Source organism: Vulpes vulpes, chromosome 3, assembly GCF_048418805.1.
Source record: "Vulpes vulpes isolate BD-2025 chromosome 3, VulVul3, whole genome shotgun sequence".
In the NCBI taxonomy this organism is placed as follows: domain Eukaryota; kingdom Metazoa; phylum Chordata; class Mammalia; order Carnivora; family Canidae; genus Vulpes; species Vulpes vulpes.
In genome coordinates this window covers 139,793,474-139,865,562 of record NC_132782.1, presented here as the reverse complement: position 1 = coordinate 139,865,562, position 72,089 = coordinate 139,793,474, and positions in this window count along the sequence as shown.

Genomic DNA, 72,089 nt, shown 5'->3' with positions numbered 1-72,089 from the left:
TCCTCGTTTCATAAGACAATGTTCATTTCTTGCCCCAAAGGCTGGAAAACTTTCTAATTGTTCATCCTACCCCAGTTGTAATTTCTGATACTCATCTGTCATTGCAAAGGTTAATTTTACATGTCCAGATGTCATTATTTCTGGGTGTGTCTGTGAGGGTGTTTCTAGAAGAGATTAGCATTTGAATCAGTAGACTAAGGAAAGAAGATCCACCTTCACCAATGTAGGCAGGAACATTGGTCCTTGGAGGGCACAGGTAAAAACAAAAGGCAGAGGCAGGGCGAATGCTCTCTTCTTGGGCTGGGATGTTCATCTTCTTCTGCCCCTGGACATTGATGCTCCTGGCTCTTGGACCACCAGGTCATGCACCCATGATCTCTCACACTTCAGTTCTCAGGCTTTCAGACTTCATACTGCCGGCTATCCTGGCTCTCCAGCTTGCACACAGCAGATCGTGGGACTTCATAGCCTCCACGGCCACAGCCACAGCCACAGCCACAGGGCCCTTTTCTATGGTGAGTGTCCTCATATATGAAGATATCTTTACATATCTGATTGGTTCTGTTTCTCTGGAGAATCCTGACTAATACAACCCAAGACTGTGATATTCTAAGCACACAAATTCATGTTGGGAAAGAGGGTGAGGGAAAGATTATTATAAAGAATGAGAAGAGACTTTTGGAGCTGACTGATTAGATTATTAGCTTGATTGTGGTGGTGGTTGTATGGGTGCATACTATGTCAAAACTTATCAAATTATACATTTTAAGTATAGCAATTTATTTTAAATCTAATTTACATTGGTAGGGCTGTTTTCAATTAAAAGATGGAAATCCATAGTCACCAATATTTTAATGATAATGTTTGTAAAATTCTTTTATTTGGCTATAGTTGACACACAGTGTTACATTAGTTTCAGGTGTAAAACATAGTGATTCGACAAGATTATATATTACGCTATACTTACCGCAAGTATGGTTGCCATCTGTCCCTTTACATTGCTATACATGGACTATATTCCCCATGCTGTGCCTTTTACTCCTGTGACTTATTCCCTAAGTGGAAGCCTATGTCCCCCTCTCCCCTTTACCCATTTTTCCCATCCTCTTACACCCTCCCCTCTGGCAACCATCAATTTTTTCTCCAGATTTATAGGTCTATTTCTGCTTTTTGTTTGTTTATTATTTCTTTGCAATTCCACATATGAGTGAAATCACATGGTATTTATCTTTCTTAGTCTGATTTATTTCACTTAGCATAATACCCTCAAAGTCTATCCCTGTTGTCACAAATAGCATGATCTCATCCCTTTCTATGGCTGAGTAATATCCCATTTTATACACACACACACGCACACACACACACACACACACACACTGCTAAACCATATACATATGATATATATATCATATATATCATATACATATATCTATCACTTCTTCCTTATCTATTCATCTATTGACGAATGCTTGGATTGTTTCCATATCTTGGCTTTTGTAAATAATACTATAATAAACAAAGGAAGGGATATGCCTTTTCAAATTAATGTTTTCACTTTCTTTGGATAAATACCCAGTAGGGGTATTATTGGATCATGTGTATTTCTATTTTTAACTTTTTGAAGAACCTCCATACTATTTTCTACAGTAGCTGTATCAATTTACATTCCCACCAACAGTGTATGAAGGTTCCTTTCCCTCTGCATCTTCACCAACATGCTATTTCTTGTCTTTTTGATTTTAGTCATTCTGACAAGTGTGAGATGATTATCTCATTGTGGTTTTGATTTACATTTCCCTGATAATTAGTAATGTTGAGTGTTTTTTCATGTATCTGTTAGCCATCTAATGCATTTTTCTTGGAAAAATGTCTATTTAGGTCCTCTGCCCATTTTTTATTTTAAATGATTTTATTTATGTATTCATGAGAGACTCAGAGAGAGGCAGAGACATAGGCAGAGGAAGAAGCAGGCTCCCTGTGGGGAGCCTGATGCCGGACTTGATCCCAGGACCCCAGGGCCATGACCTGAGCCAAAGGCAGACGCTCAACTACTGAGCCACCCAGGTGTCTCTTTCTGCCCATTTTTAAAATTAGATTTTTTTTAATTTATAAATTCTTTATATACTTTTATATTAACTCCTTATGGGATATATCACTTGCAGATATCGTCCCTAATCTAGTACATTGTCTTTTGTTTTGTTGATGGTTTCTTTTGCTATGCAAAAGATTTTTTATTTTAGTGTAGTCCCAATAATTTCATTTTTGCTTTTCCTCCTTTGTCTTTTTTTTTCCTCCTTTGTCTTAAGAAACATATTTAAAATAGCGTTGCTATGACCAGTGTCAGAGAAATTAATGCCTGTGTTCTCTCCTAGGATATTTATGGCTTCAGGTCTGAAAACTATAAAACATTGATGAAAGAAATTGAAGAGGACACAAACAAATGGAAAAATATTCCACACTCTTGGATTGGAAGAATTAATTTTGTTAAAGTATCCGTGCTTCCCAAAGCAATCTATAATTCAATTCATTCCCTATCAAAATAGCAACAACATTGTTCGCAAATCCAGAAAAAATTATATTAAAATTTGTATGGAACCACAAAAAAATTCTGAATAGCCAAAGCGATCTTGAGAAAGAAAAAGCTGGAAGTATCATAATTCTGAATTTCAAAATATATTACTAAGCTGTAGTAATCAAAACATTTTAGTACCAGCACAAAAATAGAATAGAGAGCCCAGAAATAAACCCATGATTTTATAGTCAATTAATCTATAACAAAGGAGGTGAGAATATACAATGGGGAAAAAAAACAATCTCTTCAATAAATGATGCTGGGAAAACTGGACAGCTACATGCAAGAGAATGAAACTGTATCACTTTCTAACATCATACACAAAAATAAATTCAAAATGGATTAAGGATAAAATTTTTCAGTACATGTAGGCTCTACCTACATTTCTAGTCTCATTTTCATCATGTTCCTTCATATGCATATGTTACTTCAAACATACAGATCAACTATTTCGTGTTTCTAAACTTTTACACATGGTGTCACCATCCCTTAAAATATCCTATGTGCACTAAACAATTGATAACTCTTTTAAAAAGTTCAAATCGACCTTATCAAATATGGCTTACTTAAAACCTCCAGTTTAATTAGGATTAAATTAAATAACTCTGTCCTCACCACATATTGTTCAAAGTTCTATCACAGCCCCTTCAATACCATGCTATTATCATATTATCATTAATTTGCTTGTCTGTCTCCCCAGTAGGCTAACATTGCTTTTCATTTTAAAATACAGATTTTTCCATTTGGTCAACTTACTCAAATAATTAATCAGCTTGACCAAAAAAGTGATTAATGATTTATTTCCTAGATAATGTAAATTATAAAACATTATTAAGAACTGAAGTAATCAAGGACTTTTATTTTTTCTCTTTTTCCCTTACTTTCTTGACCTGCAAAAGAATAAGCAAGTCTTAGTCCTTGAATTAATTCTCTTTCCTATCACACTCTATCATTTGGCAACTTCATCCATTTTCATGGCTTTAAATATGAACTGTATACAAATGACTCACCACCCCTCAAAAAACCTCCTTGACTTCTCTCTTTGTCTCGCCTGTCTCATCTAGATCAACAGGAAATCTTAATTGATCCCATCTTCAGAATACATTTAAAAAGTTAATATACTTCACAAAACTTTATTAGTATTATCCTGAGCCAAGTTTCTGTTGTCTTTACCCAGATTGGTTCACTTGTCTCTTAAGTCAGTTTTCTGCTTCAATACTTGGTTTCTTGAAGTCTTTTCTCATTCTAATAGCCAAAGTAATCCTTTAAATATGAAGTGAGTTTATCTTGCTCCTCGTCAATAGCTTCTTGACTCAAAGAAAGCATAAACCTTGTTAAGAGCCTATAAATCACTGTGCAATCTGGTGCTCTTGACTTTGTCTCTGGCTACTCTCCTCTCTTACTCAACTTCAGCCAGAGTAACCTGAAGAGACCTCTTCATTTTTCCTCCAACTATAGTGCCAGGTGTCTGATCAGGACCTTTGCATTCACTGTTCTCTCTGACCAGATATCCTCCTGATATCCATACAGTTGGCTCCCTACTTCCTTCAGATCTTTACTTATGGATAACTTTCTCAGTAACATCAGCCCTAGAGCTCTAGTGGGTAAAATTTGGGTCATCTCATCCTCAACATTTTCCATTCCTTTTCCCCCACTAAAATACAAGCCACTTGAGATAGGAACTTTAGTCTATTTTATTCATTGTGAACTCCCAAGTGCCAAGAGAGTGTCTGGAACATAGAAGACTTTAAATAAAAATACGTAAAATAAAAAGATATTTAAAAAAAAAGATATTCAGTAGAAAGGAGAAGTTTACTGACTACAAGCTGGACAACATAGAATTTCCTCAAATAATAGTGAATAGTTGACTGATATTCTTGCACTTATTTTAAGGAAATGGAACATTTTTTTTTCTTTAGTGTAGACCTAGTCTCAATGATGGAACAGTTCTTAATAATGCGGTTTGAAAAGCAACGTTAGTCTACTGGGGAGACAGAGTTCTTTGCTTTGCAAATGTATTTTTATGAAGAGTAAAGAGAGATGGCCAATGATAATCATTTAACTAGATTATACAATGCATATTACAGAGAAGTTTTCAGTCTTGATAAGAAACTTTAAATTTTATGTTCTAACGAGATCATATTGTTATTTTTAGGTATCTTCAACAGAGTCAGTGATCTTAGACCCTCTTAGCTCCAAACTGCATCTTTTCTGAAAATTTTATTTTGCCTCTTTCTGGTTCTGGATCATAAAAAAATAATTTAGGTATTTTAAAAAAATCACCTAGAAGGTTCTATTTTTGTTCCTATGCATTTTTAAATCAGTATTCATACCATTTGAGTGCTTCTTCTGAATTTGGAGATTTTATTATAATAAGCATGCAGTTGATTCTGGATTTAGATATACAATTATGCTTTCTTTATAACAATACATTATTTTAAAAATATTAGATGTTTTAAAATCACAGAACACGAAAATCTGTCCTCAGAAGGTAAAAACATATCTCTGCTTTACTTTATGCATCTGCCTTAGGAAAACTCTACAGTATTAAGGTGTTAAACATCTTCTCTGCAAATATTTTATTAGTTACTATTTTAGACTTCAGGTGTAAGTTTTTATGGCAATGGTTTCTGCTGGAGTAAAATAACATGCACAGACCACATGTAATAGGTAAATAGATAAGAGAAGCTTACTGTGCATTTTGAAATTTAGAGTAAAGCTTCCCACAGTTTTAGCAATAATAAGCATTGATAGATGTTTTTTAAGTAAATCACCTTTTCTTTTCATGAAAAGGAAAGTAGGGAAAATGTGACATTTGAATAAAGTTTTACATTTTGAACAAGTAATAAAAATAAAATTAAAGGTTACATTTCTAGAGTCATGATTGATAACAATTGCTCAGTTTAACTGCATTTTATAGGTTAGGTAAGCAGTTTAAATTAAAAAGTGACCTACACAAATACACAGTCTCGAAAAGAAATGAAAGTTAATAGCTTTTCTTTGCAACTCTAAGAAATCTGATGGGACTTTGAATTTCTAGAGATTTGAGAAATTAGAAGGATATATTTCGTAGTGCTTTCATATGAAACATGTTTGAAGATTCGTTTTTCTTGGAATAATGTTTCTGTTATGACTACTAAAGCATTCCCTTGGATTTTGCAACATGTTTGAAATATAGTTTATTACAATCAATTATATTGTAAGACACCGTAGATGTTCTCTAAGGATGAGTTTGTAAAATACACCCTCCTGTCTATAGATCCTCCACAATTAACAATTCCTCCAGGGAATTACCTGGTTACCTCAATTAGGAGAGCTAGTGATGGTTCTGTGACTCTGCGACAACTAAATACAGTGCTGTATTCTGCAGCATAAATTTTCAGTTGTCTGCTATGGAGTTGTAGATAATCCAAAATCTAGTGTATTATTTCCATTATGTTTTGCTTAGCCGAGTATTAAACTGAATTTACATTCCTAATCAAAAAGCCTTCAGTTTTAAGAGGAGTTAACCAGAAGTGAGCTAAATGATTGTGTTTATGTCTATATAAATTATGTATTTATGCTATGTGAAAGAGGTATTTTTTAGTTTTTTTAAGAGTATTTCCAAAAATCACGTGGCCTCTGAAAGTTTTACTTTTTCCTCAACACTGTTAGAGGTTCCATCCCCCAACTACCAATACCCATTTTTCAAATCATTGTTTTATTTCCATCATAGCTTTATTTATAAGGTTGATGAACACTTTTGGACATTTTGGTAGCAGTGACTTTAACGGAAGATGTCTCTTTCCAAACGATTTCCCCTCACTACCAAATGAATAAAACAATTGAGAATGCTACAGAGATCTTAAAATAAAATGATATTTGCTTGTAAAATGAAATTTTCCAAATGACTCAACTGAAAAAATTTAGTTCCTTCTTCAATATATGTATGGAAATGGAGTCTACTTAGACTTTCTCTTTTAATCACACATATTAGAAAACACACAGACACACACACACTAAACAAAAAGGAAAGACAAACTATATTAAGTACACAGTATATTATTAAAAACAGTGTACTTCAAATTCCCATGTGTTTAAAATAATAGTGACAGACATATATAAAATAATAGTGACGTACATATATGTTATATTAATGTAGAGTTGACTAATCTGGGGGGAACAAACTTCCCTCTTTAAAAGTCATGGTAATTTATTCATATATTTAACATTAATAAATGTGTAAACCAAGACTTTGCATAAAGCATTTTATTTTAAATATACTGTAGCAATTCAATATTTAAAGTCATCTTATGGTGAACATATTTCCCTGACACTGAGTCCCCTTGTGTCTTGAACAAGTCATATTGCAAATTATTTCTTCTGTACCTTCAGCATTTTTTCTAGTATTTTTCAAATGAAACATTTATGTGCTAAAAAAAATGGTTAAAGTAATTTCATTTAGTAAAATAGTGCTTCTTGATTCTGAAAATATTCAAATTCATCCCAAGAATTTTTCCAAAAGAAATTTAATTTACCGAGTTTCTTGACAGGCTGACATGTAGGGAAAAAGAGATGAAATAAAACTTTAGAAAAATTCTTTTCCTTTTGTATTTAATATGGTGAAGAAGTTGGAAGTTTTAGTTTGGTTCAAACTATGAAATCTTAAAATTTTTAAAGAATGAGGAAGTATGTATGGAAGTCTGCAGGTTTTATTAATGATTTTATGTTAAATTAGTTATGAGATACTACCTCACTTTCCCAAACTAGGAGCAATCCCTAAATGCCACAATCTTCCCTGCCGTGTTTGCCTACTTTTCTTGTGAAATAATCCCGTTGAATGGACTCCATATATAGCATAGGCTGGTACCTGGAAAATCAGAAATTACTCTAAATTGGTCTAATCATCTAATCAATTTATATACTTAAGGGGTTTATTCTTACCTAGTGTGAACAACTAATCTGCGTAATTCTCACCAGTACCTCTAAAATAGCCATTCTTCTTAACATATGCTTTCTACCGTTTATTAAGCTTCATGCTGTATAAGTGTGGGTGACTTCATTATGTCAAGTAAAGAATTTGTACAAGTACCAAATTAATATTCCTGTAGAAAAATACTTTATACAATATCAAATTTATGGTTATGTGATAATGGCAATTTTTATAAGCCCCAGACATATATTTGCAGAATATTCAGATATGAAACGGAAGTGATTGTGAGAAGAGCATAAGCAATATTTATGGCAAATCAACATTCTAATGCAGTGTGAACTTTAGGTAAATTATTTCTGGTATTTAAAAAATATTAAAAATGCCTTAGAGAAATAAATAAACTTTAATGGATTATAACTTCTGCATATGAAAAATAGAGCGAAGGTAAAATTATTAAATAAATGATTCCCTTTAGCATATTACAAACACTTTCCTGGCACATTTTTTTATGTGCTATTCTGTACTGGAGATAATCTCATATCAATACATAAATAATGTCTTCTTTCTCTTTCATGGCTACATAATACTTCATTGCGTGTATTTTATTAATTTCTTACTAATGGACATTTGGGTTGTGTATAGTCTTTGCTAATACAAAAAGCGATACTAAATATCCTTGTACATATGCATTTTGTGGGGATACTTTACACAATTTAAATCGAATCCTCTCAAAACTCAGTAAATAGGTGCATATTATTATCTTTCTCTGTATATAAGGAAATTAGAACTCAATTAAATGAAGTTAATTTTTTCACATATCCATATTTAATGAAAAGAAATATAGTATTCAAAATGGGAAAGCTCTCTTTTTCTTACCTGAAAACAGAACAAAACAGATGGGAAGGTAAATGTTATCTGGTTACTAAAGACCCGTAAAATATTATATTTGTATTTGTATGATGTGTGGATGGTTTTGACTAACTCTCAGATGTTCCAACATTGTTATATCATATGTATGATTGACAGAGGCCTAACTTAGTGTTAGCTTAGTGTTAGCTAAAAATAGCTATCACTTTTCGGGGTATTACTATTCATTTCAGAAATATTCTGGTTGGAGAAAGAATTATCAGAAACTCCATTATTTAGAAATACTCTAATCTCATTTAGTGCTCATGTATTTTCTCCTGGGAAGATGCTTCTCAATTATATTTCTAGGATTTAAATTTTCAAATAATTTTCTTAATGTATTTCTGACTACTGTAGCTATTACTGTTTAAGTGATCTAATCTACATGAATAATTTCATTGTAGTAATTTAGTCCTCTGAAATACGGAAAAATAATGTGATTAATTTACTCTTCATTAAATAGAAGTTCTAGTTTCACTAGAAAAACACCAGTTATATTTGGAAACATATAGGGCTTTTTGCTTTGACAACTGCCAGAGCTACCATATTCAAAGGCTTGATGATCTATTACCGAATTTGAAAGAGAAAAACCACAAAAAATTTACAAGCACACTACAGAAAGATGTCAAAATTTCCCAGAAGAGGTGGATGTGACTGAATAGTTTAAATGCACTGTCATGAAATTCTAGACACATCGAACTTAATGCAAACGAGTAAACTCATGAATTGGAATGAAGTTACACTTCTTTAAGGATGCAAATTAAAAAGGAAACATCAAAATAATGAAATCTGCCATTTTTTTCTCCACTGAGAAAATTCTTTACTAGATCTCGAAAACAGACTGGGCTCTTTGGAAAACAATGATAGAAAAAAGGTATTTGATGTAGAAATGGGTATTGAGAATTCTCCCAAGACACTCCAGTTAGTATTTTAATAACCTTATAGGAAAACTACTGTAATTAGTTGTATTCGTTACACATAGTTAAATATTCATTAAATCAGAGCATATTGTAGAAGGAAAATGAACTTATTTTCAAAAACATTGTAGAAATCAATGTCACTGTTTGATTATCTCTGTAGATTGGAATAACTCCTTTGTCTGAATATATGTGTGTCAGTGAAACTTTCTATCAAGTATGCTGCTCTGATGTTTCAGGATTGTACACGGTGCATTCAAAAACTCAGAAGATCTTGTCAAATAAATTTAAACAAATTTTTAAAGAACTATTTTTAATACACAGATCATATTTGTATTACTGACAATTTGGAAATCACTGGAAGTTACAAAGGAAATAAAAATTCCCATAATGCCATCACTAATGAGCAACCATCCTTAATAAGTTGATGTATGTTCATCCAGTATTTTCACTACATAGGAGATACAGTGTTAACCTGAATTAGAATTCTATATAGGACTTTTATGATATAAAATGAGTATAATATATCATATAACAATCATGATAAAATTTTTATGTAAACATTTCTTCCATGAATCAGTTTTTATTTCCCTAGGGTAGATATCTGGAAGCAATTTTAGAAGAAAAAGGTTCAAAGTACATGCATGGGGGGTAGAGTAAAGGTGTGTAGTGAAGTCTTGTGGCAACTTCGGAGTCCTTATGAGCTTTGTTCTTTATTATCCTGGAGCAATAATACAATGTAGACTGCACCCATATTTTCTAAGGCATAGTCCATTTGACCACATGTATCATCTTCTCCTTGAGGACCTCTTCAAATGCAGATTCGAAGGCTCATTCAACATTCAATATGGGAGGGGGTTAGGTTTATTTATACACATTTTAAACTAACTCCCTGGATGCCATTATGTGATTTAAAATTTGAGAACCACTGCTGTTGTAGCTGTGACTATTCCTGATTAATGGCGGAATCTGAGCTCAAGCCTTTATTTTCTTTCTCTGTCTTTCTCTTTTGGACTCAGAAAACATGAAAGAGCTCATTCAGATTTACTTTGAATCCCAGACCTACCACTAGCTATGTGACTTTGGGCAAGCTTGTCTGAATTCTTATCTGTCCAAATGAAGATGATAACACTGCCAATATCTATTCAAATGATTTTTAAAGAATTAAATATGATAGGTATTTGAAATTGCATGCTACAAAACCTGATATACAGCAGGCACTCAACAATGTTAGTCTGCTTACTTTATTAGAAGTAAGAGAATTTAAAAGACCAGCCTGGCTTACCCTTAATTCTGTACATAGAGGAACCAAAGCTCAGGGAAAACTTGGTTTCTGAAAACATCAGCAGAAGAGTCTGGCATTCACACATTACACTTGAGATATCTTGTGCTAAGTCAAAATAAAGTAAAAAAGTGTGTTTGCAAGGAGAGTTTCACGCACACACAAATGTATTACATTTATAGGTCTATGCACAGTGGTAGGTTTTGTGCACATATGTTAGGCAGTGGCAGTTACAAAGAAAATGTTTGTAAACCATCTGCATGGTAACGTGAATTAATTTATTTTACTGAGTACATGCTCCTCTGTGAACCACCTGTGACATACACGAGACTACAGCCTGCAGACAGGCCCCAGAGGCTGCATGTAGCTATATACTGCTGCGTTGGCTCTGAGGCTATGCTTCCCTCAGGCTGCTCACAGTCAATGAATGCTCCACCAGTGATGGGGATATTAACACAGTCACTGGCTACGAGCAGCCTGAATGAAGCATGGGCCCCCTCTGGGAGACAGGAAGTTCCTTTGTCCTCTGTCTTTAGCTTGAGCAACACCTTACTGGCCTCACTAGCCTTCCTGCTACCACATAGCAATGTGGGATACTTCCCTTCCCCATCAGCCTTCTTTTTCTTGCTCTTTTATTTGGAATGTAAAAACCTACATCCCAGTCTGACAATTCTCCCAGCTTTTTATGGTTCCTTTCCCATTTTCTCTAGTAAACATTTCCCCAATAAAATCCTGGCACAACTAATCTCATTTTGACATTTGCTTTTTGAAGGGTCTGAATTAACATATGTCCCTAAATTCCTATCTCATCTCATCCAAACTAGAACATACTTTTCTTGATGCCAAGAATCTTAACGAATAAAATCTTGTATTTTCTATTTTTAGGATAAACCATATTGGAGATTCATCCATCCATCCATCCACCTATCCTTCCGTTTATTCACTCATTCAGTATTTATTGAATATAATTACAACATGTGGCTGATCACTTTCAGACAGAGAAATAAACTATATAAATTCACTGACATCATGAAATCCATATTCGAGGTTTTTAAAATAACTATTAGAACAAATGAAGCCTATGTGTAAATATAGTATGTAGGTACAAACTAGTGGGAAAAAATAATCCAGTTATCAACAAACTGTGGACCCTATAATATGAACATGGGTGGGTTTAAGTGGGAGAAGAGCAAGGAGTAAGTAACAAGGAGTGTAGACATGGGGAGATGAAGCCAGGTGATGATTGTTTGGAGTTTTTCAGGGAATCAATAAATCCCCATGTGTTCTAGGCATACCTCCTGACTAAATATTCAGTTGCATACATATACAAAGAGCTTTTTACAATAATGATGTTGTAACTAATGATGGCATTAAATAATACTGTAGGTTTTTTGTCAATATTCATTGCCTAAATTAGTAAATTCTTAAAACAACTATGATCATTTGGGGAAAAAAACAACCGTTTTGACATTAAAGGATATCTTCAAAAGATTGGAACACATTAGGAAACACTACAAGTACATTAGAAATATAACGAAAGGAGAAATGGAGAAGTCATGTGTATATGAGATTGACCTTCAGGAAAAAAAATGAGATTTGAATTGGGCCCCTAGAAATGACTAGCATTTGTGTGGGAACAGAAAAGATAAATGGGCATTCCAGATGGAATTAGCATTTTCAAATTTCGAGCCCCTAAGTGCTTTGTGGCATTCTAGATATTTCATATGATAACTTATGTATTCATTAGAGCAACATTATGAGTTTGGTAGTACTATCACTACCCTAAAGAGAAAGAGAATAAAGCTCAGAGAGATGAATTAACATGTTCAAGGTAATACACCTATTAAAGAATGGAACAGGATATTTTTAGGCCAGGACCAGCACGTGTCTCTCCTCTAGCCCAGGCATCCCCAGGTATTTAGGGCTATATAATTTATTACTAGTTTGGTGTGTTGCAGGGCATTTGTTTCCCCAGGATCCAGTTTACTTTATCATCTTCATTTTTGTCATCCCTCAAAACAAAAATTTCATGGCTCTATATACAGAGATAAAGCATATATAACCTGTCATTGTGGGTGGTTTACAATATTCTTTTATTCAAGACACAAGCACCCATTATGGCCTATTTACCATGTAGAAAAGACACCAGTAAGAATGCAGTATACAGGGCAGTAAGTTCAGGAGAGATATAATATATGCGTGTACAAATTACATACTACGAGATCAGAAAGAAAAACTGACTTCTGATGGAGAAGAAGAAGGAAAGATTTGATAGAGAAAGTGGAAGTAGGTTTAAAACCCAAAGATAGTCCAGAAGTAAGACTTACCAACAGTACTTTGACAGAGTAAATGGGGCAGAGTTTCATTCTTGCTAAGTTCACAGAAGCTTTCTTTGGGGGGGGGGGGGGGCAAATTTTTAAGAACAGAATATAATAATAAAGATAATAAAGATATAGTTGGTAATAAACCAAAACAAACAAAAAAGTTCAGTTTGGATTTAAAGAATTTCTCACATTGAAATTATAAAATTTTCTGTGGCAACTCCTTGAATACCTTTTATTTAGAAGATCTCCCTTTTATTACATAGTTTTGGCAGTTTGTAAGCAAGACCTTGTCAGACTGTCCAGATTGGACCAATAGTTCCTCCAAACAAGACAATCCTTTGATCAGTCAGTCAATAATGTTTTCTAAGGGACCCACATATGGAGAGCAAGATCCAAAAGAATATTATAAAAGGAAAAAAGAAGCCCAGCGCTGCTTTCAGGGAGATTATGGCCCCATGAAGACACCAGGTAGACCTATAAAATTATAAACTCGAGCAACAGAAACATCTGCCAGATGGAAGCCCACAGCTGTAAAGAGACATTTAGTAAGTGTTCTGTATTCAGGGAAGTGGACAGGAAGAAATTTAGGTGATTGAAACTAAAAGAAGCCAAGTGGGGTTAGTTTAGAGATGCTTCACGAAGGAATGGGTTTCTTGGCTGGGTTATGAGAAACATGATCTGGCTGCCTAAAACTCTTGTATTTCTTTGTGGTATTCCCCAGGTGAGCTCTATTAAATTGGTGTGAAGACGGTTGCCTTTAGTTCCCTTCTTCCCCCATTTCCTTTAGAGAATAACCTGGTCGGGAGTATTCGACTGAATATTCCGTTCCAATAAGAGATCACAGAGCTGTCCTCCAGTCTAACACCAGAACTCCTAAGCTTTAATATTCTCCCTCTGTTTGTCTTATATCTGAGTCCACGCTCATCCCAAAAACAGGGCACATGGCCGAGTCTCTCATCTTCCCACTTACTTTCAGTTCCTAGCAATAGGAGTTATTCAATTGCCTCTTCTACCCTTAAAGACCTCCAGAAAGATTAAAAATGATAATCATAACAGCTACCAGTACCATAGATTTATATTGTGTGAATTTATCTAAGCTGGAACTCTATTTCTCGGATTTTCCCTCCCTGCATAGCTATGAGCTTGCATGGGCTTTGGAAGGGGACGTGTGAAGCAGCCGCCCTATTCATTTCCTACTGGGAAGACTGGTGCGCCACCACGCCAAGTCAGTTCTTGCAGATCTGCCGGCTTACCTTGCCGACTTGAGGCAGCAGCCATGCCTGCAGGTTCCTCAGCACTCATCTGATCACCTTTCAATTCCTATGAACGTGGGGTCAGGTGTGCTTGGCCCTGTAAGAAAGTGAGCCAACTTTTTCTAGGTTACCAATATTCATCAAAGGTGGAAGCTCAGGGAAGGTGAGAACAAAGGTTCCAGTCTGAAAGCATGGGCCCTAGCTCACTCTTGCGGGTTGCACTTTGTCCTTGCTGCTACTTCCCTCGCATCGATCTTTCCTTCCTTCTACCTGCTTTGCACCCGACAATAGCTTCTCATAGACTCTTCAACCAGCTACATGCCGTAAAAATGAATTTTCTTAATAAATCCATTCAATATGTACATATGAGGATATAGGCGACACATGATACACATTTTTATAAATTATGTACTTAATATATTACATGTACATGCATGTGGCTGTGTTTTCATATGTGTGAGTGTGTATATATGTATATTTGCTTTGACTAGTATAAGTTCCTTCAAGATCCTCATCCTTTTTTACTTGCCAATATATTATTTTTTTAACCTTGGTCTAAAGAAATGAAAAGTTCTGAACTCTCTGTGCCTGGCCGACTCCTTTCTGCTCCTTCAGGCTGCGCTCCTTGGTCCTTTTCCTAGAGAAATCTCCCCCAGCTTCTTTACAATTCTTTCAAATGACACTCTGTTCTACTTCGCAGAGGTTTTCACAGTTTACTTTGTGCATAATTAGAGATTGAATTTATTTGTTCAACGTTAGTTTTCTTCAATAGATGGTATGTTGTGAGAGGACAGAAATCACATCTGCTTGGTTTGTTGCCTTTTCCTAGAGCCTAACTGGGTGCCTGGATTATATTAAGTGTCCAGTGTATGTTTATTAGACAAATGAATACGTATTCCATATCCTCTCCTTTTTTCGTTATCCTCTCTCCATCCATTACTGTTGGTTCCAAAAATGCATTCGTTATTAGTCATAGAGATGTTTGTTAGGTATATTCATCCTATACCAATAATTGCCCCTACTAAGCATAGCACCTGGAACCCATTAACTTCCAGAGCAGCTCTTCCTCCATCCTCATATAAAACCTTCTTCCTTTGATGTCTTATTATCCAGCTATAGCTCCTTTATCTCTCTTCATCCTATTCATCTCCTGACCATCTGTCTGGTTCCCCCAGTATCACTTTCCAGAACTAGACTTTCATCGTGTTTCCATATATCCATTTACACATGTGTTTATTCAATAGATATTTGTTGGGTGCTTATAATGTGCCAGATCCGGTGACTAACGAAGGACTGACTTTACCTTTTCTCTTGGATTTGGGAGGAAATCTCAAACTGTTTCCATTTAATCCATGGAGAGACAAGTGCCGGAGGTGTTCCCTTCCATACCCTCATGCCCTCTCTGAGCACCTAAAGTCCCTCTTACTGATTCTTGCTGCTTACAGGTATCAATAGCTTTGGAATAGGGTGAGAGTGGGAGAACCTGGATCATCTGAGATTGTCTTGAAGTACAGATGCCATGAAAACGTCGAGAGGCGCTATGCCATTAGCTGTTGACAAGGACCTTCTCCAGAGAGCCAAGGAACCTACAGGAGCCCTCAGCACAAACCAGAGCTATTCTTACATTGTGCTTTCCTGTCATTCACACTGGAGCCCAATTCTTTGTCTGCTTTCTGCCTAGCGTGCTAATTACCTTTGATAATATGACAGGCCTTTACTGAATTATGCTTTTTCATTTGCAAAATGGTTTTTGTGGTTGTCTTCTTACTAAAACTCCTTGCTTCTATAAATCATAAGTCTTCATTTTTGCAGCTCTGTTTGTTTTTTTTTTGTTTTTGTTTTTGTTTTGTTTTTTCAGAAATGAGCTTCAAGAGCCTAATTTTAAGGCAAAAAGCTAAATATGATTCTTTTTTTTTTTTTTCTCCTTGCAAAACACTTATCACAGCACTCCTGGGGGACTCTGGCTCATTAGAGAGAAAGTCATAGCAAAGGAACTCTAAAAAGGAGCGTTAATGTATTTCAACATAGTGTCACCACACTATGGTTGGTGATCTATGCCATGAATCCAGCTAAGGTTAAAGAACATGAATTTGTTCTAACAAAAATCTTCACAGCTGTGTGAAGCCTTCTTGTGCCCAGCTTCCTACACGAGATGGCAGAGCTTGGTATGAATTGCTATTCAGTTTTTTGCTGGGTACTCAGGCCATGGTTATTGAAAGTGCTAGTAAGGAAGTGATTTAGATTATAATCCATGCAGTCCAAGATGAATAGAGAAGTAGGGGAGGCCAGGATCAAGCAGAGCAACTGGGAGGGAATGAAGCAATTAGTAGGCTGACCATTTCCACAGACCTAAGAAATTGTCAGTGGGCATGATAGACTTAGAAAGGTGGATGAGTGACAAAGAATTGGAAAATAATGAATAAAAATGTCTGACAAAAACAATTTCAGAATCCAAGCAGGGATGGTGGTGAATCTGAGTGGATAGAGTAGAAGAAATGGTCATTGTAGTTGAAGGGATAAAGAAACTGTGACATTGACATGCATGATTATAAATGCTTATTTCATTTTGTCCCTATTATGCTCTAACTTTTATGAAGACAGGTGTCATGCCTGGCTGACTCATCATTATACCTGTAGTTCCTAGCACAGTGCTTAATGCATGGTTGATAATCAATAAAAATTGTTGGAAACATAATAAATGAAGGTATCATAACAGAGGTATTGAAGACACCCTGTATGCAATATTTGAGCAGTATCTGGGTCTGACCACGTTAAAACAAACTTTCTCTTGCCAACAGAACTCTGCAAGCCCTTTGTCTTTTGACTGGAGAAAAAAGCGTTCAAACCTCAATCTTGCTAAATTATATTCATTATTTGGGTGCCAGCTTAGTCATCAATTGTTGTAGTAAGTCTTTCCTATTCCAATATGTTTTAGTTACGTATCTTTTCTTTGTTAGTTTCATAGCACCCTGAATCCATTCTTGGACTCATCCTACTTGCTTTATTGTAGTATTCATGCCATTTTTAATAGTATTAATTATAAAGGCAAAAATATTTTTTAATGAAATAAGATTGAAAAAATTATTGAGTGGTTACCTTTTAAGGGAAGAGACTAAGAATGTACAAACGTATCTTTGTTTTTTTGGGTTTTTTAATGGTGGATCAGCTGTGCCAAGAGTAATTTTTACTTTATACTACTACTCCCCACTGTTTGTTTGCTTTATTAAATTTTGTGGTAGTTTGTTCATTTTAATTCCCTCATATTTCACAGCAGATTTATCTATATCAGTACATGTTTTCCCCAATTCTTCTTTGGCCTTGAAAGCTTTCCCTCCATGTAGCAAACATATCTGGTCTTCACTGCTATTTTCAAGGATTGACCTTGAAACTTTGTCAAATGGTGCTTGTGTCTCTCAGTTTATCAAGAAAATAGAAGAAATCAGTGTCCAAATGGATTTACCACCTCTTGCAGATATGTATAATAAGAATACTCATATTTTCTCTACTTTTGGAGAAAAAGAGCCCTTCCCATACTCAAGACCAATGCTTTGGATTTGATCTATCTCACAAATTACTTCCTTTTTTCTTTCTCTCCCATTGGATCTTTGCCCTTACACTATAAGCACCCTCTAATCTCTTTCCTTCTTTACACGCACGCGCACACACACACACACACACACACACACAAGATTAACAATAATCCTCTTCTGACCTTGAGTCAATATCTCTTTTCTCAGCCAAATGTAGATGATACATGTCAACTCTATTTTCCTGATTAATAATTACTTCTCAATTCACTAACATGTGGTTTTAGTTATCAAAAACTCCACTGAAAATTTCTCTAAAAGTTACTAAAGCTACATTTCAAAATGGAGTGGAAAAAATTCAATCCTTATCCATTTCTCTTCCTACCACAAGAACACATTCCTACCTGAAAAATATCAGCTTCTTATTATTCTTGGACCTGTGACCATTCTTTCTCAACTTTTTAATAGTTCCTTTTTCTTTGACCAGCTTTTCAAATAAGAAGTGCAACACGGTAGCCATTGTTAAATTTCTTTGGTTCCATACAGTGTTTAGGATTTGAAATCATTACTAGTATTTAAAAATTGTTAAATTTTACATAAAAGTTTGGAATTTACCATTTCTCATGAGAAACCAGAATATATCCACATATCCCATGCCAAAAATTGGCAGAACTGTAAAAACATTGCCTCTTTACATGCAGTCATGCAGTATCCATTTTCCATTACTTTTGACTTGCAGGTGATCTACTCCACACTTTATATCACTTGCCCTAATTCTGTAAACTAGGCAACTAAACATTTTGATTATTCAATGCTATAGTAAAAATGTTTCAGCATCCTCCCATGTGTATATATTTTTACATATAAATTATATTCTAATACTATTTTTTAATTTCTAGAAGTTCTCTTTTATTCTTTGACCTATCTTCATTTTTTATTGTGTCATGTATTTCACTTGTTTTTATTTCCCTCTTTTTATAAGTTTTAGGGCTTTATGATTTTATTTCTTTATGATTTTAATGATTTCTTATAAATGCTCTAATTGTCCTACTAGCTGAAGTTTTTGGGTGGTCTAAACCTTCCACTTATTATATCTGCTTTCTGTCCAGATTGAATACTTTTCATGGGCTGTATAATTTTGATATTTTTTCACATGTCCAATGAGACTTTTCCTGTAGGATTCCATAAAACTTAAGTGGAGGGCATGTCTCTTCAAAGAATGTCTTTTGCTTCTGCCAGAGTTTCAACTGGCCTGAGATAACTTTTTATGTGGATTTCTTGTCTTGTAGCATTCCAGGATGACTAGATAGTAAAAATTCAGTACAAAGTCAGAATACAGACCTATGTATTGAATAGGCCTGTGGTTAGAAACTCTCAAGAGCAACATTTCTTTTTCATTCTATACATAGCTCATAGGCTGAGAGGCACAAGCTTCCTTCTGGTCTTCTTGGGATGCTGGTCATATCTTTCTTAGTTTACCCATCAGAGTTTGACTTTTATAGATGGTGGCATCAACTCCTGCTACTACAAGCATTAAATCACAAGATCCGGGCTTACAAAGAGCTGAGACAGACCCCCTTACCTGCTCTCCACCTTGCTTGTAAGATATCTCCTCATCTTTTTCTTAACCTTGAGTATTATCCTTACTTTCTGGGGCATAGAACTATATATTTAAATGATGTTTATTGTATGACATCTACCTCTTCTAGACATCCTATAGAAAAAGTCTTTTCAGGTGACTTGGTCCACCATATTTTCAGAAAGTGAAATCCATGTTTAAAAATTATATGTAGGTACTACTGGGCTAATAAATTGCATACCTTATAATCCACAGGCAAAATGGGAAATTAGGAAATGATGTAATAACTGGTTTATCATTCATGACAAAATATTTTTTCTTTCCCTAAAATATTTTTTTATTTTTAGTGATATCATTGAATAGGTAATTATTTTTTTAGTTGTTTTGGAGTACCTGGGTGGCTCACTCAGCTAAACTGCAACTCTTGATTTCAGCTCGGGTCATAATCTCAAAGCCATTAGATTGAGTCCCATGTCCAACTCTGACCTGGGCATAGAGCCTGCTTGAGATTCTCTCTCTCTCTCTCCTCTCTCTCTCTCTCTCTCTCTCCCTCTTCCTCTCCCATTCCCCACCCCCTGGCTCTCACATACTCTTCCTCTAAAATAAATAAATAAATAAATAAATAAATAAATAAATAAATAAATATTAAAGAATAAAATAAAATTACTTTTTAAAAAGAAATAAAATTTTATTTTAAATCTCTTTAATACAATGATTTAAAGGCCTAGATAAATCTAGTTTGTTTCAAAACTAGTTTATATGGCTGTCATAGATGAAAAGAACACTTCTGAATATCTATAGATTCGTGGAAAAAAATACACTCTTAGTAAACTCTTTAATTCTCTCTCAAAAATTATTCTAAAATTTATTTTTTAATTTTTTTTACTATCTTTGATATAAACCAGTTCTTCTTGTAAAGGATTTAATAATACCCAATAAAACCTTCATTGGAAGATTTTCTATAAATAGCTTAAAAATTTTGTTTCCAACTTTTTAAAGCATTCAGATATGAGAATTTTAATGAGACAAATGCCATTTTCATTTATGAAGTCATATAACAAGGAAAACATTTCCAAACATTCTCAATGATGTTTTCACAACATGTTTGGTTTAGGGGGTTTTGTTTTTTTAAATAAATGGTTTCTGACTTTTTAAAATATCCTCTTTTCCTTGAAGGAAATAATCAGGTATATTTATTTTTTTCAAAAATAATTGCTTGGATACGTGGTCCTGACAACTACTTACAATAAAAGTCATGAATTTGAAACTCTTGGGTTTTTTTGATAAAAACATTCAATGACTAAAAATTTGGAAAGTGTTAAACTTCCCCAAAAGTAGAGAAAATAGTATAAAGAATTCTACTGTATTAGTCACCCAACTTTAATGATTTTTGTTTTGTCTATAACTGCTCTTATTTTAAGTATTTTAAAGTGGATCCCAGATACCATGTGATTTATCTACAAATACTTGAGAATGTAGATCTAATAGATAAATATTTTTAAGATAACCATACTATCCATAATATCTAAGAAAATTAAGTTTCTCTTTTAAAGATTATCTCCACTGAAATATAATTTACATATAATTAAATTCACAAATTTTAAGTACATAGTTTGAGGAGGTTTTTTATATATATATATTTTAAGACTTTATTTATTTATTCATGAGGGACACACACACACACACAGAGAGAGGCAAAGACACAGGCAGAGGAAGAAGCAGGCTCTATGCAGGGAGCCCAACGTGGGACTTGATCCCAGGTCTCCAGGATCAGGCCCTGGGCCGAAGGCAGCCCTAAACTGCTGAGCCACCTGGGCTGCCCTGAGGAGGTTTTTGTTTTGTTTTGTTTGTTTTGTTTTGTTTTGTTTTTTGTTTTTAAAGTTATTTGAAATTAATTTTAGACTTACAGAAGAATTTTAGGACAGTACTAAGAATTCTCTTATATTCTTCATCTAGTCTTTTCTGATGTTAACATCTCATACACCATGGTACATTTATTGAAATTAAGAATTTAACATTGGTATGTTATTAATAAGCTATATTTTGTATTCAGATTTCAAAAGCTCTTCCACTAATGTCCTTATTCTGTTCCAGGATTTAATCCCAATCTTACAATGCATTTAGTGGTCATGTCTCCTAGTCTCCTTATCTATGGCATTTTCTATTTTTCCTTGTCTTTCATGACATGACATTTTTTGGAGAGAATGAGTCAGTTATTTTTTAGAAAGTACATCAATTTGGATTTTTCTGATATTTTTCTCATCAATAGATTGAGATTGTAGTTTTTAGTGAAGAACAGCACAAAAGTGTTATGCCATTCTCAGCACATCAAATTAGGAGGTACACGATGTTGGTATGTTTTATTACTGGTGATAGCAATCTTGATCAGTTGTCTAAGGTGGTATCTGCCAAGTTTTTCTACTGTAGCTACTATGATAAATTTAATTAAATGTGGTTTTGACATCTTTAGAGATGATAATACCTTTTTTTCTTTGCTCTATTAAATGATTAATTATATTAATGGATTTTCTAATGTTGGACTACCTTTGCACCCCTGGAATAAACTTCACTGGGTCATGAGTCAATAGCTCTTTTTAAGTACTTTGCCATGAGGTAACCAGAAAATCTTTTTTTAGTACAGTAGATGTTCAAGGTCAGTTCCCATCTCATTAGAAAGTATTATCATTCTATTACTTAAGATAATATAATTTGGAAATCCACTCAATAAAACACTGCTTTAGAATATGCAATAAGCAAATGAATAAGGTCCAGTTCTATTGTCAATCCCTTCTCACTATGGAACTCCCACTTCTGCTTCATGTTACTGGTGTGACACACCTGACATCTTCTCCGGAGACCAGGGGAGGCTATAGGGACAATTTTCCATCCACTATTAATGAGGCTTAACAATCACATTACTCCCTGCTGAAAACTCATCTGTGGCTTAGAACCCTTATTTGAACTTGGCTGTTTAGTATGCCCTGTGAGGCTATCTAAAATTGGCCTTTAGTATCCTGTCAGTCTTCCCCATTTTTACCAGGTTTAGCTTCTGATGGTCCCTCAAGAGCATAATTCTAGTCAACAATATGTGTTTCTTAGGTTTTGCCTCTTTCTAGAATGTTCTTCCCTTCTTGCTTCACCTCATTTTTGCAACACTCCATCCAGGCATTGTTGCCTCTGACAAATCCAGAGATTACCAAATTATGAAAACATTTTTGCTATCTTCTGGCTCCCCCACCAGATTGTAAGATCGTAGAAGCCAGGCATTGTTTTATTCATGGTTTCAAATCCAAATCTTAGCAAAGTCCTGGTGCATAAATAGTAGTTATTTAATAAATGTTTGTTGAATGGCATTGAGTCAAACTTGACACTTAGAAAAGGTTTGTGGATTTGATTTTGTTTGATATGACACAACTTTTACGAAACCACCAATTGACTGGGAAGAAAATGTCCCTTAAAGGAGTATTTCTGGCATTCTTTTTCACTAACATTTGCCTTTAATTGACTAATTTAAAGCCTTCCTTTGGTTGGATATTTGCTCCAGAAAAGGCAAGTCCCTTGACAGCCACATTGCTTTTAATTTCATTTTCTGAGTGTGGGGGAAAAAAAAGAAATCCCTTTATTTATGAACCTTACAAAACATTCTTATAACATCTGATGCACAAATATTGATCCAGGAAGGTGTTACCTCCTGTGGTTACCCTGTGGGTTTCCACTTTGAATTGCCAGGGAACTCACACTGAAATAAGAAAGTAATGTCATGTTATACGTCCTTTTTCTAATACTTAGCCCTGAAAGTCATATATTTTTCAAGTTCACAATAACATCTGCAGACATCTAATGTCAGAGAAATAAAACAGTATAGTTTAAGAAAACTCTTGCTTTTTTTGAAAATAACTTTCTTAGTGGGCACCTAAAAAATTAGCTAATTCATCTAAGAATAATTAATGACTGAAATTTAAATTGAAAAAAGGTTGTATTTGTTAATAAAGAATTGTTTTAATGGTTGAATGACCCATCATTTACTCCCTACAAAATAATGCTTTATTCTTACAATCTGTGTGTTTAGCTGAGAAGAAAAGAATAATATTTATGTTCAGAGGCAAGAACAGAAATAGCAAGAGATTTTATTTTTCATCTACTGCCAATATCCATTGGACAACTACTTGGCTTTTGGCCAGTCACAATCAAACCCCCCATCGAGAGTGTCAAACTACTTTGAATTTATTTCTAGGTAAAAATTGTTTCAAAAAATTTTTTTAGTGACATTGAGATAAAATTTAAGAAACATTCCTATCATGGTTACTGTAAATTTAGATACTGTAGCTTCATGCTAGAATAAAAGTATGGCCAGTGAAATAACTTTAGACAATAAAAATGTAGAATTCCTCATGTTTACAAAACTCCAACTGCATAAATAGATGAATGGAGTGAAAGAAAGTGGCCCAAGTTAACAATAGCCAACAATGTAAAAGAACTGTCCCCCCAAAACTTCACTCAATTAAATTTTATAAATTAATGCAGTAAACTCTCCCTTGTCCCTAGTGATACAGCCTGGGTCAATGATTGAAAACTATAAGGAAGAGGTTTTGATTTAGTGTAAGAACATATTGATTACTATGCCTAAAAAAGGATAGGCCTGTTTTAAGAATGGACAAGGTCCATTCATTAGGAGAAGAGCTTGGAGTAAATGGTACTCAGAATTCATCAGATGGGCAAGATATTTTACTAAAACCCTGGTTTCTAAATTTTTCATCTTAGAACCATTAAGTCACTCTTAAATATTACTAATGACCTCAGAGAACTTTTGTCTATATGGGTTATAGTTACTGATATTTACTATATTACAAAATCAAACAGAAAAATTTAAACTATATTATTTATCCACTTAAACATGATAATAATATAAATCATGTTTTTGAAATGATGTCTATATATTTTTTTAAAAAAATAGCAAGAAAGTAGCATTGCTTCACATTTTTGCAAATATTTTAATATCTTGCTTAAAAGAAGACAGCTGAATTCTCATACCTGTTTCTTTTTTATTGAAGATTTACCGATTTATTATGGAGAGAAAGAGCAGACATTATGAACTGGGTGGGGCGGTGGGGAGGGAGAGATAATGAATCTCAAGCAGACTCCCTGCTGAGCAGGGAGCCTGACATGGGGCTAAATCTCATGCCCCTGAGCCCCGTGACCTGAGCTGAAATTGAGTCAGATGCTTAATCAACTGAGCCACCCAGGTGCCTTAGTATCTCTGTCTGCATTCAGTCTATGGCATAGGTATGTAGACTGGAAAATTCCACCACACACTTATAAGGCAATGAGAGGTAGAAAGCCACATAATATCCTGCTATCACTACAAAAATAGTTTTGACTTTGTAGATTTTCTGAAATGGTCAATGCAACTCCAAGGATTCTGAAAAACACAGCACTTTGAGAACTTTGAGATCTTTCCAGGTATCTTATTCTACTGATTCTATTCCTAGCAAGTTATCCTAATTTTGAGTTCCTAAACCAAAATAATACGATTATCTTATTATTTTTAAAAAAGAATTAGGTATAAATGCAGATAACTTTTTTCCTTTTTGGTTTTTATAATCTGTGAACTTAACAATGAAAAGAAAAAAAACATATGCATGCATATTATTCAAAGTAGATTATTGCTCAAAGAAAAAAACTCTTGAGTTACATTTCTGTCTCCAAAATTGATTAGGGGTATGACCCTAAGAAAATCAGTTAATCTCAATGACTACACAGCTCACATAGTTGTTGGTAGGATAAAAAAAAATAATAATGAAAGATAATTTCAATGATTCTTATTATTTCTGTGCCTCTCCTAAATATAATAATCCTTTGTAATTTCTTTGCAATTAGTGTCTTTTTACCTCTGTTGTGTTTTCTAACTGGTCAGTGAATATTGAGGCAGAAAGGGACATGGCCCCTATGTGTTTGGCACAGGAATATATTTATATAATTGACTTTTGAATGATACTGGGGTTAGAGGCCCTGACCCTCACCACCTGTAGTCAAAAATCTGTGTATAACTTTTGACTCCTCAAAAACTTAATAACCTACAGATGCCTTAACAATAACATAGTCAATTAAAATATATTTTGCATGTTATATGTATTATATATTGTATTACAATAAACCTGAGAAAGAAAATGATAAGGAAGAGGAAAATACACTTACAGACCTGTATTTATCAAAAAACTATGCATTAGTGGACATATGTGTTCAAACTTTTGTTGTTTAAGGATATATATCCTTATCTATCTATCTATCTATCATCTATATCTTTACTTCTGATAAGAACTATCCAAAAATACAAAAGACATTTTCTGTCTTAACTGTGAGCCCCTTGAGAACAGGGACTTTGTCTGTTTTGTATACTGTTGTATTCCCAGGAATAAACTAAGGCCTATCACACAATATGTGCTTAACAATATAGTTGTTGGATGAATGAGTAAATAAATCTCTATACTTAATAACTTCTCTAATTTTGCCCTGGAATTTTCTAAATACAAATATTGTGTCAACTTCAAAATAGTACATCCCAATAGAACTTTAGTGTAAAAAGAGAGTCCATGTATTTTCAGCTATCTATATTCCTGAGTGGGTAAAGCATTATGAATGTAACTGCCATGTACAAATTGACAATCCTGAATGAACACAAATATTTTCTGCCTGGTTAATCTGATGTGTCTGTATTGCTTTACGGAAACCACAATAGAAGCATAGTGAGCTATTTGTGTACTGGAGATGAGACAGCTTCCGGCCCTGCCCTGTATCCACCGCTGAATACCTGACATGTTTTCTCTACTTTTCATTTCCACTATCATCCAGTTGGAAACACTGGATACATGTGAATTTGAAAAAAAGTGAAGAAATTGAAATCAACCTAGACAGCATTTTTAAGCTCTACCTCTGTTTGAGATCTGAAAAGTCATGATTTTTGCTCCCAGTTTCTATTTAGTGGAGAAGATAGTCACACACAAAATATAACTATGTATAAGTCAAGGCAGACTTTGAGAAATAATGCAACAGGTAAAAAACAAAATGAATGCAAAAGACAAGGGCTTAATTCCGAATGGAAGGATGACAAAGAAAAAGGTTTATGGATTGTCGGAACTGTTGGAATTAAGTATTAACGTCAAGAGGGTACTAACATTGATTAAAATAGGTATTTTTTGAACATCTAGTCAATAAATCCAGTGAATTCCTATCGATTTTCATTCCACTGAAATTTCTTGCATGATTTGACATGTTGGTTTCCATTCCATTCCTTCCTTGATATATTACTTTCATTTCTACTCCCAGGTCACTTTGTTCTTCTAATCCTCCTCCTCTTCTTTTGTAATAGCAGTGGTCTCCAACTTTCTCAATCCCTTAGGCAAAGGAAGTGTTTTCCCTAAGTGGCCCCAATAACCAGATCACAGTTAATTCACAGTCTACTGTATTTTAGCAATATTAGTAGGTTCTTAGTAGATAGACTACCTTTCTTTTCTTGAATTTTCAGCCAAGGAATTGCAACACACAAATTGAGTGGGATCAGTCACAACTCGGACAGCAGATAAATTGTTACTAATGAGTTTAAATACCAATGTTTCTAAATAATTTATCTTTTGAACAAATTATGAGAAATACTTAACCTTACAATAGTCTCAGAGTAAGATGCTTTCATTAGTGGGACACAGCTGGTATGCTGGAGATTACGTAGGATCCTTCAGCCTGCCTCATCTTGCTCTGCACAATTTGCTTTATTTTCCTGAATATCTTCTTAAGGAAGAGTCATCAACATGTTTGGGGCTGTTGTACACATTTGTTTGGCAATTTTTATGTGTATACAACATGGCAGCATCAAATGTACTACTTCTTGAAATAGGTCTAACTTGGAAGCTCCAATACTTTCCACAGTGGGTTCACAACAGTTTTAGTTAATCATGAGAGACCCAGAGAGAGAGGCAGAGACACAGGCAGAGGGAGAAGCAGGCTCCCTGCCCAGAGCCCGATGCGGGACTTGATCCCAGGACCCAGGGATCATGCCCTGAGCCGAAGGCTGACACTCAACCGCTGAGTCACCCAGGTGTCCCTGTACTAAAGATATTTCCTAATCCTTTGTATTTCAATCAAATGAGTTATCTGTCACACAATTAGTCAACCAGAATAAAAAGTGAAAGTCCCATATTGGGTCTTTGGCCCAATAACAGGACTCACATTTATCCAACTGATTAACAGAGATATGTGTATCATAGACACTTTAAGATAAAAAGTCACACAACAAATGAAAGGAAGCAATCTGGAAAAATATATATTGTTTAAGGGTAGAATTAACTAATTGGGGTCAAGTTCATCACTAGCAAGATGTCAAATTGCTTTCCAGTATCCATGATCTGTCATGTACATGGGACTATGTAGCAACATCAGTTAGACAAACTGGTGACACAACTTCAGCAAGATGACTTTCACATTTTTTCCACATCCCTCCTTTGCTTTAAAGACAAAATGACTGACTCTCTTAAGGCATTGTATGACTTAATATTTATTAATGAAAATACAAAAGTATGTGATCCTTGCAATATTTTTAAAACAATAATTATTTAGGATACATTCTTTTAAAGTCAAATTCCTGTCTCAAATGTTCTTAGATGTGAAATACTCATTTTCTCTCTTTTGAGAATACAGGTGATAAAGATATCACTGTTGTTTTTAACCATTGACAATCTCCCATAGCAAAACATCTTTCTGTAAGATATCCTAGAGCTGTTTTTAGTATGAACTAATCAATGAATTGGGCATAATAAAGAATATAATTTTTAGTATCAAAAAATTCTTGTAATATCCTTTATAGGTTTTCTTAAACCATAAGAAATAGCATAACTCCAGCATAAGATGGAATTTATTGTCAGAGTTGCTGAAGCTAATGTGTTGTTTCTGGAAATTGATTATTACTCTAGAGCCAGATATAGTGGGGATTTGTATATGTTTACCCAGTATACATGAACTGGAAATTTAGCCAATATATGGTCTATTTGCTCAAGCTAGACAGCTAATCTAGAAAATGCAGGTTCTTTAGTGTCCCATTTAGCCTGACTGTCTCCCCACTGATTCCATTATGGGAGACCTGCCAAATCTCTACTTCATTTGGGGCTGTGGAGACAGCCCTAAGAAAAATGTATGGGAGTTATTTTGTTGTGAGTTTTTAATCTTTTAAGTTTTCCACGGAAACTTGTTTCATTAAAATGGGAGAAACCTGTCAGAGAGCTGCCTCTGTAGTTTGTATTATTTCTTTAGATTTGGTGATCTGCTTTATGTATAGAATTTACCCTATGACGGTTTATTGTACTTTCTAAGCCATGGCTTTTCTGGCCATGTTTTGAATTTGCAATGACACTGTTTTGATTTAATTTGACATCTAATGTATGTTTTAGATTAGTTTGATTCTCACTTAAGGTAATATTTAATAATAGCCTGAGAATTTGAAAGATTTTTCTACCAGTCGTATATAGAATAGTTACTGGAGATGCCAATTTGTGCCACACGTACACATACAAATGTTATTTATTCCTTCAGTATCTGCTAATTTGTTCTTTTAAAAATGAATTTTTTGACTGGAGGCAGAATATGTCCTTTTCCTTGTGAAAAGCTATTTTCAAATTTTACCTTTGATCAAATTCACAAATACTTTAAAAAATAGATCATTTTTTGTATGGTAATATTATTCTCAGGAATATAAATGTGATGCTTCATTTTGTGACATTCTCTTTGGGAGTAGAACATTGTGGCATGGCAAATGGAACTTTCTGGGCTTTTTAACTTGTTTATATTCATTTTCTTTCTATTGTTCAAGATTTGAGCTAAATCTGTTTGTCTTATTGGTTCTTTTTTCCCCTATGCACAAATTCTGGGACCCTTAGATGCTCGGTGCACACAAATAATGTACAGGTTGTAGTCATAAGCAGTATTTAGTTACAAAAAGTTTTAAAAATAAAAATAACTTAGATTATCTTCAGCTTTGCACTCCTTAACTCTTCTGGAGAAAGTAGACTAGAATGTAGAGACTAATATCGGATAATTAATTCAAGGTCACATAATGAAGCGAGAATGAGAATTGTGTGTTCTTAATAGTCTACTAATCTTAATGGGCCTTCTCAAGAACTATGATTGATGGATTAGACTTATTAAACACTTAATATATATAGTAAATTATTCCAGAACTTTAAGTTTAGAAGGAAATACAGTAAATGTTAGGTATAGTCTCAATTTTCAACAAAATTCTAAGCCAATGGGTAAAGGAAGATGCACATGAATGTTATTGCATTTAAGAATCATAAAGGTCTTCATTCACTTAAAGCATTCTAGACACTGTGCCAAAGATTGAGGTTGAAATGATGAGTGACTTTGTATCTTCTACTCTTCTGTTATTTTTATTCTGAAAGAGAAAAATGTAATCAAAGAGTCATGTAATAAACAGTTATAGTGGAAGACCAAGATGAGTGAAATGAGAAGGTTTAGATACAAGTATATTGAAAAGTGAAAGATCTGGCTGTGTAAATAGTATTTTGTCTATATTTCAGCAAAATTCTATTTTATCTAGATGGTAAACTTACTGCAGGTGGGCCTACACCTCATACTGTTTTTGCATCCTCCACAGGACCTATATGAGGACCACACTATAAGTAGCCATCCTGCTCATCTGTAAGGCATGGCTACAAACAACTTCAGCAATGCCAAATTTGAAAAATTCTCCAGAAATTTTTTTGCCACCAGAAACAAGTGCCACACATTTTCTTAGCTAGTGATTCACTCTGACATGTTGAATACCCAGATTGAAATAATCCACAACTCAGAAAATTCCATGAGTATACAATAAAGACCTTTTGGCTCATTTACAAATAACCAAAACTTGAATGTTTTATTATCAAATATCCAGATAGTAGAGAGTCAGTGAACATTTGATAATTAAAGTAATGTACTCTACTAAGGCCATGTGTTCAGGGATTATTTTTATAACAAATAATTAGAAAACTATAATTAAAAGTATGAAGCATAGAGTGGCATATTTCCCTGAATTAGCATCTCTGATTTATTTAAAACGTTTTTATTTATTTTTATTTTTTAATTTTTTAAAAAGATTTTATTTATTTATTCATGAGAGACACAGAGAGAGAGAGAGAGAGAGAGAGAGAGAGAGAGAGAAGTAGAGACATAGGCAGAGAGAGATCCCAGGACCCTGAGATCATGGCCTGAGCCAAAGGCAGACGCTCAGCCACTGAGCCTCCCAGGTGCCCCTGATTTAAAACATTTTTATTCTTCTGCAATTTATTTCACCTTCAAATTTCTTGAAATTCTAGGCTCTTATTGTCAAAATGTCCCTTTAACACTTTCTGCCTCCCCTCTCTCAGTACTGGAAAACTTGTAGTTCTTGGGCCTGACGGTAAAAGAATCAACTTTAGTGATTTATTCAAGCTCAGCTTTGCCATTAATTGTATGATCGTAAGTATGTAAAACTTAATCTAACTGAACGTCACCTCCTTATCCATAAATTGTGGACAGTAACACCAACCTATAGTGCCTTTATAGCGTGAAGATTAAATGAAATAACATAAAAAAAGCAAACAACAGAATGACTGCCTATAATGGGTGGCCAATCCTCCTGGCATTCAAGGAGAAATATCAACATACTCAAATTAAGAGGTTAAGGTATGCCATTTGATGTAAGCAATATTTCACAATGTTAAAAAACAATGTTGTTATTCCCCTTCGTCTCACATAAAATGTCTTGAATAAGTAAAGGAAGAAAGGGTGTGGACAACTAAGGAATAATCTTCAGCAAAGTGATCCAGTATGTTCTATAGTTACCAGCAAGTTAATTTCGCTCAAACTACAAAAACAATTAACATTGTATAGAGTGTTATAAAATTTGCAAATAAATTGAATATGTTGGCTTACTCTCTAGAGACGCAAAGACCAGATTCTGGAATTTGGGTGATTTTTGCATCCAATCAAGATGTGGACCGGTGAAGAGTGATGTTCTTTCCCAAAAAAGCTAAGGCCAATTAATATGGCACTAAAGAAGTCAGAGCAATGAGAATGTTGGACTCAAGGCTTTGACTTGTTCTTGAAGCACTCAACCATCCACTTAATCCCCATACTCTTCTAAGCCTAGTAAGGGAAAAGAAATTAAGATTTTTCTTTCTAAATATTTACCAGAGGTCAGCACGGTGTTAGCCATTTTATAAGATTACCGTGTTAGAATACACAGTCCAGGGGTGCTGGCGTGGCTCGGCCGGTTAAGACTCTGACTCTTGGTGTCAGCTCAGGTCGTTGAAATCAGGGTCTTGAGATCAAGCTCCATGTCAGGCTCTGCTCAGCAGAGAGTTTGCTTAAATTTCTTCTCCCCCTTCACTCTGCCCCTCCTTGCCCTTGTGCTCATATGCATGCGCACTGTCTCTCTCAAATAAATAAATCTTAAAAAAAAAAAAAAAGAATGCACAGTCTAAACATCAATCCAACAAACCTTAGGTAGGAGTCACCATCACAAACTGACAGAGGTAAGATCTTCAGAGGTGTCAATCTTTGCTACTGTAAGAGGAAAAACTGAGACTTAAATCCAACCTTGCCTAATTATTACTCCTAAACTTTCTGCCATACTCCACTGTATTTTTTAATCAAGACAAACAAACTGGGGATTTTCTGGCTTCCAGGAAACTGTGCGTTTGAAGACAACTCTCTTTGTGACAATACTCAAGTGTGGCGGTTCATTATAACTGCATAAGGTTCTTGCTATCAACTTCACAACTTGGTGCTCTGAGAGTGATAATGACTGTATTACCCATGATGTGGTGTTTGTTTAGCTAGTTTTGTCAAACTGAAAGGCCAAGGGAGAGAACTTTGTGCCATCTATTTCTGAGACAACTGTGAGATGAAAATGAAACTCTGTTTCTAATACAAACCCAAAATCAATCAAGAGAGTCTAAATTACCTAGAAATATCTTCGCCACTCCATCTTGGATGAGATCATTCCCAGAAAAATTGTTGAAAAAGAAACAGGTGAACACCTAACTTCACATAATCAGCTCATTCTTTTTCCTGTTTTTAGAGGATACTTGGAAAAGGGGCCAAAACATAAATCCTCAGGCAATGAAGTAGGGGTTAATGTTTTCCATCATTAATAGCTTCTGGAAAAATATAAAATCATTATGTGGCACCACTGATGTTGTGCGAATTTCAGCAATAGTCAAAATGCACTAAACTAGTGTATAAAAGCTTCCACGCTTCCAGACTAAGTAGTCATGTGTCTTATCTCAAAACCCAGTTACATGTAGCTTTCCGCTGGACTGATTGGAGAGAACAACAAACCTGAAGGAATTTCCTGACTAAGAAAGAACAAATGGCAACTGTGTTATGATACCAAGAGTGAAAAATAATTAACTTAATAGGAGCTTTGATTCTGTGGAAGATGAAAAAGTATCAGGCTTGCTTTGAGCATGTTGGTGAAACTTTATTTGAATTAGTAATTTCCTGGAATCTGTATTTGCATGTAGAACATTTTAAATGTCAATGCAGTGCTTCACACAATGCCTACACCGTGGAGAGCCCTCAATCAATGAAAGAATAAAAAAAGAAAATCCAATTCATTCAGTGAATCTTTCTTATTTTCTGTTTAAAAATACATTTCAGACTACATTGCGCGTGTCTGACGAGTTCTCATTCCATGGGACGTGTTTTAAATGTTTTTCTCTCTTTCATGGCAGAAGAGGCCCGTTTTGTTTTGTGTTGTGTTGTGTTTTGTTTTTGAAGTTTGCACATGTTGAACATCTGGATGTTGTAACATCAAAGTCAGTTGACACAGCAAGCCAATAGACATGATTTTTGCTCATAACCAAATGAGATGCATGATTGCCTTTTATCAAGCTTCTTCTTAACTCAGTGAGTAGAATCAGTCTCTGATCAATAAATAACAAATCATCTGTTTCATAAATCAGACCTGTCAAAGCAAAGCAGAGCTTCGTGCTGGGTACCCTCTTCTGTGTTTGCTCGGGCCTGGTAGCATCTGGTTAATAAAAAGGGCTTCTTATATGCTTGACAGTTGTTTGGATATTCCATTTCAGCACTGTTCAAGGGGCCCAGCTCTTTAGGCTTACTACGGTGCCTCCTCCTCTCTTCCCCTCTATACTTCTGAGCTGAGATTCTCATCTTCTGTGCAGGTGAAAGAACTGGAGGGATGAGAAAGAGAAGCACATACGTGGGTTGCTGGTTTGATTTTTTAAAGATTTTTTGGTTAATCTTTGCTAAAATCACTATATTTCTTTGAACTACATACAGTTTCCTCCCACCAAAATGATCCATCATGAATCGAGGGGTATTAACTTGTGATTTCAACCATAATTTTCTTTCTTTTGTATTTATTCCTCTGTGAATAATAATATTAACGGTTAGCATTTATTAGTACCCTTCTTGCTCTCGGCTCTCAATAGTAAGCTGACCCCTTAATTCTTACAAAAATCTTTTGAAACAAATGCTGTTATCATCTGTATTAGAAAGATGAGAAGCAGAAGTTAAATTGGGTGTTCAAAGTCAGGTAGGTTGTGTTAGAGCCCAGAAAGTCAAATTTCACAGCCCACACTTGAAACCAGTGTTTCTTCATATTCTCTTTCTATCTTGCCTCCTCCTTTCCAACTCAAATGTGATAACTTCCTGCAATGCCCGGATAAGTTCCTCTAAGAAACAACTCCATTCTACATGTGTCCAGGTCCTGCTGCCTTGATGAAACAGTATACACAAGACTACCTCTAACTCATTCTTCAATTGCCCCCTAGTTTATTCATGCACAAATTCTGATGTATTATGCTTTATGTCCTTTTTGAGTAAGAACCCCATGTAATAACTTTTTTCATAACCTGAAGCATCTAGTTAAGAGTAATCCATTGAGTGTGGAGTAAGGGTTTATGTGACATTTGTATTTCCTACTATATCTATATGAGATCCTGAATATTATGATTGGTTCGGTTTGTTTAGACTGTGTGATTTCTGGAATAATTAGAGTTTTTTACTCCATATGCCAGGCTTTTCAAACATTTCTGGATTAGAGTTATATCAAATAATTATTAAATAAAATTATTTTAACAAAATTAATTCTGTGGTTAAGAATGGAATATGATGGATGATTCCACGTCAGTAAATTTCCATTATTAAGAGTGGTATAATAATAGAATTCATCATAAAAGAAAATGAGCTAAGCTTTTCTTCTTTTTCTTCTTCTTTAAAATCATTGCATTCAGTTTTCAATCTTATATTCAAATACTTTGAGGATGACAGTTGGGTATTGTCCTTCCCTGTCTGGACTGCAAGTGAAACTCTTACAAAAAAAATCCAGAAGGGAGGGAGACTCATTTCTTTTTCTTTAGGATATTCATCTTTTTTACTTCTCTCTAGTACATTTTTGCCTGTTTCCCGTTTCATCTTTCATTTCATTTCTGTGCAAAATCCTTCCTTATAGAATTTCCTTCCCGGTATTTGACTATCAGCAGACAAAGCAGTGAACTTCAAATTTAGTGTGTGTGTGTGTGTGTGTGTGTGTGTGTGTGTGTGTGTCTATTTATATGTAGAAGCAATTGAGATCATGAACTTGCATCAGACTGCCTGTTCGGTTGTGTGACCTTGGGCAAGTTACTTAATCCTGTTTTGCCTCAGTCTCCCCTCTTTACGCAGAGGAGTATAATACCCATGCAAAAGTGTTGTAATATGAATTAAGCAAGCTAAAAATTTTAAAGCATTTACATCGGAACTTGGTACATTGTAAGTGCTGTGAAAGTGTTTGCTAAATGAATAAATAATGTTGAGAATTTATTCAAAGCCTTCTATGCACTTACAAACTAAGCTCCATAATGCCGCTACAAAGTGATTATATTGCTTTATATTTATTTCACAGTAGGTGACAAAGCATAAAAAAAGGGCTTGGAAAAAAATGTCTGGTTTTCTCACTATCATTCTTTCACTCCAGCACTTTAACTGTACAATTAAAAGTTATTTTCTGGAGATGTGGGACAAGTCATCTTTCCTGGAGAGTTTTATTCCGTCTTTTACATCAAAACAAGCAGTAAAGGTTGAAAACCCTTTGTTTCTGTACTTCAGGGTGTCTGTTGCCTGTGAATCTCTATTCTCCCAATGTCCTTTTGAGAACAGGGCTCAGGAGGGCTTTGGGATTAAACATTGTGCATTCTATGAACTCTGACAGGCAGCTAATTGTACCTGGCACATGCCTCTTGTCTTGTTAGCTTTCTGATTTTGGCATCATTGGTATTGCCTGTCCTATTCCTCCTGAATTTAATCCATCTTTGGAGACAATACGGCCCAACTATTTCCTACTGTTCATTGTATTCTTTGAACTTAATTTACTTCTTATTAAATTTGGCTCCTGCTTCATTCACTCCATTCATTGACTCTCCAAGTAATAAGTCACTTGAAGCAACATCATATGCATTATGCTTAGATAATAAGAATTGATAGTTTCCCCTTCTATGTCGTAGAAGGTTTCAGCTATATATATATTTTTTAATTTGGAAAACTTCAGAGTTAAAGCTGATCCCAAATGGCATTCACAGAGCAGTCTCACACAAATGACTCATGGCAGGTGCATAAATATGCGCTCTCTTCATCCTGTTCAATGTGCCAGAGCCCATTTTTCTTATCACTTATGGTGATGCTTTTCTACTGAGCCAATTTGTTCAGTGTATCTTCATTCAGTCAGAGACTGAAATATTCCCCCCAATTGTCTGGGTCAATGTTTTTCAGAGGAGAAATCTTTTTGATTCACCTCAAGTATATTGTGTATTTTTATCTACACTTGGACATTTAAAAACCATCTCATTAATCCCTAAAAGCTACAAAGGAGCATGTTATTACTGCCTCCCAGTTGTTTGAGGCATGACATATTTGATGGTTATAAAACCAAAGTTTGCACATTTGAATATATAAGTGTGCAGAAGTCCAGAGTCCAGTAAGAACACTAGAGTTTAAAATGAGTTTTGAAAAAAAGAATACAATAAAAGAAAGAAATTTGGGTTAGAACTAGAGATCAAAGCAGGATTGACTATATAAAGATTCCTAAATTTATAATTTCTTTCAGCTATTTTGGTTTTTATTATTTATTTGTTTGTTTGTTTATTTATTTATTTATTTTAAATTTGAGGTGGAGGGTGGTGCTGGTCCATCTTACACCTTGCAACTCTCTTCTTGGTATTTTGAAATCCCTTATATTCTTTATTGCTTAAGTCCTTATCACTGCTTTTTTCCTGTCTTCAGAGTCTCAAGTCCACCCGCTTTCTTTTCTACTTTTACTATAGAAAACTTCAAAATACCAAAAGTTTAAAGAATAATTTCAAAATGCTGATATCAAAATACTAAGATTTGTATAATTTCAATATTTGTCATATTTTCCCCAGGTCTTCTTTTTCAGAGGCAAACAATCCAGATATATTTACAAATTCTATACATATGTCTTTGCAATCCATTTTGTCCTTTATCTGTTCTCCAACACACCCATCAAACTTAGTTTTACATATACCCTTCCAATGTGTTTCTGTCTTTCACAAATACTTGTATTGCCATACTGCATATTACTGATTTGCATGCTCTTAAATATGGACAAATTGTATCATACTAAACGCATTTTCACAATTTTTATTCAGTTTCGTGAGATGTATCCACTTGGATATGTGCAACTCTAATTCATCCAGTTGAATAGTTTTGTGCTATTCAATCACATGCTTTACCACCGATTGCTTATTTAGTTTCCTGCCAAGGGATAGCCATTCCCAATCTTGACCTTGTGTACATTGTTGTTAATGAATGGTCTTGTTTGTGTTTTCTTGTAGAAATGTTATACTGAAGGTTTTCTAGGAGTGAGATTATTGGGTTGAAGTGTATATCCTGGTTTTCCTGTAGACTGATAAATTCCTTAACTAATGTGGCTCTGTCCGTTTACATGTCTACTCGCTGTGTACAGAACTCTGTGTTTATTTGCATCCTCCTTGTTCTTTTCCAAGTTGCTGAATATACTGTTATACTTATAAAGTTACATTTCTCTATTTATAAAAGAAGTTGACCGTATCTGTGAATCCTTTGCCCATTGTTTTGGTTGGGTGGTTTGTCTTTTCCTTTGGACTTGTGGAAGTGCTTTATATATTCTGGATATTATTCCTTTGTTGATCTTATGATTTGCAAATATTTCTCAGGCTACATCTTTATTTATGGTGGATTGACACTTCATTTATTTTTGACTCTGCTGTTATTTTTTTTTAATGTACTGAAATGTATCAATCTTTTGCCTTTATGGATGTGGGTTTTTTTTTTTTAATCTGTTTCAAAATCCTTCTCTATTACCAATTTAAAAAGATATCCCCTTAGATTATTCTAAAAGTTTAAAATTTTGTTCTTTTACTTTTAAACAAAATCTATTTTTCCTGTATGGGATATGGTACAGATAATCAATTGATCCAAAGCCATTTATTGAATTGCTGATGCTTTGTCCTCCGCCATCTCCATCATATCCCTAGATTTCACATGTGCATCATTCTAGGCTCTTTTATTTTTTAAGATTTTATTGATTTATTCATGAGAGACACACAGAGAGAGACAGAGGCAGAGGCAGAGAGACAGGCTGTCACAGACCAGGGTTGCCCATTCTAGGCTCTTTTTAAAGTTCTACTGATCCTGGATCCCCGGGTGGCTCAGCTGTTTAGCGCGCCTGTCTTTGGCTAAGGGTTTGATCCTTGGAGATCCAGGATCGAGTCCCACATCGGTCTTCCTGCATGGAGCCTGCTTCTCCCTCTCCCTGTGTCTCCGCCTCTCTCTCTCTCATGAATAAGAGAATAAAATCTTAAAACAAAAAAAGTTTTACTTATCTGTTCACTAATCCCAGAATAAAAAGCACACCATCTTAGCTTACTAGGGCTTAAACTTTTTTAAGCTACTTGTAAAGAATTTCCTCCTGCTTATAATTATTGAAAAACTTTCTTATTCTTTAGTTTTGTTCTTTGCTATTTGAACTTTAGTATTGGCTTATAAAGTTTTATGTAACAGCTATAAGGCTTTTAACTGGGATCGTATTAAATTTATGGACTAACTTGAACAAATTGGATATCATCAGAAAATTTTACTTTCATCCATTGACTTGAAACATTTCTTCATGTATTTAGATTTTATTTTACTTCTTTCTATAATTTTATTACATATTTTTACAATTATTCCTAGATATCTTTTAAGTTTTGTTGTTATTGTGAATGTTATTTTTTCTCTAACATTTCTTATATATTTTTGATAGTATTGGGATGCCATTAATTTGCATTTGTAAATTTTGCCAAATTCACTTGTTAGATTTATTTATCTACTGACTTTCTTAGATTTTATTGGTAAATGACCATATCAACTGAAAAAAAATATTTTTTTCCTCTATTTTCAAATATCACTCTTGTCTTTCTTCTCATGTATTATTTCATGGGCTAGGACCTTGATACAACTTCATCAGGGGTGATATGAATGTATCTTGCTCAGAATTTTAATAGGGTAATATTTACATTTCATGCTCAAAAGAGAATCTTGGAAACCCTCTTTAGAAGAATGTGGATAAACATTTTTTAAAAGATTTTATTTATTTATTCATGAGAGACAGAGACACAGGCAGAGGGAGAAGCAGGGTCCTCACAGGGAGCCTGACACAGGACTCGATACTGGGTCTCCAGGATCACGCCCTGGGCCAAAGGCGGTGCTAAACCATTGACCCACCCAGGCTGCCCAGTAATCATTTCTGATAACATTCTCCTTCTTGGAATTGTTCCCATACAGCTTGTATTATGAAATCTTTGGTGCAGGATGATTGGACATGTTGATCTTACCAAGGGCAGTTGGAAGTCTTATGATGATTTTAAATTATACTAGAAGCAAGAAATTGTGTTAAGCTGTTAAACGTCTAAAAAAAATAGAGTAGTTGATATTATAAAATTGTACATGTATAATAATGGATACTTAACAAGGTTAAGTGATATGGTTATGAATATATAAATATTATGTGATGAACTTAGAACTCAAACCTTGTAACAACATAGGCAAAACCATACTTTGCAGCACAAATATGTCTGCTACATAAATGGTTTTTCCCTTGCTATAAAATGTGAGGTAATTAAAGGGTGATCTTTGTGTCCCAAAACTGAGCAATCACTTTTCTCTCATGTTCTTTCCTCCAATCTGTTCTGAAGGTCAATAGAAGATAAGCCTTACTCTCTTGAAGGACCAACTGATGGAACTGATTTATGATGTTAAAAAGACTCACATTTTATCAGTACTTTCCCTTTTCCCCATCTTCTTATTCTAAAGAATTTAGAGATTAAATAAAAGAAAATGAGTGCTTTGCATCTAGATTTTTAATTAATTAATTTTTATTTATTTATTTATTTATTTATTTATTTTTTGCATCTAGATTATTCTGTACTGAACTAAAAATGTGTTCCTTTCTCTCAGAATCTAGTTTTTCTACTTTATGGTTTTCAACCTATTTTTCTATATTTAATTCTATAATTAGTAATTTTATCAAATTCAATATGCCTGCCAAATTAGACTACTCACTTTCTATTTAACAAAACATCTCTACACATAGTCGTCTCCAAAATCTTGCCACACTAATTGTCCCACTCCCATGAAAAATTTTTACCTTCTTTCTCTGGGTAGCAAAATTTATCAATCTTATAAAAATCTTATAAGATCCAGCAAAATACTACTCCTTTAATGAAAATGTCTGATTCTTACAGGACTTGTCTCCTAATTCACCCTTCCCACCAATTATCACTTTATATTTCACTTGAGGTTCCCATTCAATTTTATCTGATGTTATTCATTAAATATGCTTATCCCAGTTTGCTACTAGGTAAAAGAATCTAGCTTATGTGGGAGAATTCACATTGCATAAATTCACCCATTTAAAGTTCACAGTTAAATAATTTATTGAAAAAGCATATTCCCTAGAGTTGTGCAATCATTATGACAATCTAATTTTAGAATATTTTATCACCCCCCAAAGAGATTTCATATCTATTAGCAATCATTCCCCATCTCCCCAGTTACCAAGCCTCAGGCAACTACTAACTAACTTTCTGTTTATATAAATTTGCCCATTCTGGACATTTCACACAAATAGAATCATGTAGTATGTGACTGACTTCTTTCACTTAGCATGATGTCTTCAAAGTTAATTCATGTAATAGTATATATTAGTATTTAATTTCTTTTTATTGCCAAAAGTATTCCATTATATGGACATACCACAGTTTGTTTAACCACTCACCATTGATTAAAAATTGAGGTTGTTGCTACCATTTGGCTATTGTGAATTACTGCTATAAATATTTGTGTACAAGTTTTTATGTGGACATATGTTTTCACCTCCCTTGAGTATATACTTAGAAGTAGAATTGTCAGCTCATACGGTGACTCTGTTTAAGATTCCTCGGAATCTTAAAGTGCCTGCACAATGGTTGTGAAATGGTATCTCACTGCTTTGACCTGCATTTCTTTCGTTTTTTAAAATATTATTTATTTATTTTAGGGAGAGAGAGAGCAGGGGGATGGGCAGAGGGAGAAGGAGAGAGAGAATTTCAAGCAGGCTCCCTACTGAGCACAGAGCCCAACACAATCATTCTGTTCCATTTGGCTACCCAATAATACCTCAGTGTCACAACTAATTAGTGCCAAACCAGTGTCTCTTCCTTAATATGACATGTAGTTCCAGTGGTATTCATCCCATTTTTTTTTTTTACTTAAATTCAATTTGCCTCCATCCCATGTTTCTAATAATTGTGCTGATTCTGTTCAGAGTAAAAAGCCACATAAATCCATCCCAAATCTGAACATAGCCACTCATGGCTCTGATGATGATATTTCAATCCTGGACATCACAGAAGCAGCAGAAGTCTAAGGCTGAAAAAACACACATTTAGTAGGAACTTGTACAGGGAGATCTTCTCCTTCTACAAGAATTACATTTGTGGCGTGAATTTTAGATGTTAAAGTGACCGTAGCTTTAGAAATTTGACCTATTTGTGCATATAAATAGGTCAGCACTGGGGGAGGTAGCACTGTCAGGAGTGAGGAGATAGACAGGGGAATGGGATATGCCAGACCAAGACCCCCACCTACTCCCTTCTTTCAATAGTGCTTTATTCAATTCCAGGTATAGTGTGTTTCAACAGGTCCAGCATGCAGTAAGACAATGGGATCCTATTGGAGACTGAGTAGTTCCCCCTCACCCAGGGGTGTGAAGTAATTCACCCATTCTGGTGGTATATCCCATTGCAAATTCCAGTAGATAATTCCTTTTCCAGCTTCTATGGAGCATGGTATCCTTAGCATATCATATTGATCCATGGGGAGAGTCAGGACAATGGCTTTTTCCCACAACTTCTATACCTTTAGGGTATTGAGTGCCTCAGCAGGGGTCCTTAGTTGGTATATTGGGCAACAAGTCCTACTGGTTGATCATTCAAATGTGTTGAAGCCTGAGACAGTACTTCAGTTCACCCAGGCAAGGTGATTTTACTTGTTAATATAATTTGCTGCTTTAATATTCCATTTTTCCTTTCTACCAACTGCTGCTTGTGGGTTATAGAGGAGATGGAACCTCCATTTAATGCCATGCTCTTCTGCCCAGCCTTATAACCTTTGAAATATGACTCTCAATCATTATTTATTCCGTGAGAGTTTCCGTACACAGTACAGTTTCTCTAATCCTCTAATGGTAGCAGCATGGTTTGTATAGCAGTAGGGGAAAGCTTGGGTTAAGCCAAATGTGGTGTCCACACAAACCAGGGCATAATTAGAAGTCTCACTCAGGAAGAGCAGGGGTGGGAAGGGGTGAGTATAATTAATTTACCAATCTCTCACCATTTGGAACACTGTCGGATGGCTCCCAACTCCTTTGGCAGTTGCTTTTGGTAATTGTGTAGAACACACAGGATGGGCTATTACTGCATTACCCAAGTCACTGTACTTCAAGGGCAATCTGGCATTCTTGGATATACACCATCTTATTCAGGAACTGTGATGGCCATTTTTTTATGCACCCAATCTACTATAACTACTGAAAGATCAGCAGATAGAGCTTGTACCCAAGTTAGGGCATCAGCTTCCTAAATGTCAGGGGATGTCAATGCCTTATGAACTGGGACATGAAAAACAATGAGCATTGTCTTAGGCTCTTATAGGTCAATCCAAATGTTTTTTCACATATCCTGGCCCCATTAGGGCTTATTTATAATCATTCATCCCTCAACTTCCCATTGTCCAAGCCATAAAGTTAATCCCTTTAAAAGAGCCCAACTGTCAGTGCAAAGAGTTAATGGCTAAGGCTCATGAGTAATCACCAGCCAGATTTCCTGGAACTCAGCCCACTGGCTGCTGCATTTGCTGCTATATGAGAATCTTCACCAGGACAAGCTCTGTGTACACTGCTAGGAGCTGTTGCTCTATGGGGGTACATCAGGGTTTTGTCCCCTTCTAGCACTGGGACCAAAATACCAGAGGAATTCCCTCCTTTTGTTGTTTCTGCTGCAGTACCCAACCCATAACTTCTAGAGTCAAATAGCTCAAATGGCAGCCCTGCTTGAGCTTTAATCTATGTCATCAGTATTTCTGCCTTCTCAAAGGCAGCTTGCTGTTCTGATTCCAGTCCCACATGTGCCCTTTGTTAAGTGGTGGTGTAAGAGACAGGGGTACTATCCCAGGTGGGCATTAAAAGTCTTCCAAAACTCTGAAATCCCTATAATCCCGTTCATGTTCTTAGGGGTTGAATAGGCTTGTACCTTATTAGTCATAGCTTCTGGGAAAACATCACTCTTACCTGACAGATGACTCCCCAAAACTTTACAGTGGTGCCTAGGCTTTGAATTTTCTGTGGTTTTACTATCTATCTTCTCTCTTGCAGATGCTCCAGCAAAGCCCGCAAGATGGCCTGCAGAAGAGGCAAATCTTCACATGTTAATATTACGTCATTAAAACAATAGGCCCATTTCACTGATAAGAGAAAGGAGGACAGGGACAGGTCTTGGGCTATCATCCCATGACTTATGGTGGGGCTGTGCAAGTAGCCTTGGAAGAGCACTTGAAAGGTCCATTGTTGCATCTCCTGTTGTTTTCGACACCACATTGTTATTTCAGGTTCTGTCCTTGGAGTAGCCTCATGGTAGCAGAGAAGACAAGCATATTACCAGGATGAGGGTAGGAGCAGTGGGCAGTAAGGAGCCTCCAAGTGCCCAGGCCAACCTCATGGGTCAACCAGTGGTCATGTCTGTTTGATAACATTCCCTAACACAGCTTGACAATTTCTTTCAAAAAAAAAGAAGTCAGCTGGAATTTTGATATAGGAATTGTGTTGAAACAGTTAAATATGGGGAAAATTCAATCTTAATATTAAATCTTCTGATCCCTATATATGGATGACCTTCCATTTACTTAGATATTCTTCAATTTTTCATCACTTTTTTTTAGTTTCTCAAGCCCTTGACTAATTTCCAGAGTTTAAAAAACATTGATAGTGACACGGTTTGACAATGTCTTTGTTGCTTTTATAGAGGGGTAGATTTATGGAGGACATCAATCCACTGTCCCAAAAAGTTCTATCTCCACCCTAGAATTAATAGTACTGAAGATTTTTTAAAAATATTTTATTTATTTATTCATGAGAGACACACAGAGAGAGAGAGAAGCAGAGACACAGGCAGAGGGAGAAGCAGGCTCCATGTAGGGAGCCTGATGTGGGACTCAATCACACCCTGAGTCAAAGGCAGATGCTCAACCGCTGAGCCACCCAGACGTCCCTGAAGATTTTTTTTTTAACTAACTCCACATTGGGAACTAAGTATGAAAAAGAGCTTGTTCAGAGACTAATACGAATGTAGATGTAAGAGCATAACCACAACCTTTAATTGGCATAAATATAACCTAAATGTAGTGAAATATTAATGAAAGGCAGTACATGCCAATTATTTTTAAAGCTTTTATTCATTTATGTGACACAGAGAGAGAGGATACAAATAAGGGGAGCAGTGGCAAGCAGAGGGAGAGGGAGAAGCAGGTACCCCACTGAGCAGGGAGTCTGATGTGGGGACTCGACTCCAAGAACCCTGGAACCATGACTTGAGCTGAAGGCAGATGCTTAACCGACTGAGCCACTCAGGCACCCCAATATATGCCAATTAAAACAAACAAACAAAAAAAAAACAAAGCACTACCAGTCTTGTTTGCTTAAGCTGGACTGACATGACTACTGAAATACAGGTTACACCAGTGTTTTTTAGGGTGAAAGCCAGTCAATAATCCAAATAGATCTAGAAGGAAGTAAGTGTCATGAAGCACCTGAGGGAAAGTACTACCTTGCTGTTAACACTAGGATATCCTAACCCTACAAAGTTTTAAGGGTAGAGGTGGCTCTCTGTGGAACATATAATTATAAGCATTCTGAATAAATATTCCTGAATTTATATACTAAGTCATACAGTATCACTTCATATAACTCATTGTCTCTGGTTTATAACATAAATTATGTTTATAACATAATTGCCTCTGAACAGCTTGGAGAACATTAAGAAGTAAAGATGCTTTCAATGGAACCCACAAAGGAATTTTCTTTCTTTCAGGACACAAAATGAGGTTTTTACCGAATAGGCAAGATTTCTGGTCTAATACTATTATTCTTAGATAGAACATTGGAATATTTTGCCAGAAGAAATAGTCAAGATAAAGGTGTTAGTTATAGCAAAATGATTTTAAATATCTCAGCTAATGTTAATCTTGCTACAGCCTAATGTGCCATGTTCCTGGAATGACCCAGTTCCTCACATTTGTAATAAACTTCCTTTCCATCTACAACCAGTATTATTTTCCCCCAAGAAATCGTTTCTTAAATAAAATAACTTCTTTTAGTTTTTTTTGGCCAATAAAGCTGTAAAAATTTGTCTAAATATAATTTTTGAAGAGTCGAATGCTGGATATAAATCCAGAATTTTGTTCAAAATGATTGTCTAATTGCAATTTATCAAACTTGATAGTAATCAAATAACTGGTTTTTATCTACTTTGATAATGTGTACACCGATTTTGTGAAAATTAACTTTATATTAACTCTGATTCTGGATTTCTTTTACTTAATTATTTCAGAATTCACCATTAATGATCTCCAAACCTTTTTGTAGTAGCTTTTAATTCCCACAGATTTTAAGAACTAATCATGCTCATGGAGTGAAAATTACAGAATTGTATAATTCAAGGGTTTTTAGAGATCATATCATCAGATTTACTCATTTCATATATAAGGCAGTGCTGCCTGAAGAACTTGAAAGACATGACCAACCAAGATCACACAGTCCATGTCATTTCCAGGCTAAAATCCAATTCTTTTCTTCCTGTAATGATCAAATAAATACATTCTGAAAATATGCTTGTTTTCCAAGGTAATAAAATTTATTCATTTGTTTGTTATTATTGAAATTTTAAAAACCCAAAGTTGAGGTATTTAAATAATAGTGATTCTCTTTCCTTCAAGAGGCCAGGGATTAGCCTGGAAATGTTGGAAAGCTCTTTATATAAGTGTGGTCAAGAAAGTTTCATGTGGTTAGGAACAAAAGTAGGCTCTATGAACATTAAATTATATAACACTGTTGATGATTTAAAATGTGAAAATGATGTCCACATAAGCTGTGACTATTATGTGGTTGAAAAAATAATGATTCCACTGTGCATGAATTCCTGAAACCAGAGAATATGTGACTTTACATCATGAAAGGGACTTTGAAGATGTGATTAGAGTTAAGAAACTTGAGAAAAGGGGAAATTATCGTGGATTACCAAAGTGGACCCAATCTAAATTCATGATTCTTTAAAAACAAGAACCCTTCCTAACTGCAATGAACAAGAAATATGGCAGCATGAAAGGTACTGGGCCTGATGTTGCTGGCTTTGAAGATGGAGGAGGGATCCACAAGCCAAGGAATGTAGGTGGCTTCTAGAAGCAAAGGAAGGAGAGATTTTCTCCTAGAGTCTCCAGGAAGGAATGTAGCTTTGCTGATACATCTATTTTAGCTCAGTAAAAGCTGTATCTGACCTAGAGAACAGTAAGACAATAAATTTATGTTGTGTTAATATCTTCATGATGATTTGTCATAGTAGCAATAAAAAACTAATATGTACTATAAATCCCCATTTCATCAACGTGACAGGCACACTGATTCATTACCTTTATTCCAGATTTAATTTTTCTTACCACGTGAGAAACATTCATTTGAAATCTATTTCAAAATGATGCATAAATTAAAAAAAAATAATGTGATTACTGTTGCAACAGGTGTCAGTTACAAATCTGTAGATATAGGAACCAAAATCATGAACATTCATACAGTTTCAAGTCAGAATAGAGCTAATAATAAATCAAGAAGCCTTAGATAGAATGAAAGATTATGAACTTTTACCTTCCCACTATATTGCATATTTGTACAGAAAGACCTGGTAAGCTAGTATCAAAAGTAGGAAAAGCTTGCCAAAGCACCCCTGGGTCTGCAGTGAAGACCTCAGCATGCCACTGACTTCATTGTCTCTAGGTCACTAAAGTCAGGATAGGTGCATGTTTTATTCTAAACTCTTGACTCAAATAAATAAATAAATAAATAAATAAATAAATAAATAAATAAATAATAAACTCTTGACTCAGAGTATGTTCTACATGTGAGGAAGATCAAAACCACATTCTTAGTCTTTCAGAGGTGGCGTTTCCAAATGTTGAAGTATGAAGAGTACTTTGTTTAAAGGGCTAATCGGTACTTATGAAATTAAAATGTTCATATTTTTATGTTCTCATTATTTTTTTTAAAAGATGATTTATTTAAGGAGGCTATGGGTATAGGGAGAGAGAGTCTGAAGCAGGCTCCACACTGAACACAGAGCCTAATGCGGGGCTCCATCTCACAACCCTGAGATCACAACCTGAGCCAAAGCCAAGAGTTGGATTTACCACCTATGCCACACAGACACCCCCAAAATGATCATATTTTAATTAAAACTCATATTTCTTTCCACAAAGAGGTATAAAAAGTTCTAAAACATATGAAAGTCCTGAAATCTCCTAACTTGAAGTTTTTCTCTCTCTCCTTTTTTAATGAGAAGAATGAACATTGCACAACTATATTAACCCATGCCCTAAGTGGAGAGCTGTACAGCACTTGATGCCAAGCTACTGGCTGCCTTCAGTCTCTTTTGACCTATTTTCCCACCTTTCCTGTAACCTTTATGAACAGTGGATGATGTGTGGAAATTGAGTTCATCCCAAAATCAATGTAATTGAGTATGCTATAGGATCTCTCAAATATTATATTAAAAGAGGAAATCTAAGTGCATTATTACCACCAAAGCTGTTATATATTCTATTTAAGAGTACTTAGATCAGATTTCATTTTTATTTTATATTGGAAGCTAAAAATTTCTGATTTGGTCTATCAACCCATCAGTTACTATAAGAATGGGACACTTGCATTGCTTTTTTCCAATATCTACAGCAACTCTTCACACACCCATGTCATTTTTCACCAAAGGGTCTCAGAGCTCTTTGTAAATATTTTTCCCATATCCTACTTCTTGTCCAGTGACTTGAACATTTATAAACAGTTGGTGAAATTAAGGCATTATTTTAATAGTAAGATTTAATAGTGAGTTGGTAACTGGGCTAAAATATGGTATAACTCAATACTTAAATCTAAAGCAATCCATACATTCACTGTTAAATTATAAGCAAACTCTATCACAAATAAATAAGTTGTAAAGGTATGGTTGTTTACTTTTAGTTGTAGGATTTTTTTTTCTTTTTTACCCTTATACAGAGGGTAGAGAGACTGAGTGGGCATTGGACATTTACCTAATAATCAAGACAGCTGGACAAGAGAGCATGGCTGACATTTTAACTGGAATAGGTGGTGGGTCATGAAGGGGTAGGAGATGCTAAGCAATTTGAAAGAGACATGCTTTGCACTTTAAAAGATTAACACTATCCCTCCCCTTTTTCCATCTCTAGAATTCTTCACACTTCCTATGCTCCAGGGGCTAAAGAATTTGTACAAGATGGTCCAGCCACAACATGCATTCCCCGAGACAATGGTCATATTCTCTGTACTTAGCATTCTCCATTTAGAGAGTTTGGAGCTCTGGCTCCATTCAAATACCAAAAAATGCCCAATTTGATATATATCTGTTTCAACATGCTATTGAATTGTGTTCATCAAATGAGACAATTTGCAATTGAGTGCTTTCATAGACAGAAAGTTTGAAATGGCCATGGAATATTGACTAGGTTTTCCTGGAAACTTGTTTACCACCCAATTCCAGATTCACATATGTTGGTGCATTTTTTTTCTTTGTTTTTGTTTTGTTTTGTTTGCTTTGGCTTACACAGGAGAGGGGTCCTCTCAATCTCTGCAGCAAAAGATGTTGAGTAGAAGTAGAAAACTACTATGATTTTCCTTAAAAACGTTGGGTTTGTTTTTTACTAATTTGGTTTGGTTTGGTTTGGTTATCAATAAAGTCCTCTCTTTACTTCACTGCTTCCAATTTAGTTTGGTAGGTAATGTTGCCATGATTAGGAGACTAAATGGAACTTTAAATTGAAATCTTTTAATTCTCATCTTTTGTAGTTTTTCATCTTGTTCAAGGACAATCCTATTTTTCCTTATCCAAATTTGGTATCTAAGAGAAACTGTACTTTTAAAAGTTGGTTTAGTATGCATTGATTTTCTGTTTATACACTTTTATGGAGAGTCTTTTATTTTCTAGGCACTGAGAATGAATAGAACACTGTTTTTGTTCTCTGGCTGCTTATAGTAATTACCTTTTGATTACTAAAAAGATAAATAAGATAAGGAAGTGAAATAAGCAGGATTTTCTCTAAATTTATTTCTTAAATTGATAAGCAGAATTGTTTATTTTTCTTGCTTGTGTTACAAATTTCTCTCTAAAAGACTACAGAAGGTATAATAAGAACAAAGAATATTTCACACTTATTGTTAAAAATGGTCAAATCTGAAATTCTCACGTGTCACAGAATATTATGGAAGAGGTGCTAGGACATTTTTTAATGGTTTAGTCACCAAACATATGGTGTTTTATTGGTCTCCTTACTGCACACAACACAAGTTAATATTTTATGAGTTTCAAGCAAACTAATGGGCAGGATTTCAAGGAATGGTGCAAGCGTGAGTACCCAAATACTTTCATTACCAAAATCGGATAAGTTACTGAGAGTGAAGGGTTGTACAGCTAAGGAGTCAAAGTAATTCAAATCCCATTAGAAATTGATCTAAGGAGAATTCTAATTAATTAAATGAGCAATCAAATTACTCTGTTTATGCCTGCTGTCTTGTGTTAAATTGTGAAACCACACCTCAGGAAACAGAACTACCATATTTACCAGAATTTCGATCATCCTTTATTATGATGATTTCACCATAAATATGTTTTCACTTAGATCAGGTTAAATGTCACTGGGCAAAGGTGTGTAGCAAAACTGTTAGCTTTTTATTTTATGTCACAATATGCCTTTGGAAATGCAGCATGAAATCCAGAATTCTTTCTCAAATCCCTTTTAAAATATGGAAGTCAATAAATGAATCCACAGAAGAGATTTTTCAAGATACTATTGGTAATTACTAAATGTGCAAATGATCCCTACATTTAAGAAGGTGGATTTCCAGGAAAAAAAAAAGAAGAAGAAAGTAGCTATCATTCACATAATTCCAATATAATAAATCTCAGTGATAAGGAAATCTCAGATATGGGGAAGTATTTTTAGTCTAAATTATCTATGCAATTACTTCAATTCTCAATTTCACTTGAGGGCATAAACCTGACTTTTGCCACTGAAAGTATTGTTATTAAAATAGAAAACGGGAACATAGGGCAGTGTTAAGATTGCTGTGGTGGTTTTCATTGCAGGCTTCCAGGAGTGGATAGCTAAGTTAAATATTTTACTTATAAAAGACTTCAGGCTAAAATTTCAAAAATGATCTTTTACCTTTTCACTGAATATTCAAGCCTGCTCTAGAAATATTATATATATTTATACATGTGCTCAGAATTTTCTCTACTCCTACAAATGTGCTAATAAGATTTCTTTAATATTACCATATTTGGATACCTGTCAGTGAATTGAACACATAAGTGCCCTTATATGTTTAGGATGGCCTATTTCTAATACCAAATATAAACCTTGACTTTGTCCATAATGAACATTGCAATATATTTGCTTTATCACTCTTTGGGCTAGTCTTCTTCCAAGTGGGAAGACTACCATATTTTCAATCCTGATTTCCTATAGAAAACTTGTGTTGGAGAAGAAAGTGTAGTTTGTCAGATTTTCCCCAATGTCTGATCATGCTCTTACTATTGTCATGTATCTCTCAAAGTGAGTTATAACCCAATATTTTTGTTCTTAACATGCTGGAAAGAGTTGGATCATTCTCAATGCTAGCACTTAATCCTTTAAATTTGACCTTTAAAATTGTAGCACTCTTAACAAAGGTTATAGGAACATGCCTTCTGGGCAACATTACACATACACCATTATCCTTATTATCAGTTTGCTTTCAATTTATTTTAACCTTTCAATTTGGCCAAAAAGTTCCAAATTTTGGTCTAAGTGTCTTTTCCTTTTGTGACTGAGAAGCTGTCTAAGTTTTCTTCTACATTTGCTAACAAATTAACTATATCCTTGTATCGTGATTTCCATTTCTTTGAAACTTTAAATGTATTTAAAACCGATTTATACCTTGTGGGGGAAAATGCTTTAGCAAGAGTGTAGACATGGATGCCTTTCTTCACATGAGCATTTCTCATAGCCTACAAAGTGAAGAGCTGAGTTCAGGGCACGCTGAGACAAATGCCAGTCCCTATAAGCTTTACCCTTTCAAACTTAAATATTTGCTCACCAGTAATTTAGAACAGTGGTTGGACTCTGTGTGGGAATGAGTAATGAGGGAGAGCTAGTGATGGAATCTGCTCCCTTGTACTGCAGATTTAACCAAGGTCCCACATTTGCACACCCCTTCCTTGAAAGCACTACACATGGTTTTTCAAGTATTTTTTTTTCAAAAACAAACTGAGCAATTCTTGACAACAGCTCTGTGAAATAGAGTTTCTTCATCTCAGTATGTTTCTCATGTTATCTTAGCACCAAATTAATATTTATATCTCTTATCAATTGGTCCATAGAAGCAGTAGGCCAAGTCTCTTGTCTCTTAATTAGCCTGTGACAGTATCACAAGAGCAAGGTGGAGAAACAAGAATTACTGAGAAGAAAAAAAAAATCCAGGCATTAAAATGATAGTTGAATTACAAACCAAAACATGGACTATTTAGTCTTGGTGTAAATGTAATTTTGAAAGTCCTACTTTCTCAAGCTGAGAAATGGGGGATAATATGGTCAGTGATGAAGTAAGAGGAGAACATAGCACAACTGGATGAGTAAAAAAAGTTTTTAAGTTTATAGGGAAACAAGGTTACTGATGAAATAAAGCCTGGATTAGCACTGGCCAAACACTAGTTTATATATAAAGCAATAGCATTTAGTATCACCTAGATGGTCAAGCCATATGCATGATCATTTTCCCTAAGTAAATAATTCCAGATAAAGTAAAAAAGCCCAGATCTGAATTAGTCACACAGTCAGGATAACCCATATTATCATCATTTGGTTAATATCAACCCTGTTACTTTTTTCCAAAGTCCCAAAATGTTTTACTGTCTATACCTTAAGGATTAAAATTTGATTTGCAGTACATGGAACCCACAATGCAGTTGAATATGAGTCTGGAACTCAAGACAGACTCCCGTTACACTTGGGCTTGGAGTGTAGTGACCAGGCATGTAGTGAATTGGAAGACAATATACAACTTCCAGGTCCCTGGAAATGTTTCCCCTTGCAGCCAGTTTTTGACTAATGTGAAATGAAGCCATGGATCATCTAGTAAAAGATTAGGTCAATATGTTTTAGAGTATGGGCTGGGAAGAGGTCATTGATGAAATGAATAAGAGCAGTTGGAGAGAGATATGTTAATATTTTAGGAAAACATAAATAAATAAATGAATAGCATCATACATGATTGAACAAAATTGTAGATATTTTAAAAATTAAAATATAAAATATTCTAATGGCATCACATAGAGTTAAGCCACTATTGATATGTTGGGCATCCACATTTTTTCAGCAAACCAGGACTGAGGATAGTACAGTAAACTAAATAGGCATGGTCAAGTTGTTGGACAATAACCAACAAGGATATTTCTGCAAATACTTTACAGGAAATTTTTTTAAATTTTTTTTTTTTTGAGAGAGAAAGCAAATGAGAGAGGGTGCAGGGAAAGAATATGAGCAGGGGGGAGGAGCAGAGGGAGAAGCAGGCTCCCTGCTAAGCAGAGCTCCATTCCAGGACTCCGGGATCATGACATGAGCCAAAGGCAGACACTCAACTGACTGAGCCACACAGGCGCCCCATAAGGAAATTAAAAAGGATAACAGAGACAGCCTGCATGAACTATTTATTGATTGGAAGCATAAGGAGGTCTCCATTAAGCCTAGGTATGCATATGAGAAAGCTGGGCATACGAAGGAGTGAGAGATTCAGGCAAAGGAGCAGGGTCAGTTAATGCAGATGCCATAAAGTTTTTTGAAATCTAGCAATAAAAAAAAGCTTAGGTGGCAGAAGTGTGTATGTAAATATGTATTTACCTAATCCATAATGGATTACAGAAATAATTCTGAGTGATCTTGATAGTATCAAACATAATGGGAAAAGCTGTAGAGCCTTGGACATGTACATTAATTTAACACATTTAGAGATATAAAATATACTTTCATGTAAGTATTCAATGAGATAGCATATGTAAAATGCCGTGATAAGCACTTAGCATTTAATAAATCTTTGCTATTATGACACTGATATTTCCTACGCAGAGTACAAGTCCAGAAAGCCACTTTTCAAACGTGCTAAAGTATATTAGTAACTTTGCCCTTAATGTTTACATTTCCTTACTAATTGCTCAAAAGACAAATGTGCCTGCACACACATACATATTTAGGTATGAATAACTTATTTGAAACTGCAGCCTGCACCTCTGATCCTAATCCTCAGTCCCCTTTTCCCTATTGTAAATTATTCCCATAGTGCTTGTCACTTTCTAGCATGTTCTATACATGTCATTGTTTTAAGATAGCAAAAAACAATAATCCAGTTGTAAAATGGGCAAAAGATATGGGCAAACGTTCCCTTGAAGAGAATATACAGGTGGCAAATAAGCATATGAAAACATTTCTGAGAAAATTAAGTGCACAATAAGATGTCACTATACACTTATCACAAAATTTTAAAATTTTTAAACATAAACAAGTAAAAAATAAATGAGAACACTAATTCTTGCTGGAAAGAATGTGGAGAAACTGGATTATTCATACATTGCTGATGGGAAATTTAACTGTTAAAGCCACTCTGGAAAATATTTTGGTAGTATCCAAAAAAACTAAATAAGAAACTGCAATATGACCCAGCAATTGTACTCCTAGGCATTTACCCCTAAGAAAAGAAAAGTTATGTTTACACAAAAATCTGGATACAAATATTTAAAGAAGCTTAATTAATAATATCCAAATATGGGAAGTAGCCCCGATATTTTTAGTAAATAGTGACTGGCTAAGAAAACTATGGAATATCCATATTATGGAATACTATTCATCAATAAGAATTAATTAACTATTGATACACACAACAATCTGGATGAGTATCCAGAGAACTATACTGAATTTTAAAAAATTCCAAAATATTACATACAATATGATTTCTCTTGTATAACATTCTTAAAAGACTGGATTATAGGAATGAAGAACAAAATCGTGGTAGTCAGGGGTTAAGGTGGAAAAAAGAAGCGTGTAGCTAGAGGAGGACATGTGACAGATCTTTGTGGTGATGGAAATATTTTGTACCTTTGATAGAATAGATACGCATGTCCTGATTTTGATATTATAACATGGTTGTGGAAGATGTTACCATTGGTAGAAACTGGGTAAATGTTACAGATTTCTCCATGTTATTTCTTTCTACTGCATATGAATCTATATTTCCCAAAACAAAAAGGTTAATTTAAAAAATTGACATGGAATGGATAATTTTTAAGGTAGTATTTATACAGCACTTCTCACGAGACATTCTAATTGTGTTACATCAATTAATTAATTTAGTCCTCAAAATAATCCTATGAAGCAGGTATCTCTTATTCTGTCTTATATAAATGATGAACTGAACATTAAGTAATTTGTGTAAGGTCATGGAACACTTAAATAATGAAACAAAATTTGTTTTGTTTCACTTTAGTTTTGAAAAAATTAAAAAATAGAGAGAATAATACTATGAACTCATCATCTGGTTTCAATAATTATCAATTTATGATCAGTCTTATTTCATCTCAATCCCTACACTCTCATCACCCCCTGGCTTATTTTGAAGTGAATTCCCATATCATATATTTTAACTATAAATATTTTAGAATCTAGCTCTAAGAGATAAGAACCCATTTAAAAAACATAACCCCAATACCTTCACCACACCTATAAAAATAAACAATAATTCCTTAATATTATCTAATATCATGAACAGATGTTTTAACCCAGGCCCTATAACTCTCAAGTATTTTAATCAATGGGCCTTCTCTGATGGAAGTACAGATCTCATACCTTAAAGCTACCAAGAGCTAGAAAGCAAAATGAGTGTTTGGTCTTAGAATATTACGGCAAAACATTGCCTTACACAAAAACAAGAATACTTTATGTCATTTATTGATAAAATAGGGTATGATGATGAACTTAAATCCAATTCTGCTCTGATCTTTGATTTCTCATGCTTTTCAATCTACAATTATATTTTCCTCATTAGATTCAGATAATTTCATTTAATAATTATTTCTCTTTCTAAGTGATCTCTCACAAATATCTTTACTGTCTACCTTTTGAGGTTTCATGCTGCTCCCTAGTTGTTGATCTTGAAGCATGTCACTACAGTATTTCATTTTCTCAGATTTAGACCACTGCTAGACCTCCTTATCTTTACAGGCTCAATAAAACAGTGTCTGATGTACTTGGGCACAATAGCAGACTGGCATTTTGAAAATTCATGTCCTCAAATTATGGTTTAGATACAAATTTACACATTCAGATATGGCATCGTATTCTCAAAGACCAACAATGAAAAATAGGAAACCTTCACACCCACATATTGCTTTAAGAGATGAAATATTATTAGGAAAGTGAAAATAGTAATTTTTTAGCCACATTTCATAGAAACTGAGGCTCAGAGTGTCAAAGACACTGGCTAACATCCTACAAGATAGAATTCAGGAGTCCAGAGGCTGAGTGCAGTATTTTTAGCATATTCTTAAAAGACAATTCAAACAAACAAAAGAATGGTGATGGTGATAGGAAACATTACAATACAATTCAAAGAGAGACAGAAATTGCTAGTTGAGATTTAGATATAATTTAGTTGAGCTGTACTCAGAAGCCCAGGGTATTTTCTAGGGTTCAATAATATTAAATATCTAAGTTCTATTAAAGCCAACCAGTGAGCTGCATTTACAGTGCCCTTCCTAGTTAGTATTTTTATAAAATTAACATTTCTATAAAATTAAAGTCCTTGTCCACAAATGTGACTTATATAACATGTATATACTTGAAAATCAATTTGTACCCTTCATAATCTTTAAATTTAGATAAAGGGAAGTTTGAGTACAATTTGTATTTACAAGCTGACCAAGGCAGTTTGTTATTGGATTTGGTCCAGCTAGGCAAATGAATATCATCTTCGATATTCAACAATTTCAACTGAGATTTCCTTTTCTAAGGAGCTCATGAAACATAATCCATTGCTAATTGCTTTGATTATGGCTTATCTAACCTCTAATTCCTGATGACCTTTTTCAAGTCCACTTTCAATTTAATGAGCCAAACTAATAAAGTCTACACTGTCCTCTTGATAAGGTTTTCTTTTAGAAAAATGTCCTTATAAATTAAGATATTTTTTGTTCAAACTATGCTCTGTCATACTAAATGAGGTTGAAGAGTTGACACCTTTATCTTAAACTTTGCCATCTATTTGCATAATTATGCCTTGAAAAATGTTTATGTCTTTGGGCGTTTAAGTCTTTCAATGCTAAGTTTTTTTTGTTCTTTATTAATTTCTATTACATTTCACTGCTAACACTGTAAAAGCTTAGTGCTCAATAAGTACTAGTTCAAATAATGATCAAGAGCAACAGAAATGAAATTTACCCCCATCTCTGAAACAACTAACAAAAAAAAAAAATAAATCAGGAAGAAATGTTTAAAATAACAGGACTCAAGTCATCAGCATCAAAAACAAAGAGCCATAATTCCTGAGATATTTTGAAACACGGGGCACCTAGGTGGCTCAGTGGTTGAGTATCTGCCTTTGTTTGGCTGAGGTCATGATCTTCCTCTGCCTGTCTCTGCCTCTCTGTGTCTCTGATGAATAAATAAACAAAATCTTAAAAAAAATTATTTTTGAAACAAGGCGAGTCCTATGGTTGCCCCAACTTGTTGACTGGAGAAAGTTTCCAGACTGTGATGTAAGGAGGGGAATCACTGTGGTCTTCCTGAATCAAGGAGACAGAGCTGCGAGTCCACAAAAGATGAAGTAGTGAAGTCTGAGGAGAGTACCAGAGACCAGAATGCTTCATGGAGAGAGAAATCTGCAGATCTGCAAAGGGTCTTTCTGGGGGAGTCAGCTGAGACCTGAAGCACAATTGTGTGAAGAAAGTCTCCTAGGATGGTAAAAAAAATACTCAATAGGATTAAGAGAACAATGTCCAGAGTTCACACAGGGCCAGGAATAGTGTCTATTTCCAACAACAAGTGTAGAAAACCTCATAATTCAAGAGTTATTGTTGAGAATACTAAGAAAAGTCTTGCCTTCTTAGTACAGAAGCTGGATATTGACCCCAGATTAAACTCAACTCTGTTTTCACCTGAAACAAGACTTTGAAGGATCACAACTCAACTAGAAACTCAACAAAGCTCAAGAATATCTATATGAACACAAACAAGATAAAGTTCACAATGGCTGGGATTCAATCAAAGACTATAAGGAATGCAAAGAAGCAGAAAAGCACTACCCATAATATGGAGAATGGTCCATCAAAACCAACCCAAAGAAACACTGTTAGAATTAGCAGACAATGATATTAAAACAGATATTATTATTATATTCCATAAATTCCAAAGGTTAAATAAAGATATGAAAAATATTAGCAACAACAACAAAAATCAAACTTCTAGAGATGAAAAGTTCAATGTCTGAGATGAAAAATACACTGTATGGGATTAATGGCAGATTGCAGAAGAAAAGATTGGTGACCTGAAGACACAACAAAAGAAATTACACAAAATGGAAAACAGAGAAAGACTGAAAGAAATTGACAGAGCGTCAGTGAGCTGTGGGCTGACTTTAAGTGGTCAGCTATAAGTATTGGGGTCCCCAAAGGAAGTGGGAGATGAAATATATCTGAAAGAAGAATGGCTAAGAAAATTCCAAATTGGAGGAAAATTATAGACTCACAGATCCAAGAAGCTCAGCAAAGCTTAAGCACAAAAATACACAGGAAAAGAAAAAAACTATTTCAAGATATCATAAACAAATGGTCTAAAATCTGTGGCCAAAAGAAAATCTTAAGGGAATTCAGAGAAAGAAAGACATTATTTATAGAGAAACAAAGATGAGGATGGCAGATTTCTTGTCAGAAAAAAAATGCAAGCTAAAAGACAATAGAGTAACATATTTAAAGTATTGAATTTAAAATACTGTCAACTTAGAATTGTTTATTTAGCAAAGATAGCTTTCAAAAAGTGAAGATCAGTGACATTTTCCATACAAAAGTAGGAAAAATTCCACCATATCCCTACAGTAACACTACATATGTGGCTGCCTAATGAATAACATTAGTTAACCTTGATGATATAAAAGTAAAAGTACAAATGTCAGAATTTCAGGGTTGGTGGTTAAGAGATGTCAGAAGAACAGATATTTTTCATGTCATATTATTCAATGTACAGATTCAGAAAAGTATTAGGTATAGTTTAGGAAAAAGGAAATAAAAGCAGAGCTATGTTATTTACAGATGCAAAGACAGTTAATGTAATTGATTTTAGCTGAACTAAAATGATGACATAACCCTACCAAGACAAGGAAGGAGAGGCAGAGTGAACATAAGTAAAAGTCTCTTCTATTATAGAAGTCAGTCAAAAGATCTAAAGTTGATAATTTAGAAAAGAGCTATAGAAATATTAATACGTGTTTTCCCCCCTGTAGAGAATACTAAGCGTTAACTCATTGGTTGGGGCAGAGGGATAGTAGGCTTTTTCTTTAGTACAGGCAATTTTTGCTTTACACAATAATGTGCGATTCTGAGAATGAGCAGGTGAACTGAAATCACACAAGACTATTTTAATAATAGATGGGAAACATTACAATTGTTCCATGACCTTTAAAAATTTCTGTCAAACATTAAAAACTCTCTTGCTGTCAGTAATCAATGGATAGGGAAATAAAAAATACAGTAAAAATGATGTATCCTTACTGTACTATAATTAATAGATCAGAAACATTGACAAGTGTTTTATTTCTTTGTAAAATTGTTATCAAAATTGTTGCACAGTGTTTGCCTTCTTCTCATCACGTACCTTACAAAGCAAGCACCCTTTTTTATGTCTTGGCAAATTGTCACGCTCCTTTCTAAGTTTGGATTCGTTCCCAACATTTTATCCTATGTGCTTTCAATGTCATGAAACATCTTTGAAAATTCTTTAATGGGAAGTTTTTTTGCTCATGTCACTTACTCTGGGACATCTTTGTCCTTTATGTCAAAATCATTTTTCTCATTTATGTCAATAAATTCACCTTCACTAAGTTCCCCTGGCTACATAGCTAGAGTCTCTGAAATGGCAGCACTGCCAACCTGATCAGCTATTTCTTCTATAACTCCATTTACATTCAATTCTAATTTCACTGTCAGCATCATCCCTTTTTGGTTCTTTGCTTCATATTCATGTTTGTTGCCCAATTCCCTGTTTCAATTACCCATATTTGTGTAATGTCGTGTGGGTTTACCACTGGGAGACAAAGAAGCAACGTAGCTAAAGGCTTTACTGTATGTAAGTGAACTGAATAACAGATGAGCAGTGATCAATCACAGACTTTGGAAAATGTGATGTGAATGGTCACCGATCATAATGTGCATCTGTTCTTTGTGGAGCAATTTGTGGGCCGAAGAGCCAGCATCCCATTTTGCACTTTGTGCAATTACTTATGGTTAAGAGACTACGGTAACAGAAATTTGAACCATTTGTTGAGAGGCTGGCTTTATTTAAGGTAAATGCAGTAAAGGAAATTTGTGTATTCTGGAACTGTACAAAGTGAGGGCTGCCTGTGATTATATGTGCAATAGTTTTCTTCCTTTAGTTGTATGCTTACTCATTTGTTTTCACCTATTAACATTGTCTCTTTTTTCTTCCAGTTTTATTGAAATGTAGTCGATGTATAGAACTGTATAAATTTAAGATGTAGCATAACAATTTGACTTACACATACATGGTGAAATGACTACCACAGTAAGTTTAGTTAACATCCATCACGTTTATTGCCTTTAAGTTCCATGAGGGCAAGGACCAGAGCTGTTTTATTCACTAATGTTTACCTATCACCTAGCGCATCAGAAATATGCTGTAGGAGCTCAGTAAATAGCTGTAAATTAATAGAAAAAACACATTCTATGGGTTCAGGAGTAGAGCTCCCTGTTAGCCTGTATGGATCTTCTTGGGAGGATTACGTGGCAGTGGTTTAAGAGTGTGATTATTTTTAAAGATTTTATTTATTTATTCATGAGAGACACACAGAGACATAGGCAGAGGGAGAAGCCAATGCCATGTGGGGATCCCGATGTGGGACTCAATTCCAGCACCCTGCGATGATGGACCTGAGCTAAAGGCAGATACTCACCTACTGAGCCACCCAGGCATCCCAAGAGTGTGATTTTTTAAGATAAATTAGTAGAATAAAAATGAAATTCTGGATGAAATCCCAGTTCTGCAATTTATTAGCTATATAGTCCTGGGCAAATCTCTTAATACTTTGTGCCTCAGTTTGCTCATCTATAAAAAGGGACTAATGATGGCACCTGTTTCACAGGATGTTATAAATATTTTTTTTTAATTTATTCATGATAGTCACACACACACACACACAGAGAGAGAGAGAGAGAGACAGAGGCAGAGACACAGGCAGAGGGAGAAGCAGGCTCCATGCACCGGGAGCCCGACGTGGGATTCGATCCCGGATCTCCAGGATCGTGCCCTGAGCCAAAGGCAGGCGCTAAACCGCTGCGCCACCCAGGGATCCCGGATGTTATAAATATTAAATGAGTTAATGTAAACAAAATGATTTGACAATGTTAAAATAGCAACCACTGTACAAATAGTTGTCACTATATTGAGGAGATTAGATTTTTGGAGCAATATTATGATAAATTAATACCAATGGATAGAGTCATTTTCTATTTCCACATGCAAAATGGCTACTACAAAATGTTAAGGATACTAAGGAAAATCAAGTTGTTATTTTTGTTTTGGGGATTCTTTTGGTACAATGAAAACTGGAGATATTTGTTGAATGTGGTTTTACTTTTAATGCCTTCCTAGAAACTGAAATCTGACATTGAGCTCTATAACGAACATGCTCGTATGTTTCTGGTACATATTTTCATGGGAGGTATGATCTATTTCTTTCTTTAGTAATAGAAAATTATTTCCAGAGCTTCCTGTTGAATAGCTGGATTAGAAAGTAGCACTGAGTGTGTTTTCTTTTTCTTTTTCCTCTTTTCTCTTTTTTTCCTAAAGAGAAAGAAACAAATGTCAGGCTTCAGTTTTAATTAAGCAATTAACTAAAATGTTATATAGAATAGACAAGAAAAAAAGTTCAATTGTGTAATTTAATTTTAATTGAATGAAATAAGTTAGTGAAGACTAGCTGCTGTTTCATGAGTCTTGTCATAGGGCAGAGAATGGATTTTAACAGCAGAGACAGGGGGTAGCGTTGAGTCTAATTCCATTTAATTAGCAATGTCCAACCTTTCTCAACAGAAAAGCAATACTCTTATTAAATAATACCAAAAGTGCAATGGATTTTGGTCCAAAGTAATGAAGATGTGACCTCTACAAATAAACATTTTCCCGAGAGTGGACTCTTCATGTATCCAAAAGGGTATGCTCAAAATAAAAAAAAGTAATTACATCACTTCCAGTTACTGCAGGACCCACAGCAGCATAGATTTCCCCTACTACCCCCACCACAAATAAGTTATACATTTTTTAAAAGAAGATTAAATAGATTTTAACATTTAGCCATACTAGGGCCATAACCAACTGTTTATTATTTATATTTTTAAGTAAACTTTTTATTGAAGTAAAACTTACTGGTTTTAAGTGTACCAGATGATTAAATTCTCATGAAGTTAGCACACTTAAGTAGTCAGTGCCAAGAAGAAATGGAACCACATTGTCCTGCCCAGTCACTATTGCTCTCTTCACAGATCATGTCACATCTTTTTTTTTTTTAAGATGCTCAATAGAAAAAGAGAACAGCGAAATAATAGAAGACAGTGATGTCATGTGAAGACAGAAGAGAGGAGCGATGGAAAGGGATACTCACCGCAGTAGTGTTTTTCCAATATGTTATGCAAGTATCACTTCAATATTGTACTTCATGCTTAAGATTTCATCCTAAAGGGAAGTCTGAGTGGCTCAGTGGTTGAGCATCTGCCTTCTGCTCAGGTTGTGGTCCCGGGGTCCTGGGATTGAGTCCTGCACTGGGTTCCCTGCAGGAAGCCTGCTTCTCCCTCTGCCCATGTTTCTGCCTCTTTCTGTGTGTGTCTCATGAATGAATAAATAAAATCTGTAAAAAAAAAAAAAAATTATCCTAGAAAGAGCACCATGAGCAAATTGCATTACCAAGACTGAAGGTTCCTTTCTGCTCTTTTCTTGACTTCACTCTGGCCTAATTCATATCTAACTACTTACTGTACCAATTTTCTTCCATTGTTACACACTGTTTTTATCTATCATCTATCTATCTATCTATCTATCTATCTATCTATCTATCTATCTACAATCTTTCTTTCTTTCTTTTTTTGTTTTTTGAGAAAGAAAGAGAGCAGGGGTGAGGTAGAAGGGCACAGGGAAAGGAAGAGAGAGAGTCTTAAGCATGCTCCACGCCCATTGTAGAGCCTGACATAGGGTTGGATCTCACCACCTGAGCCAAAATTAAGAGTCAGAGACTTACCTGACTGAGCCAATCAGGTGCCCCTGCTCCACACTGTTTAATGCTAAACAAAGATCTGGAGCAGTGAGCTAAAATTAAAGCATTTAAAATATCTATCTTCAAGGATACTGAATGGCTTAGTAGGTTAAGCATCTGCCTTGAGCTCAGGTCCTGATCCTGGGGTCCTGGGATCAAACCCTGTGTTGTCAGGCTGCTCCTCCCCAATCCTGCTTGTGCTTTCTCTCTCTCTCTCTCTCTCTCTCTCTCTCTCTCAAATAAATAAATAAAATCTTAATAAATAAAAGATTTATCTTTTGTCTTAACGGAAATAAGCCCCTCCCTTATTCTTTTTGCTCCACCAGAGATGAAAAAAAAAAAAAAAACTTCATGAAGCCAGCTCCACGACTCTTGGTTTTCAAAAATGGAAAGAGGAACACTAGAAGTTAATTTCTTTAAGCTCTCTGTACTCTACATACCTCAAAAGTCTGAATGTACCCAAGGTTACACAGGTCCTAGTTTGAAAATCAATTTTGAGAAAACACTAGTTTTCATTTACAGACATAATTCCCATTTTTCAAGAAATTTAGAAGTCAATCCCATTTACAATTGCACCCAAAAGCATAAGATACCTAGGAATAAACCTAACCAAAGAGGCAAAGGATCTATACCCTAAAAACTACAGAACACTTTTGAAATAAATTAAGGAAGACACAAAGAGATGGAAAAATATTCCATGCTCATGATTGAAAGACTTAATATCATGAAAATGTCAATGCTACCCAGGGTAATTTACACATGAAATGCAATCCCTGTCAAAATACCAAAGACTTTCTTTAGAGTTGGAACAAATCATCTTAGGATTTGTGTGGAATCAGAAAAGACCCTGAATAGCCAGGGGAATATTAAAAAAGAAAACCAGAGCCTGGGGCATCACAATGCCAGATCTCAGGTTGTACTACAAAGCTGTGGTCATCAAGACAGTGTGGTACTGGCACAAAAACAGACACATAGATCAATGGAACAGAATAGAGAACCCAGAAATGGGCCCTCAGCTCTATGGTCAACTAATATTCGACAAAGCAGGAAAGACTATCCACTGGAAAAAGGACAATCTCTTCAATAAATGGTGCTGGGAAAATTGGATGGCCACATGCAGAAGAATGAAACTAGACCATTCTCTTACACCAGACACAAAGATAAACTCAAAATGGATGAAAGATCTAAATGTGAGATGAGAATCCATCAAAATCCTAGAGGAGAACACAGGCAACACCCTTTTTGAACTTGGCCACAGCAACTTCTTGCAAGTTACATCTATGAAAGCAAGGGAAACAAAAGCAAACATGAATTATTGGGACTTCATCAAGATAAAAAGCTTCTGCACAGCAAAACAAACAGTCAACAAAACTAAAAGGCAACTTACAGAATGGGAGAAGATATTTGCAAAGGACGGATCAGATAAAGGGCTAGTATCCAAGATCTATAAAGAACTTACTAAACTCAACAGCAAAGAAACAAACAATCCAATCATGAAATGGGCAAAAGACGTGAACAGATATTTCACAGAGGAAGACACAGACATGGCCAACAAGCACCTGAGAAAATGCTCCGCATCACTGGCCATCAGGGAGATACAAATCAAAACACAATGAGATCCCACCTCACACCAGTGAGAATGGGGAAAATTAACAAGGCAGGAAACCACAAATGCTGGAGAGGATGTGGAAAAAGGGGAACCCTCTTGCACTGTTGGTGGGAATGTGAACTGGTGCAGCCACTCTGGAAAACTGTGTGGAGGTTCCTCAAAGAGTTAAAAATAGATCTGCCCTATGACCCAGCAATTGCACTGCTGGGGATTTACCCCCAAAATACAGATGCAGTGAAATGTCAGGACACCTGCACCCCGATGTTTATAGCAGTAATGTCCACAATAGCCACACTGTGGAAGGAGCCTTGGTGCCCATCAAAGGATGAATGGATAAAGAAGATGTGGTCTATGTATACACTGGAATATTCCTCAGCCATTAGAAACAACAAATACCCACCATTTGCTTCGACGTGGATGGAACTGGAAGGGATTATGCTGAGTAAAATAAGTCAATCAGAGAAGGACAAACATTATATGGTCTCATTCATTTGGAGAATATAAAAAAATAGTGAAAGGGAATAAAGGGGAAAGGAGAGAAAATGAGTGGGAAATATCAGTGAAGGAGACAGAACATGAGAGACACCTAACTCTAGGAAACGAACAAGGAGTAGTGGAAAGGAGGTGGGCAGGGAGTTGGGGTGACTGGGTAATGGGCACTGAGGGGCACTTGAAGGGATGAGCACTGGGTGTTATACTATACGTTGGCAAATCAAACTCCAATAAAAAATAATAATAATTTTTAAAAATCCAAAAATGTTTTGTATTTTGCAACATTTCCAAGTATCTTGTCAACACTAAATCCTTAAAATGCTGATTAAACTAAATTAAGCAGCACTGCTTTCTTCACCTATCTCTGAATAGATCTAAGATATTTGCTATAGCAAGAGCCAATAAATCATACTTGATTTCTTTAAAAATAATAATAATAATAATTCCCCTTTTTCTGTGTATTTTTTAAATTTTGTGTACTGCTTCTTCTTTAAGATATCAGATATATTTTGTAACACTGTTGAAAGCTATTTACTAAGATATCAAAAACTTTATCATTTGTTGTCTATTTCATTAATTTTAATAATTGTAATACAATAGTTCATACACTAAATGTGTTCAAAACTATTCTAATGTTTAATTTATTCCCTCTTTTTAAAGATAGTAAGCATTTGAAACAGTGATTCTCCATTTACTACATCTATAATTATTTGGACACTTGTCTTCTCTTCCTCCTCTTCCTTTGGTTAAATTTTGCCTTCAATATTTATGTGTTGTGAGCAGAGGGGATGCTCCATATACTACTTTATACAAAGTAAAATTTAGTAAAGTCATGCTTTTCTTTAAAGTCTCTTGCACTGAATATCATAATCTCAAAACTGTTAGAAATTAGACTTTAGAACTAAAGTCTAAATAAATAAAGATGATATATTTCTAAACTTTAAAGTTAGAGAGCATCTTATAGTTTTTAAATATGTTTAATAAATAAAAAATCATGTACTTTTTAAGCAGAGTCAATGCCTCTTTTAAAGGACTATTTAGTTTGTATTTAGTAAAATGGCTTAAAATTGAGGATGAAATAATTCTGTAAGCGTATGTTTTATTAACAGTATTATTATTATCCTCAGCATTACTGTTCCCTTCTATTTCTACTCAATTTTATTTTTTTTTTAATTAATTTTTATTGGTGTTCAATTTACCAACATACTCAACTCAATTTTATATTAAAGTTGTTATCATTAATTTATCAGGTTTTTAAAAAAATATATGAAATAACTTCCCACATACTCACTACCATTTTGTTAAATATTGCAATTGAGTTTGGGAGGTACATTTCAACTTCTAAAAATCCTTTAAGAAAATTCAGGAAATAATAAGAAGATTTGATCTTCTGTAATATATCTAGCTACTAATCACTTTTAATAGTGCCTTTTCATCATATCTTCAAATTTTGTCTATTTTGTACAATAACTTGCATTGTACAAATGTCTTTTCATTTGATTTAGGCATTTTAAGATCAGCTAAATTCATTGTCATGTGTTCCAGTTTTAATTGTTATTTATTTATTCCATGCCCTGTTATTGTTTTCCTTACTTTCATTCTTTTATACATAGTTATAGGCAGTGGTTTTTAGATTTTGTAGTTATTTGGAAGGTAATCAAAACTAAAATAAAAGAATATTATTTTTACACTTTCATTTTTTCTTTTCATGTCAATATCTCATACTTTGTAAATGAATCTGGAATCATAGAACAAGATTTTAATCATAAAAATTAGCCACAAGAATTTTTATTAGTTTACATTTTATTTCCATAATTACAACAATATTTTGTAATTACCTCTATTTGTGTAACTGAATATCAGTGTGACTCACCTTCCTGTTACTTGTATAGAAAAACATCACTTGGCTTTTGAGTTTTTATTTTTGTTCCTTTTTCGCATTATCTGAATTGTATATTCTTTCTTTTTTTTAAGATTGTGTTTAATTTTTTGGGGAGAGAGAGAACACAGCAGGGTGGAGGGACAGAGAAAGAGGGAGAAGCAGACCCCCTGTTGAGTGGGGTGTACCACAGGCAAGTGGAGCTCAAGCCCAGAACCTTGGAATCTCTCTCCCTGTCCTCTTCCTCCCCTTCACTCTCTTTCTAAAGAGCAGCTCAGTCAGATCTAAAATCAGATTCCAAATTAGTCACTCATGAGTTTTCGTCTCCCCCAGTTTCCTCATCTAAACAATGAAGATACTACTTCTTATCTTTAGTATTAATGTGACAATGGCAATAGAATGTAACAGCTAGGACATTGCTTGAGACATACCTTATCCTCAATATTAAAAAAAAAAAAATTAAACGATACTGGAGTAGTAATTAAGAATTATTAGTAGTAATTAAGAATTATTATTAAAATTAAATAATATAACAATATTAATGTTATTATTACTAAAATGTATCTGTAATACACTATCCTTGTTAATCCTCAAATAGATGCATAAAGAAAATAGAAAATTTGGTAAAGAACAAAACAGCCAACTCTGGTTAGTTCAGAGATCATTTTTATCCATTGGACTTTGGAACGGACAGTCTGTCTCTGTTCAGTGACATTTATATCTCAGAGAACAAGATAAAATTCTTATTTCTGCCCCCTTAGTGGTAGACCTTAGTGCTCTACATAATCCAGATTAGTAATCATTGCTGACGTATTCACATCAATGTCACAACTATGAATATTCACACCACACTTTGACATTTGGTCTTCTCTTTCACTGGTTTCCAGTGCTTTTTTGTCCTTATATTTGACTCTATGGGTTTTTACTGTGTAGATTTTTGGATATTACTAATTTATGGTCATGTTAACAAGAATGTTCCATTCTAAATTTTAACCATGCCTCTCCCCTTCAGTAAAAATATAGTTGTCTTTGTGATATAGGCAAAATTTAATTAATTTAAATATGTGGAAAACTATGACTTTCATCTAGTTAGTTAATATGTGTCAGCATATTGGTTGCTCAACTTCTACAAATACCATATTTAAATATAGAGTACTCATTTCATAAGTATGAAAGAGTGTACACATCTTATACATTTGGAACTATTTCTCTATCATTTTAACTATAGGCAGCTTATATAGAGCAGCATATTCAACTTTAAAGGGAAAAATGCCTTTGGAATTTATTTTTCATAACATTCACAATAAGCAATACCACCCTTAGTTGATAGCACATTCACTTATAGATAGTTTATAGATTAAGTTTTCTAATAACAAAGAAATGCCACAATTTTCCATAGTATTATCATTTATGATGGCTTTTGCATACTTAAATAAAAGTTTTTTGTTGAGTTTTATTACTTGCAGTTAAAATCTTGTGCATTTGTCATCATTGTGATTTTCATTTCATTAAATTAAATATCCACATTAAAATAATTTATATTATGACTAAATATCTCAAGAAGAAAAGAACAATGGGATATGATAAAAGAGGTCTACTCTTTTTGCCTCTTCCTCTTACTAAATCACGATGGTAATTATTCAAAAGGAATTTGAGATAAATTATTGTAAGACTATTCATTAATTTTTTTTAGATAATTAGCAGAAATTCTGTCATCTTTATGAGAGGTTTGCTTGGCCATCGTGAATCCAACATGATAATGACATCCAAATGAAATACTTATTTTTGTAGGATTTAAAAGATTAAAGGTGGTAGAACCATGTTTAATTGACTGGCTCTTGTCATAAAATATTAGGTAAAGGATGGTGTTATTTCTGAAATAGTATTTTATATAAGAAGTTGATAAGACTAATGTGTGCAATAGGAGAAAACCACAAGCACTTCCAGAATTAGATTCTATTTCTACTTCCAGTATGAAGAGTAACCATTGATTAAGTAAAAGGTGTAGTACTTAGTTTAAGAGGCTTCTGAATTGTCATCTCTACCAATGAGAATAAAAAAATCCATGGAAATAATCACATTATTAAAGTTAAAAACCTTCTCAGTATAAATGTGAATCAGAAATAACAAGATGAATGCATGATTAATTTAAAAAATAACCAACAAAGTTTTACTTAGTTTGTCCACTAAAAGGCTAATCATATAACAATAGATATCCCTGGCACCTATAATGTGATCTCAGATCACCACTTTCATTAAAAGGAACCAGGGATGCCTGAGGAGACAGGTAACCCGAGACCTGAAGCAAGAATTCTACAAAATGAATCTAAAAAATCCTATTCTACCAACAATAAAGGGAGCTAAAACTCTGTTGTTTTTTTTTTTGAAAGGTCCTAGAAGCCAACTTTAAAAACAGAACAATTTGGCCATCAAAAGAACAAGGACTGCAATAGATTTAAACATATCAAATGTTAAATTCCTGAGTTTATAAAGATACTGAAAGATACAAAACAAAATGTATCTTTGGTTCCATGTCTCAGGATTTAACTCATTCTGCAAATATAAATATAGGGCATGAATCAAGCATCTTACCTATCTTTCCTGAACAAACTTATTTTCATGAAAACAAACAAACTGATAAGGAAAATGTCCTCTACAAAAGAACTCTGTAAAAAGCAAGTGTAATGAAAAATCAAAACACTACTTTTTTATAACAACTAATGAATTCATAAATTCCAGGCAATAATGAAGCAAAGGCAAATGAACAATTACAATGAATGGCTCAAGATGAAAGCATCTGAACCAATTACTCAATATCAATTAATTGCTAAAAGACAAATATGTCTCCCTGGGGCCTGGGTGACTGGTCAGTTAAGCATCTGACTCTGGTATCCCCTTGGCTTGGATTATGATCTCAGGATCCTGAGATTGAGCCCCATGACCCATTTCAACACTCAGTGAGGAGTCTGCTTGAGATTCTTTCCCCCTTCCCTCCACTCCTTCCCTACTCATGCTCTCTCTTTCTAAAATAAATAAATAAATAAATAAATAAATAAATAAATAAATAAATTCCTTAAAAAAGGACAATATGTCTCCAAATATAATACAACAGGAAGTATACAATACCACTTATAGATTTGAAAAAAAAGAGAGAGAAAAGAGAACACACATTTTTATTCTTCCTTTCACTTTTGTACTCCCACACCTAGAATAATACCTGACACATAGTAGGTCCTGAATAAGTGTGTGTTGACTCAATGGATGGATGGATGGGCGGATGGATGATTGGTTGACTGAATGCAGACTGAGGGCATTGTTACAACTTTCCACACAGTCACTTACTTTCTGTCACTGATAACTTTATGCAAGTCGGAATATCTTCCATCAAATAAAAAATTTTAGAATAAATGTATGAATAGAAGCCTTAAATAGGGCTTTTATCAATGGTAAACTGTCATGTACTTTTGTTTGGTCTTTAGATGTAGTCCTGATTCTCTTAATGAAATGGATAAAGATTAAGTTTTTTACTTATAATTTTTTATCATTGATACCATTTAACATATTGCAGTATTATACATATATATTATTTATGTCTTCCTTCTCCCTATCAGGGATTTCATATTGATGTCCTTGGAGTAACCTAATTGCCCCCAAAGCATTCCTCTTTTCAGTGTTTTGTTGAATTTGAATTAAGATTCCCTATAGTAAATTGCAAAGTTGTTCAAAATTGACTCTAGGCATCCTAAGAACCCTAAAGCTTCCGAGGGATTTGGTAAAATCTAAAAACTCAATGTCTCCTGAAGGAAAACTACATCAGACATATTATTCTGTGCCTTATTTGGTGAGATTTGTTCTAATTCAACTTGAAATCAAAAGAATGTAATATGTCCCAAACAGTTACTGTTAAATATATCTAATGCTCACTTTAGGAACAGTGCAAACAAAATTGGACTAACATATTTAAAATAATATAAAATTTGAAGCATTTTGTTTACAATACATATCTTATATCATGTGGTTCCAGGTCATATTTGCATACAGCAATAATCTTTGATTTGTGGCTTGAACACTGACACCACCAAGATAATTTTAGGATCAAAGTGATTAAATTTCATTATACTATGTTATAGACTTATGCTTCATTTTAATGACTCATATTTACTATCACATTGTTTTGATAATGATGTGTATATTTGCAAAGGTCAAATTCAACATTTCAATTGTTTATGAGCAACAAGTTGGTGTTAGTATTTTTCCCTCCTAAAATATATATGTAAAATATATAAGATATATATTTTTTAGTCCTGTTCTTACCTAACTACGTCTTACAAGTCTTAATATTATCTATCACATCATAGGCAAGGAGGATGGAAAGCTAAAAGTGAATAAAGACATTTCCTTTGATTGCAAACTAGTGAACATAAGAACCAGGAACTGAACTGAAGCATGACTGCCTGTCTAGTCCTTTAACTGTATCTTACATTGCCCCTTTCACTGATGACTGATAATTCGAAGTGATCTTTTAGTCCATCACTCATGCTAGCTGTGCTGGTGATGGTCTCGGGTCAGAAATGTCATCTCTGCTCTCACAGTCTGCAGCTCATCTTTCTCATCCTGGAGAGGGCTTCCCTGGCCACACAACCAAACCTTGGTCCTCCCACTCCAGTGCAACCTATCACAGTACTCTTGTGTTGTTCATAGCACTTTCTGCAGTTTATAGTTTTAGAATTCATTCCCTATCTGTCTCCCTCCCCACCCTACCACCTCCTTGGACAAAAATCTCCACCAAGGAAAGTTCCTATAGGTTTCTTCATCACTGTCATTTGGTATACCCAAAAAGTTTCAGAAAAAATTAATAAAAGTCAACATTTCTCCTATAGTTTGCATATCCTTTTATACCTAAGGACCATCGAGATTATGTAAATGATTCTATTCCCTCTAAGTATTAAATATTAGAAAGCTTAGAGTCTTTTTTTTATGGCCAGGTTCATATTTGATAGGTAGATCCTCATAATTGCTTATAGAATGATTTAATATATTACTATAAATAAATTGATAAATAAATGAAAAGAGGCTGACTAGGGCATAGTAACAAGACATAAATCCAGGAACTCAGGAAAAATCTCAAATTAGAGCTGTGGCATATTTACTAAAAACTACTACTGTGATGTGTGCCAGTCTTGATGGTTTTCAAATTCATTGTGCTTCAACAATTCAATAAGGGAGATCAGTTGTACATTGGCTCTACTTTATGTGCCAGTAGTGCTCCCTTTTTCTACTGCTTTGCACTTAGATAAAAACACCTCGAGTGTGTTTCTGAGTAGGTCTACTTAGAGCTCACAGTACAA